Below are 61,130 nucleotides of genomic sequence, written 5' to 3' on the forward strand. Positions count from 1 at the left end.
TCTCTCCATACCCCTTGATCCCTTTAGCTGTAAGGGCCACATCTAACTCCCTTTTGAATATATCTAACAAACTGGTCTCAACTACTTTCTGTGGTAGAGAATTCCACAGGTTCACCACTCTCTGGGTGAAGAAGTTTCTCCTCATCTCGGTCCTAAATGACTTACCCCTTATCCTTAGACTGTGACCCCTGGTTCTGGACTTCCCCAACATTGGGAACATTCTTCCTGCATCTAACCTGTCCAGTCCCGTCAGAATTTTATATGTTTCTATGAGATCCACTCTCATTCTTCTAAATTCCAGTGAGTATAAGCTTAGCTGATCCAGTCTTTCTTCATATGTCAGTCCTGCCATCCCGGGAATCAGTCTGGTGAACCTTCATTGCATTCCCTCAACAGCAAGAATGTTCTTCCTCAGATTATTAGAACAAAACTGAACACAATATTCCAGGTGAGGTCTCACCAAGGCCCTGTACAACTTTAGCAACACCTCTCTGCTCCTATACTCTAATCCCCTCGCTATGAAGGCCAACATGCCATTTGCTTTCTTTACTGCCTGCTGTACCTGCATGCCAACCTTCAATGACTGATGAACCATGACACCCAGGTCTCGTTGCACCTCCCCTTTTCCTAATCTGTCACCATTCAGATAATATTCTGCCTTCCTGTTTTTGCCACCAAAGTGGATAACCTCACATTTATCCACATTATACTGCATCTGCCATGCATTTGCCCACTCACCTAACCTGTCCAAGTCATCCTGCAGCCTCTTAGCATCCTCCTCACAGTTCGCATTGCCACCCAGCTTAGTGTTATCTGCAAACTTGGAGATATTACCTTAATTCCTTTGTTGAAATCATTAATGTATATTGTAAATAGCTGGGGTCCCAGCACTGAACCTTGCGGCACTCCACTAGTCACTGCCTGCCATTCTGAAAAGGACCCGTTTATTCCCACTCTTTGTTTCCTGTCTGCCAACCAGTTCTCTATCCACGTCAGTACATTACCCCCAATACCATGTGCCTTAATTTTGCACAGGTAATCTCTTGTGTGGGACCTTATCAAAAGCCTTTTGAAAATCCTAATACACCACATCCACAGGTTCTCCCTTATTCTTATTAGTCGGGAAATTGTGTTGGGGAAATTGATGGGATTGAAGGCCGATAAATCCCCGGGGTCTGATGGTCTGCATCCCAGAGTACTTAAGGAGGTGGCCTTGGAAATAGCGGATGCATTGACAGTCATTTTCCAACATTCCATTGACTCTGGATCAGTTCCTATGGAGTGGAGGGTAGCCAACGTAACCCCACTTATTAAAAAAGGATGGAGAGAGAAAACAGGTAATTATAGACCGGTCAGCCTGACATCGGTAGTGGGTAAAATGATGGAATCAATTATTAAGGATGTCATAGCAGCGCATTTGGAAAGAGGTGACATGATAGGTCCAAGTCAGCGTGGATTTGTGAAAGGGATATCATGCTTGACAAATCTTCTGGAATTTTTTGAGGATGTTTCCAGTAGAGTGGACAAGGGAGAACCAGTTGATGTGGTATATTTGGACTTTCAGAAGGCTTTCGACACGGTCCCACACAAGAGATTAATGTGCAAAGTTAAAGCACATTGGATTGGGGGCAGTGTGCTGATGTGGATTGAGAACTGGTTGTCAGACAGGAAGCAAAGAGTAGGAGTAAACGGGTACTTTTCAGAATGGCAGGCAGTGACTAGTGGGGTACCGCAGGGTTCTGTGCTGGGGCCCCAGCTGTTTACATTGTACATTAATGATTTAGACGAGGGGATTAAATGTAGTATCTCCAAATTTGCGGATGACACTAAGTTGGGTGGCAGTGTGAGCTGCGAGGAGGATGCTATGAGGCTGCAGAGTGACTTGGATAGGTTAGGTGAGTGGGCAAATGCATGGCAGATGCAGTATAATGTGGATAAATGTGAGGTTATCCACTTTGGTGGTAAAAACAGAGAGACAGACTATTATCTGAATGGTGACAGATTAGGAAAAGGGGAGGTGCAACGAGACCTGGGTGTCATGGTACATCAGTCATTGAAGGTTGGCATGCAGATACAGCAGGCGGTTAAGAAAGCAGATGGCATGTTGGCCTTCATAGCGAGGGGATTTGAGTACAGGGGCAGGGAGGTGTTGCTACAGTTGTACAGGGCCTTGGTGAGGCCACACCTGGAGTATTGTGTACAGTTTTGGTTTCCTAACTTGAGGAAGGACATTCTTGCTATTGAGGGAGTGCAGCGAAGGTTCGCCAGACTGATTCCCGGGATGGTGGGACTGACCTATCAAGAAAGACTGGATCAACTGGGCTTGTATTCACTGGAGTTCAGAAGAATGAGAGGGGATCTCATAGAAACGTTTAAAATTCTGATGGGTTTAGACAGGTTAGATGCAGGAAGAATGTTCCCAATGTTGGGGAAGTCTAGAACCAGGGGTCACAGTCTAAGGATAAGGGGTAAGCCATTTAGGACCGAGATGCGGAGGAACTTCTTCACCCAGAGAGTGGTGAACCTGTGGAATTCTCTACCACAGAAAGTAGTTGAGGCCAATTCACTAAATATATTCAAAAAAGAGTTAGATGTAGTCCTTACTACTCGGGGGATCAAGGGGTATGGTGAGAAAGCAGGAATGGGATACTGAAGTTGCATGTTCAGCCATGATCTTATTGAATGGTGGTGCAGGCTAGAAGGGCCGAATGGCCGACTCCTGCACCTATTTTCTATGTTTCTATATTTCTATGTTTCTATGTGTCCACTCTACTAGTTACATCCTCAAAAAACTCTAGAGCTTTGTTCAGCATGATTTCCCTTTCATAAATCCATGCTGACTTGGACCGATCCTGTCACTGCTTTCCAAATGCGCTGCTATTACATCTTTAATAATTGATTCCAGCATTTTCCCCAACACCAATATCAGGCTAACCGGTCTATAATTCCCTGTTTCCTCTCTCCTTTTTTAAAAAGTGGTGTTACATTAGCTACCCTCGAATCCATAGGAACTGATCCAGAGTCCATGGAATGTTGGAAAATGATCACCAATGCATCTACTATTTCTAGGGCCACTTCCTGAAGTACTCTGATATGCAGACTATCAGGCCCTGGGGATTTATCGGACTTCAGTCCCTTTAATTTCCCTAACACCATTTCCTGACTGATAATGATATGTCCTTACTACACAGTATAAATGCACACGAGGCCCATACTTGAGAGGTGGTCAGTCTGTGACCTGTCCTTTATTACCGAGTCCTCAAGTGATGAAGGTGGGTGGAGCTTCCCCTTTTATACCTGAAGGTCCAGGTTAGGAGTGTCTCCCACCTAGTGGTCAATGTTCTCACGGTGCACAACTTAGGTCAGTTTATACATGGGTTACAATGCTGGTTGAATACATGACATCACCTCCCCCCCCAAAGTCTTATTGGGATCACAGGTTGAGTCTCTCTGGTGGTTTACGCTCCCTTGTAGAGCGCCTGAGTTGGGGCTCCGGTTGTTGGGCGCTGGCCTGAGTGTCTGCTGTTTGCGGTGCCTCAGGCCTGTCCGGACTGCTCACAGTGACTGGGCTCTCCTCCCTTTGGTTCCGGTGTTCGGTCACCTGTGGTGGAGTGAACTCTATCTCGTGTTCTTCCTCTGCTTCTTCTATGGGGTTGCTGAACCTCCTTTTTGTTTGATCCACATGTTTGCGGCAGATTTGTCCATTGGTAAGTTTAACTACCAGAATCCTATTTCCCTCTTTGGCAACCACAGTGCCTGCGAGCCATTTGGGCCCTGCAGCGTAATTAAAGACAAAAACAGGGTCATTGACATCAATACATCGTGCCCTCGCATTCCTGTCATGGTAGTCATATTGTGACTGGCGCCTGCTCTCAACAATTTCTTTCATGGTGGGGTGTATAAGGGATAACCTGGTTTTGAGCGTCCTTTTCATTAGCAGCTCTGCGGGTGGAACCCCTTTGAGCGAGTGTGGTCGGGATCCATAGGCCAACAGGAGGCGTGATAAGCGACTTTGTAGGGTACCCCCTTGGATTCTGAGCATCCCCTGTTTGATTATCTGCACTGCTCGTTCTGCCTGGCCGTTTGAGGCCGGCTTGAACAGTGCCGTTCTAACATGGTTAATTCCATTGCCTGCCATGAAGTCCTGGAATTCAGTGCTTGTGAAGCACGGGCCATTGTCGCTGACCAAGATATCCGGTAGACCGTGGGCGGCGAACATTGCCCGTAGACTTTCTACCGTGGCAGAGGATGTGCTTGAATTTAAAATGTCACACTCAATCCATTTAGAGTAGGCGTCTACTACAACCAGAAACATTTTTCCCATGAAAGGACCTGCGTAGTCCACATGGATGCGTGACCAAGGCTTGGCGGGCCAGGACCAAGGGCTAAGGGGGGCTTCCCTGGGTGCATTGCCCAGCTGGGCACACGTGTTGCACCTGCGAACACAAAGTTCCAGGTCTGCATCTATCCCTGGCCATCAAACGTGTGACCTGGCAATTGCCTTCATCATGACAATGCCCGGGTGCCCATTGTGAAGATCTCTGATGAACACCTCTCTGCCCATCTGGGGCATGACTACGCGGTTTCCCCACAGTAGGCAATCGGCCTGAATCGAGAGTTCATCCTTGCGCCTGTGAAATGGTTTAAATTTCTCAGGGCATGCCCTGTACGTGGCTGCCCAGTCCCCATTCAGGACACATTTCTTGACTAGAGACAATAGCGGGTCTCTATTTGTCCAGACTTTAATCTGACGGGCTGTCACAGGTGAGCCTTCGCTTCCGAAAGCTTCAACAGCCATGACCATCTCAGCACCATGCTCGGTTACCCCCTCGGTGGTGGCTAGTGGGAGCCTGCTGAGTGCATCGGCGCAGTTTTCAGTGCCCGGTCTGTGCCGAATTGTGTAGTCATAGGCGGCTAACGTGAGTGCCCACCTCTGTATGCGGGCCGATGCGTTCGCATTTATGGCCTTGTTGTCGGCCAAAAGGGACGTTAGGGGTTTGTGATCTGTCTCCAGCTCAAATTTCCTGCCAAACAGGTACTGGTGCATATTTTTTACTGCACATACACATGCGAGCGCCTCCTTTTCTACCATCCTGTAGCCTCTTTCTGCCTGGGACAGACTTCTGGAGGCATAAGCTACTGGCTGTAACTGACCCTTGACATTGACATGCTGCAACACACACCCGACACCATAGGACGACGCATCGCACGTTAACACAAGTTTCTTACATGGGTCATATAGCGTTAACAGATTGTTGGAACATAACAAATTGCGTGCTCTATTAAAAGCCCTTTCCTGGCTGTCCCCCCAGACCCATTCGCGACCTTTGCGTAGGAGCATGTGTAACGGCTCTAGCAGCGTGCTCAATTTGGGAAGAAAGTTACCAAAATAGTTCAGGAGCCCCAGGAATGAACGCAGTTCCATCGTGTTACGGGGTCTGGGTGTTCTCTGGATCGCTTCTGTCTTGGACGCAGTAGGTCTGATCCCATCGGCTGCTACCCTCATCCCCAGGAATTCTACCTCTGGAGCTAGGAAGACGCACTTCGCCTTTTTCAGTCGCAGCCCTACCCGGTCCAGTCTGCGTAGCACCTCCTCCAGGTTGTGGAGGTGTTTTTCAGTATCGTAACCTGTGATGAGGATGTCGTCCTGAAAAACCACCGTCCCTGGAATCGACTTGAGGAGGCTTTCCATATTTCATTGGAAGATCGCGGCGGCCGAGCGAATCCCGAACGGACATCTGTTGTACTCAAACAACCCCTTGTGTGTCGTGATGGTGGTCAGCTTCTTCGACTCACTCGCCAGCTCCTGGGTCATGTAAGCTGAGGTCAGGTCCAATTTTGAAAAAAGTTTGCCACCGGATAGCGTCGCAAAGAGGTCCTCCGCTCTCGGTAGCGGGTACTGGTCTTGGAGTGACACCCGATTGATGGTGGCCTTGTAATCACCACATATCCTGACCGACCCATCCGCCTTGAGCACCGGCACAATCGGGCTCGCCCAGTCACTGAATTCGACTGGCGAGATGATGCCTTCCCTCAGCAGGCGGTCCAATTCACCTTCTATCTTTTCCCGCATCACGTATGGCACCGCTCTGGCCTTGTGGTGTACTGGCCTGGTGTCCGGGTTTATGTGAATCACTACCTTGGCCCCCATGAAAGTGCCAATGCCGGGTTGAAATAATGAGTCAAATTTGTCCAGGACCGGTGAGCATGATACTCGCTCCACAGAGGAAATTGCATTGACATCGCCCCATTTCCAGTTCATGACAGCAAGCCAACTCCTCCCCAGTAGTGTGGGACCATCCCCCGGGACAATCCAGAGTGGCAACCTGTTCTCCGAATCTTTGTGGGTCACGACTACCGTGGCGCTGCCTAGCACCGGAATGATCTCCTTTGTAAGGGGTGGTTTTCAGAGGGTCAGCTTTCCCTTCTGACCTTATATGAGTGGTTCCGAATCGCTCCCACACCCTTGGTTCTAGACACTGGAATTATGAAGGGACTGTGACAGACTTGGACAGACAATCGGTTTCAAGGTCGGAAGCAGGTATGGCTTTATTGTGTTTAAAAAGAAGTAAAAGGCACACCTTTAATAACACACACAGACCAATACATACTGAGGGGTACAACACATTGAATAAAATGTCAAATTACAGCCTGTGGGGAAAAGAATACAGCTTAAACTCTAAATGGGGTAAAGAGGAGAATGCAGATACATTTACACAAGTTATCCCAGCCTCCCCCCTCCCAATTCCCCTAACTAACTAAGTTATAGCTCTGTGGGGTTCAGGGGCCATGCTCACCAATCCCTTTAGACAGTTGCCGGTGAATCGTGGTTTCGGGGTTCGCTGCACTTGGCCTTCTCGGCGAGCCGTACCCCGGACGGAGGAGAGGACTTCGGACTGCGTAGTCTTCGGTTGGTGTGCGTCCGTTGATGCGCTAAGTTGTGTTTTGGATGTTTGGGGTAAGTACCCACTTTCTTTGGTCAGGAATAGTTTAGTTAGTCCCTTTTGGTAATTTCTCACCCGTTGGTCGTTCAGATGTAGATTGTAGAGTGGTTGTCAATTTGGTTCCTGACAACCTTCCATTTCGTGCGCCTCGTGCTCAGTCAGTTCTTGATCAGTTCTGGTCGTTTTCTTCACTATTCCATTTCTTCACTGTAGAGGAAGCAGGCTGCTTGTGTCTGTGTCTGTGTTCCCGTCTGTGTCTGTGTTCGAGTCTGTGTCTGTGTTCCAGTCTGTGTCCTTGTTCGAGTCTGTGCCTGTGTTCCAGTCTGTGTCCTTGTTCGAGTCTGTGTCTGTGTTCCAGTCTGTGTCTGTGTTCCAGTCTGTGTCTGTGTTCCAGTCTGTGTCCTTGTTCGAGTCTGTGTCTGTGTTCCAGTCTGTGTCCTTGTTCGAGTCTGTGCGAGTTCCAGTCTGTGTCTGTGTTCCAGTCTGTGTCATTGTTCCAGTCTGTGTCCTTGTTCCAGTCTGTGCCTGTGTTCCAGTCTGTGTCCTTGTTCGAGTCTGTGCGAGTTCCAGTCTGTGTCTGTGTTCCAGTCTGTGTCCTTGTTCGAGTCTGTGTGAGTTCCAGTCTGTGTCTGTGTTCCAGTCTGTGTCTGTGTTCCAGTCTGTGTCCTTGTTCCAGTCTGTGCCTGTGTTCCAGTCTGTGCGAGTTCCAGTCTGTGTCTGTGTTCCAGTCTGTGTCTGTGTTCCAGTCTGTGTGAGCTCCAGTCTGTGCGTGTTCCAGTCTGTGTTCAGTAGTTTTTCCTTGTAAAACTGGGGGATAGAAATAGCCCCAGAAAAAGGCTCCGTTATCTCCCATCAAATCTCTTGGGCTCTGTTTAAACTGTCTGTCCATTGATTTTCAAATGTCTCCTTTGTCAGCAGTAACTCGATTAGGGTGTGAGAATGTGCTATCACTGGGTTTGCATTGTTTTAGAATTGTCCAGTTTTTCTGACCATGATTTCCATTGTGCTTGATTGGGTAATTCGATTATCTCTTAGAGGGTGAATAGTTCCCCCAGACAGTCTGGGATCCTTAATACACGAAGTTGCTTCATAGAGGTTGGCCCCAACCCCTGTATTTGGTAACTCTTTTTCGCAGCCAAAATGTTGTAGAATCTTAAAATTGATAAGCTCCTTCCCCTAGATGTTTAGGGGATCTCAGGCTTCTGTAATTTAGCTCCATTTTGAATTCCCTTTCCTATGAGTCCAAACACTGGGGGGGGTTCTCCATGAATGCATCCCCTTTTATCCCCCGCAGGTTTTGTCTGCCCCTTTAAACTCATTTTAAAAGCCCAGAAAGGGATTCTTCTCCTCTGTAGGGGAAAGGTACCTGGAATCTTTGCGAGATATTGGTAAATTCTACATTCCCCGCTGTGATACCATATCACTTATGGTATCATTCTTCGAGGTGAGCAAAGTTCCTGACTCCCAGGATATAACCTTCCCCATAAATTAATTAAACTAATACCCAAAATATGCATTACACTTATGCACCATCACCAGAGATGCACACTTTTCCCTTTACAGGTACAAACTTTTTACATTTATACCCTCCCAGCTTGGAGGGGGTTCAATCACTACAATTGCATTTCAGCACAGTTACATTTCATTTCAGTTACATTATATTCACCAGCATATAGGCAACGTATAACCACATTATAGAAGGAAGAAAAAACCTAGATTACTGCAACATTCTAAACTAAACCTTAAAATGTAAAATGATGCAGTCAGCTGCCTTAAACTAAAACTAGAGCTATGTACAACCGCCACCCGTCTCCGGGTGGCCTGGTTAGTCCCTGTCAGGCCCATGCCTGGTGCGGCCTGATAGCCGCCTGGATGCTAGGGTTTCCCTGCAGCCGGTGAGCTGGAGACCCTTGTCTCTGAGACAGCTCATGGCTACTGCTCCTGTGAGACCCTCACCGCTGGAGGCGGCTGGCTGGTGGTCCCTACTCTGAGCGGCCTCTGTACTTCTGACCTTCGGCCTTTCCTGTCGGGCTGCCCTTCTCCTAGGGTAGAATCGCTGACGTTCAGATGCCGGTGACCACGGTATCTTTGGCCGTGGTTTACGGAGGGTCCTTCTCAGGGCTTAGGTTACTGGGGGTGCGTCCGAATCCCAAACGATGGGTGAGATAGCCCCTCCAGTACTGCAATTCACCGCCCCTATATGCACGGTTTCTGAGCCTGCCACATTCCCTGTGGGCCCTCCACCGTCGGGGGCGGCCCACGGAGGGTCCCTGTCCTGAGGACGGTTCACCCCTCCCGGCTGCCCTCTGTGCTTGGCTGACCCTGGGTTGTACAGCTTGCACTGGTTGATGTGGAACCACTTAGTACGGCGGGGCAGCCTTATGGCAGAGACCATCGGGCTAGCCTTGTCCACAATGCTATATGGCCCCATATATAATGCTTCAAAAACCCCGACCCGAGCATAGTTCCTCACCATGACCTGGTCCCCTATCTCCCATTCGTGGAGTTTGCTGGGTTCTAGCAGCAATCGGTTCCCCTGATGCTGTCTGCCCATGTTACTAGCAGCCTGCCAGTGAATCTGTTTGAGGTGTTCAAACAGGTTCCTGACAAACCGGTCCCGGTTCACCTCTCTGAGCTGACCTTCTGTGAGCACCGGGGCTAGGACATGGGTGGGGATCCGCATGATCCGGCCAGTCATGAGCTCGTATGGGGAATACCCGGTGCTCTTTGACTGGCTGGCTCGGATCCCTATTAGGACCAACGGTAAGACCTCCACCCACTTTTGGGGTGAGTCTCCCGTTTCCTTCCGCAGCCTTTCTTTAATGGTGCGGTTTAAACGCTCCACAATACCCGATGACTGGGGATTGTGGGCAACGTGTCATTTCCCCTCAATGCCGAGCACCTTAAGGGTTGCCTGCATTACCTGCCCGGTGAAATGGCTCCCCTGGTCCGACTCCACATACTGTGGGAGTCCCCACCGGGAGAACACTTCCCTAACTAGAACCTTAGCTGTCCCTAGTGCGGTGGCTGTTCGGCAGGGGAAGGCTTCAACCCATTTTGAGAACACGGCCACCAGGTCTAGGCAGTATTTGTAGCCTCCCTGGGCGGTGGGTAGGGGCCCGATGTAGTCAATTTGGATTGACTGCCATGGTCCCTCTACCCTCCTGACGTGTCCTAGGGACACCTTCCTTTTCTGGGGGTCAGGGTTGTTCGCAGCACACACCAGGCAGTTCGCACAGAACTCGCGGACATCCTCCCTGATCCCGGCCACCATCCTGCCTGTTCCACCCGTTGCCTGGTGGTCTCAGGCCCGGGGTGTCCCGCTCCTGGACCCTCATGGGCCAGTTTTAGGAATTCCCTCTGGTGCTGCTGCACACAACCCATTGTCCCTCTTTAAACAGCATGCCTTCCTTAACGGTAATGGCTGCTGTGCCGTACGGACCTTCTACTCTCTCTCCTCTAGCTAGTGCGTTCAGGACAGCTTTCAGGACTGGGTCCTGTGCCTGAACTGTATTTAAGTCTGGGGCCAAGGCTATCCCTGTACTCTCTGCTGCCTTGTTCTTATTCTTGACCGCTGCTATGTGGCCGGTGTCATAGGGGTCCCAGAACTTTCCCGTGCGGGCACCTTCTTTGGCCAGTTTGTCAGCCTGTTGGTTTCCCTCTGCACGGGGTTCGGTTTTTGAATGGGCCTTCACCTTATGTATGTAGACCTTTCCTTCTTCCCCCACCGCTGTCATGATTTTATCCAGCAGGGGCTTGATTGCCAGGGGTGTCCCGTCAGCGGACGTGTATCCGCGACGGGACCAGATAGCCAGGTACTCCGTACACGAATTGCAGGTGAACATACTGTCCGAACAAATCGTGTACGGGGTAGGGAATTCCTCGGGGTGGGTCACCACGTACATTACGGCGGACAGTTCAGCGTGCTGGGCGCTCATGGTGCTGCGGAGCTTGATTGCCAGGGCAATACCTGCCCTTGGGTCATAGACTCCGCACCCAGTGAGTCGCTCAGCAGCAGATACCGTGCTGGACCTGTCCACGTAGATGTCCCGGCCTGTAGGGTGTAACCCCGCCCGAAGGCCAATGTTCACCTCCCATACCCCTTCTATGGAGCACCTGTGGGCTTTCCCTGGGTAGATTAGGTTGGCTGCGAGCCTTGGCTCGCGGGGCCCTTCTACTCTGAGGTCCATCTGGGAGAGGAGCAGGGTCCAGCGAGCAATGCGGGCACTGCTCACCGTCCCGTCCTTAATCCTCCCATCTAGGAGCATCTGACTAGGTGTGTGGTGGGTTAGGAGTGTTAGAGGAGACCCTCCCATGAAGATCAAGGATCTTTTCACTGCCCAATGTGTGGCTAGGAGATGTCTCTCACAGTTGGAGTACCCCTTCTCCACATCTGTGAGGATCCTGGAGGAGTAAACCACTGGCCTCAGCTGGCCGTGCCGCTCTTGAAGCAGCACTGAGCTCAAACTGTCCCCACTGGCTGCCACCTCCAAGAAAAACTCCTTTCCTACATCTATCGCTCCCAAGGCTGGTGCGGTCTGCAAGTCCTTCTTGAGCTGATTAAATGCTGCCTCGCAACCCTCCTCCCAGTCCCACTCTACCCCCTTGTGTAGGAGCCTGAGCAGAGGGGCTGCGGTGGCTGCATAATCCTCAATGAAGTCTCTGCAGTACCCAGTGAGTCCGAGAAAGGACCTTACCCCTGTCACTGTGTTGGGGGCTGGTAACTCCTGTACTGCCTCCCTTCTAGCCTTGTCTATGGCCCTTTCCCCAGCGCGCACAGTCAGCCCCAGGAATTTGACTTCCTTCTGGCCGATCTGTGCCTTCTTGGGGTTTACTTTAAACCCTTCTTCTTTTAGCAGCTCCAACAGCTCAGCCAGCAGTGGGCCATGTTCCTCCCCCTGATCGGTGAACAGGAGCAGGTCATCCACATACTGCACCAACTGCTGGGGTCTGCTAAAGCCCTTTAAACAGTTCGCCATACATTGGTGAAAAATGCTGGCACATAGAAACATAGAAACATAGAAAATAGGTGCAGGAGTCGGCCATTCGGCCCTTCTAGCCTGCACCGCCATTCAATGAGTTCATGGCTGAACATGCAACTTCAGTACCCCATTCCTGCTTTCTCACCATACCCCTTCATCCCCCTAGTAGTAAGGACTACATCTAACTCCTTTTTGAATATATTTAGTGAATTGGCCTCAACAACTTTCTGTGGTAGAGAATTCCACAGGTTCACCACTCTCTGGGTGAAGAAGTTTCTCCTCATCTCGGTCCTAAATGGCTTACCCCTTATCCTTAGACTGTGACCCCTGATTCTGGACTTCCCCAACATTGGGAACATTCTTCCTGCATCTAATCTCTCTAAACCCGTCAGAATTTTAAACGTTTCTATGAGGTCCCCTCTCATTCTTCTGAACTCCAGTGAATACAAGCCCAGTTGATCCAGTCTTTCTTGATAGGTCAGTCCCGCCATCCCGGGAATCAGTCTGGTGAACCTTCGCTGCACTCCCTCAATAGCAAGAATGTCCTTCCTCGCGTTAGGAGACCAAAACTGTACACAGTACTCCACGTGTGGCCTCACCAAGGCCCTGTACAACTGTAGCAACACCTCCCTGCCCCTGTACTCAAATCCCCTCGCTATGAAGGCCAACATGCCATTTGCTTTCTTAACCGCTTGCTGTACCTGCATGCCAACCTTCAATGACTGATGTACCATGACACCCAGGTCTCGTTGCACCTCCCCTTTTCCTAATCTGTCACCATTCAGATAATAATCTGACTTCTGTTTTTACCACCAAAGTGGATAACCTCACATTTATCCACATTATACTTCATCTGCCATGCATTTGCCCACTCACCTAACCTATCCAAGTCACTCTGCAGCCTCATAGCATCCTCCTCGCAGCTCACACTGCCACCCAACTTAGTGTCATCCGCAAATTTGGAGATACTACATTTAATCCCCTCGTCTAAATCATTAATGTACAATGTAAACAGCTGGGGCCCCAGCACAGACCCTTGCGGTACCCCACTAGTCACTGCCTGCCATTCTGAAAAGTCCCCATTTACTCCTACTCTTTGCTTCCTGTCTGACAACCAGTTCTCAATCCATGTCAGCACACTAGCCCCAATCCTATGTGCTTTAACTTTGCACATTAATCTCTTGTGTGGGACCTTGTCGAAAGCCTTCTGAAAGTCCAAATATACCACATCAACTGGTTCTCCCTTGTCCACTCTACTGGAAACATCCTCAAAAAATTCCAGAAGATTTGTCAAGCATGATTTCCCTTTCATAAATCCATGCTGACTTGGACCTATCATGTCACCTCTTTCCAAATGTGCTGCTATGACATCCTTAATAATTGATTCCATCATCTTACCTGATACGTCCTTACTACACAGTATAAATGCACACGAGGCCCATGCTTAAGAGAAGGTCAGTCTGTGACCTGTCCTTTATTACCGAGACCTCAAGTGATGAAGGTGGGTGGAGCTTCCCCTTTTATACCTGAAGGTCCAGGTTAGGAGTGTCTCCCACCTAGTGGTCAGTGTTCTCACGGTGTACAACTTAGGTCAGATTATACATGGGTTACAATGCTGGTTGAATACATGACATCACCTCCCCCCCACAAAGTCTTATTGGGATCACAGGTTGAGTCTCTCTGGTGGTTTACGCTCCCTTGTAGAGCGCCTGAGTTGGGGCTCCGGTTGTTGGGCGCTGGCCTGAGTGTCTGCTGTTTGCGGTGCCTCAGGCCTGTCCGGACTGCCCACAGTGACTGGGCTCTCCTCCCTTTGGTTCCTGTGTTCGGTCACCTGTGGTGGAGTGAACTCTATCTCGTGTTCTTCCTCTGCTTCTTCTATGGGGTTGCTGAACCTCCTTTTTGTTTGATCCACATGTTTGTGGCAGATTTGTCCATTGGTCAGTTTAACTACCAGAATCCTATTTCCCTCTTTGGCAACCACAGTGCCTGCGAGCCATTTGGGCCCTGCAGCGTAGTTGAGGACAAAAACAGGATCATTTACATCAATACATCACGCCCTCGCATTCCTGTCATGGTAGTGATATTGTGACTGGCGGCTGCTCTCGACAATTTCTTTCATGGTGGGGTGTATAAGGGATAATCGGGTTTTGAGCGTCCTTTTCATTAGTAGCTCTGCAGGTGGAACCCCTGTGAGCGAATGTGGTCGGGATCTATAGGCCAACAGGAGGCGTGATAAGCGGGTTTGTAGGGAACCCCCTTGGATTCTGAGCATCCCCTGTTTGATTATCTGCACTGCTCGTTCTGCCTGGCCGTTTGAGGCCGGCTTGAACGGTGCCGTTCTAACATGGTTAATTCCATTGCCTGCCATGAAGTCCTGGAATTCAGTGCTTGTGAAGCACGGGCCATTGTCGCTGACCAAGATGTCCAGTAGACCGTGGGCGGCGAACATTGCCCATAGACTTTCTACCGTGGCAGAGGATGTGCTTGAATTTAAAATGTCACACTCGATCCATTTGGAGTAGGCGTCTACTACAACCAAAAACATTTTCCCCATGAAAGGACCTGCGTAGTCCACATGGATGCGTGACCAAGGCTTGGCGGGCCATGGCCAGGGGCTAAGGGGGGCTTCCCTGGGCTCATGGCCCAGCTGGGCACACGTGTTGCACCTGCGAACACAAAGATCTGCGTCTATCCCTGGCCACCAAACGTGTGACCTGGCAATTGCCTTCATCGTGACAATGCCCGGGTGCCCATTGTGGAGTTCTCTGATGAACACCTCTCTGCCCATCTGGGGCATGACTACTCAGTTTCCTCATAGTAGGCAATCGGCCTGAATCGAGAGTTCATCCTTGCGCCTGTGAAATGGTTTAAATTTCTCAGGGCATGCCCTGTACGTGGCTGCCCAGTCCCCATTCAGGACACATTTCTTGACTAGAGACAATAGCGTGTCTCTATTTATCCAGACTTTAATCTGACGGGCTGTCACGGGTGAGCCTTCGTTTCCGAAAGCTTCAACAGCCATGACCATCTCAGCACCATGCTCGGTAGCCCCCTCAGTGGTGGCTAGTGGGAGCCTGCTGAGTGCATCGGCGCAGTTTTCAGTGCCCGGTCTGTGCCGAATTGTGTAGTCATAGGCGGCTAACGTGAGTGCCCACCTCTGTATGTGGGCCGATGCGTTTGCATTTATGGCCTTGTTGTCGGCCAAAAGGGACGTTAGGGGTTTGTGATCTGTCTCCAGCTCAAATTTCCTGCCAAACAGGTACTGGTGTATTTTCTTTACCGCATATACACATGCGAGCGCCTCCTTTTCTACCATCCCGTAGCCCCTTTCTGTCTGGGACAGACTCCTGGAGGCATAAGCTACCGGCTGTAACTGACCCTTGACATTGACATGCTGCAACACACACCCAACACCATAGGACGACGCATCGCACGTTAACACAAGTTTCTTACATGGGTCATATAGCGTTAACAGATTGTTGGAACATAACAAATTGCGTGCTCTATTAAAAGCCCTTTCCTGGCTGTCCCCCCAGACCCATTCGCGACCTTTGCGTAGGAGCACGTGTAGCGGCTCTAGCAGCGTGCTCAATTTGGGAAGAAAGTTACCAAAATAGTTCAGGAGCCCCAGGAACGAACGCAGCTCCGTCGTGTTACGGGGTCTGGGTGCTCTCTGGATCGCTTCCGTCTTGGACGCAGTAGGGCTGATCCCGTCTGCTGCTACCCTCATCCCCAGGAATTCTACCTCTGGAGCTAGGAAGACGCACTTCGCCTTTTTCAGTCGCAGCCCTACCCGGTCCAGTCTGCGTAGCACCTCCTCCAGGTTGTGGAGATGTTCTTCAGTATCGCGACCCGTAATGAGGATGTCGTCCTGAAAAACCACCGTCCCTGGAATCGACTTGAGGAGGCTTTCCATATTTCGTTGGAAGATCGCGGCGGCCGAACGAATCCCGAACGGACATCTGTTGTACTCAAACAACCCCTTGTGTGTCGTGATGGTGGTCAGCTTCTTCGACTCACTCGCCAGCTCCTGGATCATGTAAGCTGAGGTCAGGTCCAATTTTGAAAAAGGTTTGCCACCGGATAGCGTCGCAAAGAGGTCCTCGGCTCTCGGTAGTGGGTACTGGTCTTGGAGTGACACCCGATTGATGGTGGCCTTGTAATCACCACATATCCTGACCGACCCATCCGCCTTGAGCACCGGCACAATCGGGCTCGCCCAGTCACTGAATTCGACTGGCGAGATGATGCCTTCCCTCAACAGGCGGTCCAATTCGCCTTCTATCTTTTCCCGCATCACGTACGGCACCGCTCTGGCCTTGTGGTGTACTGGACTGGCGTCCGGGTTTATGTGAATCACTACCTTGGCCCCCATGAAAGTGCCGATGCCGGGTTGAAATAATGAGTCAAATTTGTCCAGGATGTGTGAGCATGATACTCGCTCCACAGAGGAAATTGCTTTGACATCGCCCCATTTCCAGTTCATGACAGCAAGCCAACTCCTCCCCAGTAGTGCGGGACCGTCCCCCAGGACAATCCAGAGTGGCAACCTGTTCTCAGAATCTTTGTGGGTCACGACTACCGTGGCGCTGCCTAGCACCGGAATGATCTGCTTTGTGTAAGTCCATAGCTGTGCGTCAATCGGTGATAATTTTGGCCTCCTGGCCTTGGACGCCCACAACTTTTCGAACTGTTTGATACCCACCAGGAACTGGCTGGCCCCCGTGTCCAACTCCATTGATACTGGGATGCCATTGAGGAGCACTCTCATCATTATCGGTGGCGTCCTGGTGTATGAACTGTATACGTGCTCCACATGAACTTGCTGAACTTCAGCTTCCAGCGATTTCCCCCAGTGTCCATTTCTGCAAGTTCTGCAGGTATTTTGCTCATCTCTGCAAACTCCAGCTGAGTGTATGCCTCCACGCCTCCAGCATGAGTTGCGGTTTGAAACAAAAGGTCCCTTGCCAGTCGATCGTCCCTGACTGCCCCTGTTATTGTCCTTGAGTGCACCATTAACAGGTGTTGATGGCCCCATTACTGGCCGCATTGTCCCTTGCAATGGCGTGAATCACTGTTCAGCTTGCCATTGTCTCTGTCGAACTCCCCCTCTGGGTTCGACTACATGTTGGGGCATGCCTGACTGCCCTTGTCTGCCTGGAGAACTGTGTGCTGCTTTAACAATGTTGAATCTCTCTCCAAACCATTCCTTAACACAATACCTCTTGTCTGTTCTGCTAGTGGCCATGCTCGCGTGGTTTAAATCCCAGTTTCTTGTCGCCATTGATACGTCCTTACTATACAGTGTAAATGCACACGAGGCCCATGCTTGAGAGAAGGTCAGTCTGTGACCTGTCCTTTATTCCATGGCACTCAAGTGATGAAGGTGGGTGGAGCTTCCCCTTTTATACCTGAAGGTGCAGGTTAGGAGTGTCTCCCACCTAGTGGTCAGTGTTCTCACGGTGCACAACTTAGGTCAGTTTATACATGGGTTACAATGTTGGTTGAATACATGACATTACCCACGACCGATGTCAGGCTGACCGGTCTATAATTCCCTGTTTTCTCTCTCCCTCCTTTTTTAAAAAGTGGGGTTACATTGGCTACCCTCCACTCGATAGGAACTGATCCAGAGTCAATGGAATGTTGGAAAATGACTGTCAATGCATCCGCTATTTCCAAGGCCACCTCCTTAAGTACTCTGGGATGCAGTCCATCAAGCCCTGGGGATTTATCGGCCTTTAATCCCATTAATTTCCCCAACACAATTTCCCAACTAATAAGGATTTCCCTCAGTTCCTCCTCCTTACTAGACCCTCTGACCCCTCTTATATCCGGAAGGTTGTTAATGTCCTCCTTAGTGAATACCGAACCAAAGTACTTGTTCAATTGGTCTGCCATTTCTTTGTTCCCCGTTATGACTTCCCCTGATTCTGACTGCAGGGGACCTACGTTTGTCTTTACTAACCTTTTTCTCTTCACATATCTATAGAAACTTTTGCAATCCGTCTTAATGTTACCTGCAAGTTCCTTCTCGTACTCCATTTTCCCTGCCCTAATCAAACCCTTTGTCCTCCTCTGCTGAGTTCTAAATTTCTCCCAGTCTCCGGGTTCGCTGCTATTTCTGGCCAATTTGTATGCCACTTCCTTGGCTTTAATACTATCCCTGATTTCCCTTGATAGCCACGATTGAGCCACCTTCCCTTTTTTATTTTTACGCCTGACAGGGATGTACAATTGTTGCAGTTCATCCATGCGGTCTCTAAATGTCTGCCATTGCCCATCCACAGTCAACCCCTTAAGTATCATTCGACAATCTATCCTAGCCAATTCACGCCCCATTCCTTCAAAGTTACCCTTCTTTAAGTTCTGGACCATGGTCTCTGAATTAACTGTTTTATTCTCCATCCTAATGCAGAATTCCACCATATTATGGTCACTCTTCCCCAAGAGGCCTCGCACAACGGTATTGCTAATTAATCCTCTCTCATTACACAACACTCGGTCTAAGATGGCCTCCCCTCTAGTTGGTTCCTCGACATATTGGTCTAGAAAACCATCCCTTATGCACTCCAGGAAATCCTCCTCCACCGTATTGCTTCCAGTTTGGTTAGCCCAATCTATGTGCATATTAAAGTCACCCATTATAACTGCTGCATCTTTATTGCATGCACCCCTAATTTCCTGTTTGATGCCCTCCCCAACATTACTACTACTGCTTGGAGGTCTGTACACAACTCCCACTAATGTTTTTTTCCCTTTGGTGTTCTGCAGTTCTACCCATATAGATTCCACATCATCCAAGCTAATGTCCTTCCTAACTATTGCATTAATCTCTTCTTTAACCAGCAATGCTACCCCACCTCCTTTTCCTTTTATTCTATCCTTCCTGAATGTTGAATACCCCTGGATGTTGAGTTCCCAGCCCTGATCATCCTGGAGCCACGTCTCCGTAATCCCAATCACATCATATTTGTTAACATCTATTTGCACAGTTAATTCATCCACCTTATTGCGGATACTCCTTGCATTAAGACACAAAGCCTTCAGGCTTGCTTTTTTAATACCCTTTGTCCTTTTAGAATTTTGCTGTACAGTGGCCCTTTTTGTTTTTTGTCTTGGGTTTCTCTGCCCTCCACTTTTCCTCATCTCCTTTCTGTCTTTTGCTTTTGTCTCCTTTTTGTTTCCCTCTGTCTCCCTGCATTGGTTTCCATCCCCCTGCCATATTAGTTTAAATCCTCCCCAACAGCACTAGCAAACACTCCCCCGAGGACATTGGTTCCGGTCCTGCCCAGGTGCAGACCATCCGGTTTGTACCGGTCCCACCTCCCCCAGAACCGGTCCCAATGCCCCAGGAATTTGAATCCCTCCCTGCTGCACCACTGCTCAAGCCACGTATTCATCTGCACTATCCTGCGATTCCTACTCTGACTATCACGTGGCACTGGTAGCAATCCCGAGATTACTACTTTTGAGGTCCTACTTTTTAATTTAGCTCCTAGCTCCTTAAATTTGTTTCGTAGGACCTCATCCCTTTTTTTTACCTATGTCGTTAGAATGTCCTGCACCCGCTCCGAAACATCCTTGACCCTTGCACCAGGGAGGCAACATACCATCCTGGAGTCTCGGTTGCGGCCGCAGAAACGCCTATCTATTCCCCTCACAATTGAATCCCCTATCACTATCGCTCTCCCACTCTTTTTCCTGCCCTCCTGTGCAGCAGAGCCAGCCACGGTGCCATGAACTTGGCTGCTGCTGCCCTCCCCTGATGAGTCATCCCCCTCAACAGTACTCAAGGCGGTGTATCTGTTTTGCAGGGGGATGACCGCAGGGGACCCCTGCACTACCTTCCTTGCACTACTCTTCCTGCTGGTCTTCCATTCCCTCGCTGGCTGTGGACCCTTTCCCTGCGGTAAGACCAACTCGCTACACGTGCTACTCACGTCATTCTCAGCATCGTGGATGCTCCAGAGTGAATCCACCCTCAGCTCCAATTCCGCAACGCGGTCCGTCAGGAGCTGGAGGCGGATACACTTCCCACACACGTAGTCGTCAGGGACACCGGAAGTGTCCCTGAGTTCCCACATGGTACAGGAGGAGCATAACACCCGACCGAGCTCTCCTGCCATGACTGAACCCTTAGATAAGCAACAACAATGCTAAAGTTTACTCACTGTTATAGAAGAGAAAAAAGAAAAACTACTCACCAATCACCAGCCAATCACTTACCCCCTTGGCTGTGACGTCACCTTTCTGTTTCTTTCTACTTCTTTTTTGCCTTCTCCCTGTAGCTGCACAAGCTCCGCCTTTATCGGCCTCTCGCTGCCACTGGGCCTTTTATAGGCCTCCGACCCTGGAACTCGCGCCTCACCAACTGCCGCCGCCCGTCCCTGCCGTGGGACTATTGTGGAAGCCTTGGGGAAGACAGTTCCACGTGTATTGTTGGCCCTTAAAGGTAAAGGCGAACTTGTGCTGGTCCTCCCGTTTTAAAGCAATGGACCAGAACCCATTTGAAATATCCAGCACCGTGAAAGTGGTCGCGGATTCTGGAATACTCCCGATGAGATCCGCTACGGCTGCTACAATGGGTGCACAGGCAGGGATATTCTTATTTAGTACTCGATAGTCCACGGTGGCCCTCCATGAGTTGTCCGGTTTCTTAACCGGCCACAATGGAGAGTTCACATGGGTTGCTATCGGTCTTAACACCCCTTGCTCTACCAGTGATCCCAGCGCCGTTGTCAGGTCTGCCTCTGCCTCCCTGGGGAAGTTATATTGCTTTTGTGGTCGGGTCATGGGGTCCCCTACTATACTAACTTCCACCCCCGTTACCCGACCCCAGTCATGTTTGTGGGTGGCGAATGCTGCAAGCTGTGCCCGTACATATGCCTGGTACTCCACTGGGGTGTTACTGACCAGTAATTCCAAGTCGTAACCCTCCTTTGGCTTCACGGTACACAATGTTCCCTTGGCCCCTTTTTCTGGGATCACCGCCACCTCACCTTCCCTGTCAGTCACTATGGCTCCCCATAGACAGTGGTTCCTGAGATCCACTAGGATCTGGTGGCCAATGATAAAATCAACCCCCAGGATCCCTTTTCCCTTCTGCTCCCATTTCATCAGGACACACTTCCATTTGGTTTTGAGTGTCCCTAACTGAATGGTGAGCGGGATGGAAAATGAACCAGTTTGCTCATTGCCTGTGAACCCCACTAGACTGTACGGGACCCCGTTCGATAGAGGTGAGGTAGCTGGGTTATCTGCATATACAAGGGTGCTGGAAGCACCAGTATCTAGCAGGTAGGTCCCTTTCACTTTCTCCACCTGCATCATAATGCACGGTCTCTTCCAGGCATCGTACTCTAGGGAACACAGGTACACAGGCTGCACTGGCTCTAGTCATGCATCTGGGTGGGTTGGAGCAGAGGGTTTTACCGTACCGGCTACTGGACCGGTTGCGATAGCTACTGCTCCCTGTCCGTTTATGAGTGTCTGTAGGGCGGCTACGAGTGTCTCATATGAGTCGGGTGTTCCTGCCCCGGCCTTACGGGCTGGGGCTGGAGTGGCCTTTCCCTTACTCTCTTTCCACGGGTTCCTACAATCCTTCCTCCAGTGCCCACTTTTCCCACACCCAAAACACTCGCCCCCTTTGTGGGGAGGGTTCCCACCTTCCTGATGCCACTCTCTCTTGCCTTGGCTGGGTTTAATCTCATGGACCCTCCCTTTAGAGGAGGGCTCCTCTGTCCCTCTACCGTTCCGGTAAGCCAGGGTCAACTGCCTGACCACTGTCTCCCCGGTGGTTCTGGGATCTCTTGGATCGAATCAGACCTGGGCTTTTGCCTTGACTCCAGGTAGGCTGTTTGCCACCAGGCTGCGGAGCCAGTGAGCCAGCTTGTTAGGGTTCAGGTGGGCCTGGTCAAGAACCCCACTACAGGCCCTTTCGTAGACCGGCCACAACCTGTCGGCGAAAGCCTGTGGAGTCTCCCCATCGAGCTGCACTGTCTTCTCCACTCGGGAGAAAGGACTCCCGTCGTTCATACCCATGGCCTCTAGAACCTCCTCCTTAACCGTAGCGTACGTGTTCGCCCCTTTCTGCTGTCTGCAGAGAGGGAATGGCACAGCTTGGTGTCTAGTGAGAGGAGCAACAGCTTAGCCTGCTCTGAATCATCGCACCCGTTAATATCCCCTGTGTGTTCCACTTCCAGGAAGTGTACCAAGGGATCCCCCTGTTGGGTGAGCTTACTTACGTGGCCTATCATAGCCCTCAGTGTTTGGGTATCGTGGGGGACTACGAAGTTGCTTTCTAGGGGTCCTGCTGCCCCATTGGCATCAGGTGGGCCAAACTTCTGCTGCCGGACCGGGTGCATTGGCCCTGGTTCCGGCCCTCCTTGTATTGGCTCGCCCTCCTCCCCCTGCTGCCAAGCCGAGTTAAAACTCGGGGCTGTCGGTGTTGGTAGTTTGCAATCCTTGCCTGTCCCGCACTCTGGCTGACACCCCTGCTGTCCCGGGCCGTTCCTGGGAGCTGCAGGCAGTGACTGAGGGGTTTCTCCTTGCCCAACCAGGTGTTCCTGGGCTAAACCCGGGTTTATCAGGCACACCATGCCTTTAGCCCGGGATAGAGCAAGGTTCAAGCTTTGGATTTGCTGCTGGCAGGGGCCGTGGTCTCCTGCCTCAAATTCCCTGGCACTGGCTACCTTATAGGCTACCTGAATGTCTCTCACCCTCTCCCCGTACTCTTTAACTTGCTTGGCGAGGCAGGAATTCTCTTCCCGCAATGCCCGTTCGCTATTCTTGGCTTCAATAATCTGACACTGTAAAAGGTCCAGTTGGGTTTTGTACCTTTCTTTAGTGAGCTCTCTACATTCCTTTAACTGTCCCACCTCTGTCCACAGCCTTTCCCCGACTGTGGCCCTTGCACTGGACCTCTCTTCTGCCTGTCTCAATACTCCCTTTAATTTCTCATTCTCCTCATCTAGAAGCCGGATCTGTTGCTCAAGGCAAATTAGCCAAATGGCCTTCTCTATCGACCTTTTATGGTCCTTGCTCTCGGTCCATTGAGCTGCAGCATCTTCTGGACGCTCAGCATACAATAGATCGAGTGCCCACTCCTTAGCCACGTTTACCCTCGTAACACATACCAGGAAATCCTCTCTTCCATTTTGCTTTGTTTCCTGAAACCAGTCTCTCTCTTATCACGTCCCTTGTACCAGTGTCCCATCTGGGTCGCCATGTGTAAGGGGTGGTTTGCAGGGGGTCAGCTTTCCCTTCTGACCTTATATGAGTGGTTCCGAATCGCTCCCACACCCATGGTTCTAGACACTGGAATTATGAAGGGACTGTGACAGACTTGGACAGACAATCGGTTTCAAGGTAGGAAGCAGGTATGGCTTTATTGTGTTTAAAAAGAAGTAAAAGGCACACCTTTAATAACACATACAGACCAATACACACTGAGGGGTACAACACATTGAATAAATTGTCCAATTACAGCCTGTGGGGAAAAGAATACAGCTTAAACTCTAAATGGGGTAAAGAGGAGAATGCAGATACATTTACACAAGTTATCCCAGCCTCCCACCTCCCAATTCCCCTAACTAACTAAGTTATAGCTCTGTGGGTTCAGGGGCTATGCTCACCAATCCCTTTAGACAGTTGCCGGTGAATCACGGTTTCGGGGTTCGCTGCACTTGGCCTTCTAGGTGAGCCGTACCCCGGTCGGAGGAGAGGACTTCGGACTGCGTAGTCTTCGGTTGGGGTGAGTCCGTTGATGCGGTAAGTTGCGTTTTGGATGTATGGGGTAAGTACCCACTTTCTTTGGTCAGGAACAGTTTTAGTTAGTCCCTTTTGGTAATTTCTCACCCGTTGGTCGTTCAGATGTAGATTGTAGAGTGGTTGTCAATTTGGTTCCTGACAACCTTCCATTTCGTGCGCCTCGTGCTCGGTCAGTTCTTGACGATATCTTGTAGTTTCCTTCACTACTCCATTTCTTCACTGTAGAGGAAGCAGGCTGCTTGTGTCTGTGTCTGTGTTCCAGTCTGTGTCTGTGTTTCAGTCTGTGCCTGTGTTCCAGTCTGTGTCTGTGTTCCAGTCTGTGTCCTTGTTCCAGTCTGTGTCTGTGTTCCAGTCTGTGTCTGTGTTCCAGTCTGTGTCTGTGTTCCAGTCTGTGTCCTTGTTCGAGTCTGTGTCTGTGTTCCAGTCTGTGTCTGTGTTCCAGTCTGTGCCTGTGTTCCAGTCTTTGTCCTTGTTCGAGTCTGTGTCTGTGTTCCAGTCTGTGTCTGTGATCCAGTCTGTGTCCTTGTTCCAGTCTGTGTCTGTGTTCCAGTCTGTGACTGTGTTCCAGTCTGTGTCTGTGTTCCAGTCTGTGTCCTTGTTCGAGTCTGTGCCCTGTGTTCCAGTCTGTGCCTGTGTTCCAGTCTGTGTTATGTTCCAGTCTGTGTCTGTGTTCCAGTCTGTGCCTGTGTTCCAGTCTGTGTTATGTTCCAGTCTGTGTCTGTGTTCCAGTCTGTGTCTGTGTTCCAGTCTGTGTCCTTGTTCCAGTCTGTGTCTGTGTTCCAGTCTGTGTCCTTGTTCCAGTCTGTGCGAGTTCCAGTCTGTGTTCTGTAGTTTTTCCTTGTAAAACTGAGGGATAGATATATCCCCAAAAAAAGGCTCCGTTATCTCCCATCAAATCTCTTGGGCTCTGTTTAAACTGTTCTGGCCATTGATTTTCAAATGTTTCCTTTGTCAGCAGTAACTCGATTAGGATGTGAGAATGTGCTATCACTGGGTTTGCATTGTTTTAGAATTGTCTGGTTTCCTGACCATGATTTCCATTGTACTTGATTGGGTAATTCGATTATCTCTTAGGGGGTGAATAGTTCCCCCAGACAGTCTGGGATCCTTAATACACGAATTTGCTTCACAGAGGTTAGCCCCACGTCCTTTATTTGGTAACTCTTTTTCGCAGCCAAAATGTTGTAGAACCTTAAAATTGATAAGCTCCTTCCCCAAGATGTTTAGGGGATCTCAGGCTTCTGTAATTTAGCTCCATTTTGAATTCCCTTTCCTATGAGTCCAAACACTGGGGGGGGGGGGTCTCCATGAATGCATCCCCTTTTATCCCCCGCAGGCTTTATCTGCCCCTTTAAACTCATTTTAAAAGCCCAGAAAGGGATTCTTCTCCTCTGCAGGGGAAAGGTACCTGGAATCTTTGCGAGTTATTGGTAAATTCTACACCTTTGTATATGTCCGTAGATGTGCGTCAATCGGCAATAATTTTAGCCTCCTGGCCTTAGACACCCACAACCTTTCGAACTGTTTGATACTCATCAGGGACTGGCTGGCCCCCGTGTCCAGCTCCATTGATATTGGGATGCCATTGAGGAGCACTTTCATCATTATCGGTGGCGTCCTGGTATATGAACTGTATATGTGCTCCACATGAACTCGCTGAACTTCAGCTTCCAGCGATTTCCCCCAGTATTCATTTGGTCCCGTAGGGCTTACATCGGGCCCATCCTCCTCGTACATCAACCTGGCTGCAGGCTTCCTGCACATACGTGCCAAGTGACCATTGACGTTGCAGTTTCTGCAGGTATATTGCTGATACCTGCAAGCTCTGGCTGGGTGTTTGCCTCCACACCTCCAGCATGAGCTAGAGGCCCCGTTGTTGGAAACAAAACATCCATTACCAGTCGATCGTCTCTGTCTGTCTCTGTAACTGTCCTTAAGCGCACCATTAATAGGTGTTGATGGCCCCATTACTGGCCGCATTGTCCATTGCGATGGCATGAATCTCTGTTCAGCTAGCCATTGTCTCTGTTGAATTACTCCCTTTGGGTTTGACTACATGCTGGGACATGTCCGATTGCCCTTGTCTGCCTAGAGAGCGCGTTAACAATGTTGACTCCCTGGTCGTTTGCCGCATTTGAGCCAAGATTTTTGTCATACATCATTCTGGTCTCTTCCTCCCCTGAGATAAATGTCTGGGCTATCAGAGCCGCCACTTCCAAGGTCAAGTCTTTGGTCTCAATCAGTTTCCTGAAAACCCCAGTGTGCCCGATGCCCTCAATAAAAAAGTCTCACAGCATCTCCGCTCTGCATGTATCTGGGAACTTACATAGGCTTGCCAGTCGCCGGAGGTCTGCCACGAAGTCAGGAACGCTTTGCCCTTCTCGCCGCCGGTGTGTGTAAAACCGGTGTCTCGCCATGTGCATGCTGCTCGCCGGTTTAAGGTGTTCCCCGATCAACTTACTGAGCTCTTCGAACGTCTTGTCCGCCGGCTTCTCTGGCGCTAGAAGGTCCTTCATCAGGGAGTACGTTCTGGATCCACAAACCGTCAGGAGATGAGCCCTGCGTTTGTCGGCCGAATCCTGTCCCAGCCATTCCTTAGTGACAAAACTTTGCTGTAGTCTCTCAATAAAGTCGTCCCAATCATCACCAACACAGTACCTCTCTTCTGTGCTGCTAGTGGCCATGCTCGCGTGGTTTAAATCCCAGTTTCTCGTCGCCAATGATATGTCCTTATTATACAGTATAAATGCACACGAGGCCCATACTTGAGAGAAGGTCACTCTGTGACCAGTTACCTTTATTACCAAGACCTCAAGTGATGAAGGTGGGTGGAGCTTCCCCTTTTATACCTGAAAGTCCAGGTTAGGAGTGTCTCCCACAAGTTCACCACCTAGTGGTCAATGTTCTCAAGGTGTACAACTTAGGGCAGATTATACATGGATTACAATGACAGTTGAATACATGACAGATAAGGATTCCCTCAGATCCTCCTTCTCACTAGACCCGTGGTCCCCTAGTATTTTCGGGAGATTATTCGTGTCTTCCTTCGTGAAGACAGAACCAAAGTATTTGTTCAATTGGTGTGCATTTCTTTGTTTCCCATTATAAATTCACCTGATTCTGACTGCAATCTTTTTTTCTTCACATATCTATAGAAGCTTTTGCAGTCAGTTTTTATGTTCCCAGCAAGCTTCCTCTCATACTCTATTTCCCCCTTCTAATTAAACCCTTGGTCCTCCTCTGCTGAATTCTAAATTTCTCCCAGTCCTCAGGTTTGCTGCTTTTTCTGGCCAATTTATATGCCTCTTCCTTGGATTTAACACTATCCCTAATTTCCCTTGTTAGCCACGGTTGAGCCACCTTCTTTTATTATTCTTACGCCACACAGAGATGTACAATTGTTGTAGTTCATCCATGTGATCTTTAAATGTCTGCCATTGCCTATCCACCGTCAACCTTTTAAGTATCATTCTCCAGTCTATCCTAGCCAATTCACGTCTCATACCATTGAAGTTTCCTTTCTTTAAGTTCAGGACCCTAGTCTCTGAATTAATTGTGTCATTCTCCATCTTAATGAAGAATTCTACCATATTATGGTCACTCTTCCCCAAGGGGCCTCGCACGACCAGATTGCTAATTAATCCTCTCTCATTACACAAGACCCAGTCTAGGATGCCCTGCTCTCTAGTTGGTTCCTCGACATATTGGTCGTGAAAACCATCCCTTATACACCCCAGGAAATACTCCTCTACAGTATTGCTTCCAGTTTAGTTAGCCCAATCAATATGTAGATTAAAGTCACCCATGATAACGGCTGTACCTTTATTGCATGCGACCCTAATTTCATGTTTGATGCCATGGGATCAGGGAGGTGTTGCTGCAGTTGTACAGGGCCTTGGTGAGGCCTCACCTGGAATATTGTGTACAGTTTTGGTCTCCTAATCTGAGGAAGGACATTCTTGCTATTGAGAGAGTGCAGCGAAGGTTCACCAGACTGATTCCCGGGATGACAGGACTGACATATGAAGAAAAACTGGATCGACTAGGCTTATATTCACTGGAATTTAGAAGAATGAGAGTGGATCTCATAGAAACATATAAAATTCTGATGGGACTGGACAGGTTAGATGCAGGAAGAATGTTCCCGATGTTGGGGAAGTCCAGAACCAGGGGTCACAGTCTAAGGATAAGGGATAAGCCATTCAGGACCGAGATGAGGAGAAACGTCTTCCCTCAGAGAGTTGTTAACCTGTGGAATTCTCTACCACAGAAAGTTGTTGAGGCCAGTTCGTTAGATATATTCAAAAGAGAGTTAGATGTGGCCCTTACAGCTAAAGGGATCAAGGGGTATGGAGAAAAAGCAGGAATGAGGTACTGAAGTTGCATGATCAGCCATGATCATATTGAATGGCGGTGCAGGCTCGAAGGGCCGAATGGCCTACTCCTGCACCTATTTTCTATGTTTCTATGCTTCTACTCAAATCCCCTCGCTATGAAGGCCAACATACCATTTGCCTCCTTCACCACCTGCTGTACCTGCATGCCAAACTTCAATGACTGATATACCATGACACCCAGGTCTCGTTGCACCTTCCCTTTTCCTAATCTGTCACCATTCAGATAATATTCTGCCTTCCTGTTTTTGCCACCAAAGTGGATAACCTCACATTTATCCACATTATACCGCATCTGCCATGCATTTGCCCACTCACCTAACCTGTCCAAGTCACCCTGCAGCCTCTTAGCATCCTCCTCACAGCTCACACTGCCACCCAGCTTAATGCCATCTGCAAACTTGGAGATATTACATTCAATTCTTTCGTCTCATAGGCGGTCCCTCGTATCGAGGATGATTTGCTTTCACGCCAAAAAGGAATGAGTTCACAGGTGTTTCAATGAAGTACGTAATATTCCAGATCCTGAACTACATGTTGAAGGGTGGAAGATGCCTGTGTGTGGATTTTTTTAACGTGTGGTGACCATTGCACACCAGTCACCACACGGGATTCCTTCATCTAAATCATTGATGTATATTGTAAATAGCTGGGGTCCCAGCACTGAGCCCTGCGGCACTCCACTAGTCACTGCCTCCCATTCTGAAATGGACCCGTTTATCCCGACTCTCTGCTTCCTGTCTGCCAACCAGTTCTCTATCCACGTCAGTACATTACCCCCAATACCATGTGCTTTAATTTTGCACACCAATCTCTTGTGTGGGACCTTGTCAAAAGCCTTTTGAAAGTCCAAATACACCATATCCACTGGTTCTCCCTTGTCCACTCTGCTAGTTACATCCTCAAAAAATTCCAGATTTGTCAAGAATGATTTCCCTTTCATAAATCCATGCTGACTTGGACCGATCCTGTCACTGCTTTCCAAGCCATCTTGTGCAGTGTGCGTGTTAGTGATGTGCTGATAGTCTATCACAGTGTGTCGGCGGGGAGGGGGGGATTGCCGGATTATTTGGTGGGACCCACACAATGCCGCTCGCGGCCGCGTTGCCCTTTTAAATGCTTGGCCCTGCAGGGCTGGTTGTGCGCCTGCGCACTGTGTGCAGAGTTTGCCCGGCGATGGCTCCCTTCAGAAAACGGAGCAAAAGTTACCCGTTCCTGAGCCAGGAGTTCGTGATCCAGAACCACGCCGACATCGTGTCGTGCCTGGTGGTCCTGGTGCTGATCGGGCTCATGTTCGAGGTCAGACCCCGGCTTCCCGCAACTTTCACAAAGTTTGGGGCCAGTTTCAGAAAGTTTGGAGACTTTGAGAAAGTTTGGAGAAGTTACAGCAACTTTTGAAAGTTTGATCAAGTTTGCGCCAGTTTGTGGGGCCGGCCGGGGGCTGGGGCTGGGGGCTGGGGCTGGGCTCGGGGCCGGGGCCGGGGCCGGGGCCGGGTCTCCCTGTCTGGGTCCCTCAGACCCTCCTCCCCCCTCCCCCCGCCCCGGCCCGCGATGGGGCGCCAGAGAGCCGGCGGCTGCAGCCAAACCGTGAACTGTCAGAACAGGAGCAGGAACCAGAGCGGGTCCGTCACCCAGATCCTGCCACGTCTCCGAGAGAGGGAGAGTGTGGGGGAGAGAGGGAGAGTGGGGGGTGTGAGGGAGAGTGTGGGGGAGAGAGGGAGAGGGAGAGTGTGGGGGAGAGAGGGAGAGTGTGGGGGAGAGAGGGAGAGTGGGGGGTGTGAGGGAGAGTGTGGGGGAGAGAGGGAGAGGGAGAGGGAGAGTGTGGGGGAGAGAGGGAGAGTGTGGGGGAGAGAGGGAGAGTGGGGGGTGTGAGGGAGAGTGTGGGGGAGAGAGGGAGAGGGAGAGGGAGAGTGTGGGGGAGAGAGGGAGAGTGTGGGGGAGAGAGGGAGAGTGGGGGGTGTGAGGGAGAGTGTGGGGGAGAGAGGGAGAGGGAGAGTGTGGGGGAGAGAGGGAGAGTGTGGGGGAGAGAGGGAGAGTGTGGGGGAGAGAGGGAGAGTGTGGGGGAGAGAGGGAGAGTGTGGGGGGTGTGAGGGAGAGTGGGGGGTGTGAGGGAGAGTGGGGGGTGTGAGGGAGAGTGTGGGGGAGAGAGGGAGAGTGGGGGAGAGAGGGAGAGTGGGGGGTGTGAGGGAGAGAGAGGGAGAGGGAGAGTGGTGGGGAGAGAGGGAGAGTGGTGGGGAGAGAGGGAGAGTGGGGGGTGTGAGGGAGAAGGGGTGTGGGGGAGAGAGGGAGAGTGTGGGGGAGAGAGGGAGAGGGAGAGTGTGGGGGAGAGAGGGAGAGGGAGAGTGTGGGGGAGAGAGGGAGAGTGTGGGGGAGAGAGGGAGAGTGTGGGGGAGAGAGGGAGAGTGTGGGGGAGAGAGGGAGAGTGTGGGGGAGAGAGGGAGAGTGTGGGGGAGAGAGGGAGAGTGTGGGGGGGAGAGAGGGAGAGTGTGGGGGAGAGAGGGAGAGTGTGGGGGAGAGAGGGAGAGTGTGGGGGAGAGAGGGAGAGTGTGGGGGAGAGAGAGGGAGAGTGTGGGGGAGAGAGAGGGAGAGTGTGGGGGAGAGAGAGGGAGAGTGTGGGGGAGAGAGAGGGAGAGTGTGGGGGAGAGAGAGGGAGAGTGTGGGGGAGAGAGAGGGAGAGTGTGGGGGAGAGAGAGGGAGAGTGTGGGGGAGAGAGAGGGAGAGTGTGGGGGAGAGAGAGGGAGAGTGTGGGGGAGAGAGAGGGAGAGTGTGGGGGGGAGAGAGAGGGAGAGTGGGGGGGAGAGAGAGGGAGAGTGGGGGGTGTGAGGGAGAGTGTGGGGGAGAGAGGGAGAGGGAGAGTGTGGGGGAGAGAGGGAGAGGGAGAGTGTGGGGGAGAGAGGGAGAGTGTGGGGGAGAGAGGGAGAGTGTGGGGGAGAGAGGGAGAGTGTGGGGGAGAGAGGGAGAGTGTGGGGGAGAGAGGGAGAGTGTGGGGAGAGAGGGAGAGTGAGAGAGAGAGAGTGTGTGTGAGGGAGAGTGGGGGGTGTGAGGGAGAGTGTGGGGGAGAGAGGGGAGAGTGTGGGGGAGAGAGGGGAGAGTGGGGGGAGTGTGGGGGGGAGAGAGGGGAGAGTGTGGGGGAGAGAGGGAGAGTGGGGGGGTGAAGAGAGAGAGAGAGAGAGAGAGAGTGTGTGTGAGGGAGAGTGGGGGGTTGTGAGGGAGAGAGAGAGAGAATTGGGGGGAGAAAGAGAGGGGACGGGGAGAGTGTGGGAGAGGGTTGGGGCTGGGAGTGGGTGGAGAGGACGAGGTGGTGGGGAGGGGGAGGAGGGGGGGTGAGCGGGGTACCATGGGGGGTGGGAGGGAGAGGGGGAGAGGGGGGGAGCGTGGGGTTGGGAGAGAGGATGGGGAGCGTGGGGGGGGAGAGGAGGGGGAGCATGGTGTTGGGAGAGAGGATGGGGAGCGTGGGGGGGGAGGATGGGGAGCGTGGGGGGGGAGGATGGGGAGCGTGGGGGGGGAAGAGGGGGAGCGTGGGGGGGGAGAGGAGGGGGAGCGTGGGGGGGGGCGGAGAGGAGGGGGAGCGTTGGGGGGGGAGAGGAGGGGAGCGTGGGGGGGGAAGAGAGGAGGGGGAGCGTTGGGGGGGGGGGGAGGGAGAGAAGGGGGGAGAGAGGAGGGGGAGCGTGGGGGGGGAGAGAGAGGAGGGGGAGCGTGGGAGGGGGAGAGATGAGGGGGAGAGAGAGTGTGTGCGGGGTGAGTGAATAAGAACATAAGAAATAGGATCAGGAGTTGGCCATACGGCCCCTTGAGCCTGCACCGCCATTTAATACGATCATGGCTGATCCGATCATGGACTCGGCTCCACTTCCCTGCCCGCTCCCCGCTCCCCGCTCCCCATAACCCTTTACTCCCTTATCTGTCTATCTTCGCCTTAAATATATTCAATGACCCAGCCTCCACAGCTCTCTGGGGCAGAGAATTCCACAGATTTACAACCTTCCGAGAGAAGAAATTTCTCCTCATCTCTGTTTTAAATGGGCGGCCCCTTATTCTAAGACCATGCCCCCTAGTTCTCGTCTCCCCCATCAGTGGAAACATCCTCTCTGCATCCACCTTGTCGAGCCCCCTCATAATCTCATACATTTCGATAAGATCACCTCTCATTCTTCTGAATTCCAATGAGTAGAGGCCCAACCTCCTCAACCTTTCCTCATAAGTCAACCCCCTCATCTCAGGAATCAACCGAGTGAACCTTCTCTGAACAGCCTCCAATGCAAGTATATCCTTTCGTAAATACAGAGACCAAAACTGTACGCAGTACTCCAGGTGTGGCCTCACCAATACCCTGTACAATTGCAGCAGGACTTCTCTGCTTTTATACTCTATCCCCCTTGTAATAAAGGCCAACATTCCATTTACCTTCCTGATCACTTGCTGTACCTGAATACTAACTGTTTGTGTTCCTCTGTACTGCAGCACTTTGTAATGTTTCTCCATTTAAATTATAATTTGCTTTTCTATTATTTCTGCCAAAGTGGATAACCTCACATTTTTCCACATTATACTCCATCTGCCAAATGTTTGCCCACTCACTTAGCCTGTCTATGTACCTTTGCAGATTTTTTGTGTCCTCCTCACAATTTACTTTCCCAACCATCTTTGTATCATCAGCAAACTTGGCTACATTACACTCGGTCCCTTCATCCAAGTCATTAATATAGATTGTAAATAGTTGAGGACCCAGCACTGATCCCTGCGGCACCCCACTAGTCACTGTTTGCTAACCGGAAATTGACCCATTTATCCCGACTCTCTGTTTTCTGTTCGTTAGCCAATCCTCTATCCATGCTAATATATTACCCCCAATCCCGTGAACTTTTATCTTGTGCAGTAACTTCTTATGTGGCACCTTGTCAAATGATTTCTGGAGGAGAGTCTGGGCGGGAGTGTGAGAGCGGGAAGAGAGAGAGGCTGAGGGAGGGAGGGAGAGTGTGAGAGCGGGGGGAGAGAGAGAGTGTGAGAGCGGGGAGAGAGAGAGGCTGAGGGAGGGAGGGAAGAGAGAGTGTGTGGGGGGAAGAGAGTGCGAGAGCGGGGAGAGAGAGAGGCTGAGGGAGGGAGGGAGAGTGTGAGAGCAGGGAGAGTGTGAGAGCGGGGGGAGAGAGAGAGTGTGAGAGCGGGGAGAGAGAGAGGCTGAGGGAGGGAGGGAAGAGAGAGTGTGTGGGGGGAAGAGAGTGCGAGAGCGGGGAGAGAGAGAGGCTGAGGGAGGGAGGGAGAGTGTGAGAGCGGGGAGAGAGAGAGGCTGAGGGAGGGAGGGAGAGCGTGGAGAGAGAGGCTGAGGGGGGGAGAGAGAGAGGCTGAGGGAGGGAGGGAGAGCGGGGAGAGAGAGAGGCTGAGGGAGGGAGAGTGTGAGAGCGGGGAGAGAGTGAGGCTGAGGGAGGGAGGGAGAGCGGGGAGAGAGAGAGGCTGAGGGAGGGAGGGAGAGTGTGAGCGGGGAGAGAGAGAGGCTGAGGGAGGGAGAGTGTGGGGGGGGAAGAGAGTGCAAGAGCGGGGAGAGAGAGGCTGAGGGAGGGAGAGTGTGAGAGCGGGGAGAGAGTGAGGCTGAGGGAGGGAGGGAAGAGAGAGTGTGTGGGGGGAAGAGAGTGCGAGAGCGGGGAGAGAGAGAGGCTGAGGGAGGGAGGGAGAGCGTGGAGAGAGAGAGGCTGAGGGAGGGAGGGAGAGCGTGGAGAGAGAGAGGCTGAGGGAGGGAGAGTGTGAGAGCGGGGAGAGAGTGAGGCTGAGGGAGGGAGGGAGGGAGAGCGGGGAGAGAGAGAGGCTGAGGGGGGGAGAGAGAGAGGCTGAGGGAGGGAGGGAGAGCGGGGAGAGAGAGAGGCTGAGGGAGGGAGAGTGTGAGAGCGGGGAGAGAGTGAGGCTGAGGGAGGGAGGGAGGGAGAGCGGGGAGAGAGAGAGGCTGAGGGAGGGAGGGAGAGTGTGAGAGCGGGGAGAGAGAGAGGCTGAGGGAGGGAGGGAGAGCGTGGAGAGAGAGGCTGAGGGGGGGAGAGAGAGAGGCTGAGGGAGGGAGGGAGAGCGGGGAGAGAGAGAGGCTGAGGGAGGGAGAGTGTGAGAGCGGGGAGAGAGTGAGGCTGAGGGAGGGAGGGAGAGCGTGGAGAGAGAGGCTGAGGGGGGGAGAGAGAGAGGCTGAGGGAGGGAGGGAGAGCGGGGAGAGAGAGAGGCTGAGGGAGGGAGAGTGTGAGAGCGGGGAGAGAGTGAGGCTGAGGGAGGGAGGGAGGGAGAGCGGGGAGAGAGAGAGGCTGAGGGAGGGAGGGAGAGTGTGAGCGGGGAGAGAGAGAGGCTGAGGGAGGGAGAGTGTGGGGGGGGGGGAAAGAGAGTGCAAGAGCGGGGAGAGAGAGGCTGAGGGAGGGGAGGGAGAGTGTGGGGGGGAAGAGAGTGCGAGAGCGGGGAGAGAGGCTGAGGGAGGGAGGAAGGGAAGAGAGAGTGTGGGGGGGAAGAGAGTGCGAGGGAGGGAGGGAGAGTGTGTGGGGGGAAGAGAGTGTGAGGGAGGGAGGGAAGAGAGTGTGAGGGAGGGAGGGAAGAGAGTGCGAGGGAGGGAGGGAGAGTGTGTGGGGGGAAGAGAGTGCGAGAGCGGGGAGAGAGGCTGAGGGAGGGGGGGAAGAGTGCGAGGGAGGGAGGGAGAGTGGGGGGGGAAGAGAGTGCGAGAGCGGGGAGAGAGAGGCTGAGGGAGGGAGGGAAGAGAGTGCGAGGGAGGGAGGGAGAGTGTGCGAGGGAGGGAGGGAGAGTGGGGGGGGAAGAGAGTGCGAGAGTGGGGAGAGAGAGAGGCTGAGGGAGGGAGGGAGAGTGTGGAGAGAGAGGCTGAGGGGGGGAGAGAGAGAGGCTGAGGGAGGGAGGGAGAGAGGCTGAGGGAGGGAGGGAGAGCGGGGAGAGAGAGAGGCTGAGGGAGGGAGGGAAGAGAGTGCGAGGGAGGGAGGGAGAGTGTGGGGGGAAGAGAGTGCGAGAGCGGGGAGAGAGGCTGAGGGAGGGGGGGGAAGAGAGTGCGAGGGAGGGAGGGAGAGTGTGCGAGGGAGGGAGGGAGAGTGGGGGGGGAAGAGAGTGCGAGAGTGGGGAGAGAGGCTGAGGGAGGGAGGGAGAGTGCGAGAGCGGGGAGAGAGGCTGAGGGAGGGGGGGGAAGAGAGTGCGAGGGAGGGAGGGAGGGAGAGTGGGGGGGGAAGAGAGTGCGAGAGCGGGGAGAGAGGCTGAGGGAGGGAGGGAGGGAGCAGGAGAGGCAGCGGATTGGAGACTCGGGCAGGAGTTGAGATGAGTTGAGCTGAGCGACTCCCCTGTCTCTGGGCCCAGTGTCTATCACTGCTCCTCCCATCGCTTGGTTCCTGCTGGTTTGATGCTGCTGGCTTTCTGTGCTACTTCACAGAATGATGGAACAGGAGGAGGCCATCGTGCCTGTGCCCGCTTGTTGATAGATTAATCCTACTCCCGGCTCTCTCTCCTCTTTTCAAATATTTATCCAATTCCCTTTGAATCTTATTTTTGAACCTGCTTCACCACCATTTCTGCAATGCTCTCCTGATCACAGCAACTCGCTGTGTTAGTAAAGATTCTCGTCAATTACCTTAAATCTGTGTCCTCTGGTAACCGACCCGTAGGCCACTGGAAACCATTTCTCTGTATGGAAAGCAGAAAATTAGAAAGTGAATTGGGAAGGCAGAGCAAACAAAGGCTAGAAAATAAACCACAAGGGAATTTGTCAGTGCTAAATGGTATATTGTTCAATGCGAGGAGTCCAGGGAATGAGGCCGATGAGCTGAGACACAGACAGACACTCGGGAGGATGATATTATAGCTATTACTGAGACACGGCTGAAAGAGGGGCAGGTATGGCAGCTCAACATTCCTGGTTACAGGATTTTTCAGATGGGATAGAGAGGGGGTAAACAGCAGAGGGGTGGAAGTATTGATTTAAAGAAACTATTACAGCGGTGAGGAGGGATGATATGTTAGAGGGGTCATCAAACGAGGCCATATGGGTTGAATTGAAGAACAAAAAAGGGGCGATCACATTGCTGGGAGTGTACTATAGACCTCCAAACAGTCAGCGGGAGATAGAAGAGCAAATATGTAGGCAGATTGATGCGAAGTGCAGGAGCTATAGGGAGTAATAGTGGGGGATTTCAACTACCCGAATATTAACTGGGATAGAATTTAATGAAAGGTATAAAGGGTGCAGAATTCCTAAAATACATTCAGGAACTTTTTTAGCCAGTACGTAGCAAGCCCAACATGGGAGGGGGCGGTTCTGGACTTAGTTTTAGGGAATGAAGCTGGGCAGGTGGAAGGGGTATCAGTGGGAGAGCATTTAGGTACTAGTGATCATAATTCAGTTAGATTTCGGGTAGGTATGGAAAAGGACAAAGATAGACCTGGGAAAGGCCAATTTTACTCAGCTGAGAGGTGATTTAGCTAAAGTGGACTGGAAACGGCTACTTGAAGGTAAATCGGTATCGGAGCAGTGGGAGGTATTCAAGGGGGAGGTCCTGAGGGTTCAGAGCAAGTGTGTTCCCTAAAGAAAAAGGGTGGGACTAACAAATCTAGGGCCCCCTGGATGTCGGGGGACATACAGGGTAGGATAAAGATAAAAAGGGAGGTTTATGACAGATACCGAGGGCCCAATACTGCAGAAACTCTCGGAGTATAGAGAGCCCAGGGGTGCAATTTAAAAAGGAAATTAGGAAAGTAAAGAGAGAGCATGAAAAATTCTTGGCAAGTAAAATCAAGGAAAACCCAAAGATGGTTTATAAATATGTTAAGAGCAAGAGGATAACTAGAGAAAGAGTGGGGCCTATTAAAGACAATGAGGGTAATCTGTGTACAGAGGCGGAAGACGTGGGTATGATTCTTAATGAATACTTTGCGTCTGTTTTCACAAAAGAGAGGGGCGATGCAGACACTGCTATCGGGGAGGAGGAGTGTGAAATATTAGATGAAATAAACATAGTGAGAGAGGAAGTATTAAGGGGTTTAGCAACTTTCAAAGTGGATAAGTCCCCAGGCCCGGATGAAATGTATCCCAGGCTGTTAAGAGAAGCAAAACAGGAAATAGCAGAGGCTCTGACCAGCATTTTCCAATCCTCTCTGGCTACAGGTGTGGTGCCAGAGGACTGGAGGACAGCTAATGTTGTACCTTTGTTTAAAAAGGGAGAAAGGGATAGACCAAGTAATTACAGGCCAGTCAGCCTAACCTCAGTGGTGGGAAAATTATTGGAAAAATTCTGAGGGACAGGATAAATCTTAATTTAGAAAGACATGGATTAATCAAGGACAGTCAGCACGGATTTGTTAAGGGAAGGTCGTGTCTGACGAACCTGATTGAATTTTTCGAGGAGGTAACCAGGAGGGTCGATGAGGGCAGTGTGTATGATGTAGTGTATATGGATTTTAGCAAAGCTTTTGATAAGGTCCCACATGGCAGACTGGTCATGAAAGTAAAAGTCCATGGGATCCAGGGCAAAGTGACAAGTTGGATCCAAAATTGTCTCAGAGGCAGGAAGCAAAGGGTAATGGGTGATGCGTGTTTTTGTGACTGGAAGGATGTTTCTAGTGGGGTTCCACAGGGCTCAGTACTGGGTCCCTTGCTTTTTGTGGTATATATCAATGATCTAGACTTGAATGTTGGGGTATGATTAAGAAGTTTGCAGATGATGCTAAAATTAGCTGTGTGGTTGATAAGGAAGAAGAAAGCTGTAGACTGCAGGAAGATGTCAGTCTACTGGTCATTTAATCCAGAGAAGTGTGAGGTAATGCATTTGGGGAGGGCTTAACAAGGTGAGGGAATACACATTAAATGGTAGGACACTGAGAAGTGTAGAGGAACAGAGGGACCTGGGAGTGCAGGTCCACAGATCCCTGAAGGTAGCAGGCCAGGTGGATAAGGTGGTTAAGAAGGAATGCGGAATACTTACCTTTATTAGCCGAGGCATAGAATACAAGAGCAGGGAGGTGATGCTTGAACTGTATAAAACATTGGTTAGGCCACAGCTAGAGTACTGCGTGCAGTTCTGATCACCACATTACAGGATGGATGTGATTGCACTGGAGAGGGTACAGAGGAGGTTTTCAAGACTTGCCTAGACTGGAGAATTTTAGCGATGAGGCAAGATTTGATAGGCTTGGATGTACACTTGAAGTGCCGTAACCTACAGGGCTACGGACCGAGAGCTGGAAAGTGGGATTGGGCTGGGTAGCTCTTGGTCGGTCGGCACGGACTCGATGGGCCGAATGGCCTCCTTCCGTGCTGTAAATTTCTATAATTCTCTGATTTACTCAATCAAAACCCCTTCATGATTTTGACTACCTCTATCAAATCTCCTCTTGACCTTCTCTGCTCTAAGAACAACCCCAGCTTATTCAATCTTTCCAACAACTGAAGTCCCTCATCCCTGGAACCATTCTCGTAAATCTCCTCTGCACCTTCTTGAAGGCCTTGAGATCCTTTCTAAAATGTGGTGAAAGAATTAGACACAATACTCTAGCTCATGTGTAACCAGTGTTTTAGACAGGTTTAGTATAAATTCTTTCGTACTCCATGTCTCTCTTAATAAAACATTCCCTGTCCCTCTGTTCCTGCACCCCCCTTTAACATTGTACCCTTTAGGTTATATAGCGCCTCATTCATCCCACCTAAATGTATCTCTTTGCACATCCCTATCAGCCTAACGTCAGTGTGGAGAACCCGTTAGAGACAATTATCTGCGACAAAAGTAATGGGCACTTGGAAAATTATCAATGATTTGTTAATGGCAAATAGTGTTTGATTAAATTGATCAAGTTCTTTGCTGAAGTAAAAGAGAGAGTTGAAGAGTGCCATGCGGTAGATGTGTATATGGTGTGTGGTTCCTGCGAGGGGTCAGTGGGGTCTGCGAGGGGTCAGTGGGGTCTGCGAGGGGTCGGTCTGCGTGGTGTCAGTGGGGTCTGCGAGGGGTCAGTGGGGTCTGCGAGGGGTCAGTGGGGTCTGCGAGGGGTCGGTTTGCGAGGTGTCAGTGGGGTCTGCGAGGGGTCAGTGGGGTCTGCGAGGGGTCAGTGGGGTCTGCGAGGGGTCAGTGGGGTCTGCGAGGGGTCGGTCTACGAGGTGTCAGTGGGGTCTGCGAGGGGTCAGTGGGGTCTGTGAGGGGTCAGTGGGGTCTGCGAGGGGTCAGTGGGGTCTGCGAGGGGTCAGTGGGGTCTGCGAGGGGTCACTGGGGTCTGTGAGGGGTCGGTCTGCGAGGGGTCAGTGGGGTCTGTGAGGGGTCAGTAGGGTCTGCGAGGGGTCAGTGGGGTCTGCGAGGGGTCAGTGGGGTCTGCGAGAGGTCAGTGGGGTCTGCGAGGGGTCGGTCTGTGAGGGGTCTGAGTGGGGTCTGCGAGGGGTCAGTGGGGTCTGCAAGGGGTCGGTCTGCAAGGGGTCAGTGGGGTCTGTGAGGGGTCAGTGGGGTCTGTGAGGGGTCAGTAGGGTCTGTGAGGGGTCAGTGGGGACTGCGAGGGGTCAGTGGGGTCTGCGAGGGGTCAGTGGGGTCTGCGAGGGGTCAGTGGGGTCTGCGAGGGGTCAGTGGGGTCTGCGAGGGGTCAGTGGGGTCTGCGAGGGGTCAGTGGGGTCTGCGAGGGGTCGGTCTGCGAGGGGTCAGTGGGGTCTGCGAGGGGTCAGTGGGGTCTGCGAGGGGTCAGTGGGGTCTGTGAGGGGTCGGTCTGCGAGGGGTCAGTGGGGTCTGCGAGGGGTCAGTGGGGTCTGCGAGGGGTCAGTGGGGTCTGCGAGGTGTCAGTGGGGTCTGCGAGGGGTCAGTGGGGTCTGCGAGGGGTCAGTGGGGTCTGCGAGGGGTCGGTCTGCGAGGGGTCAGTGCGGTCTGCGAGGGGTCAGTGGGGTCTGCGAGGGGTCAGTGGGGTCTGCGAGGGGTCAGTGGGGTCTGCGAGGGGTCAGTGGGGTCTGTGAGGGGTCAGTGGGGTCTGTGAGGGGTCAGTGGGGTCTGTGAGGGGTCAGTCCGGTCTGCGAGGGGTCAGTGGGGTCTGCAAGGGGTCGGTCTGCGAGGGGTCAGTGCGGTCTGCGAGGGGTCAGTGGGGTCTGCGAGGGGTCAGTGGGGTCTGCGAGGGGTCGGTGCGGTCTGCGAGGGGTCAGTGAGGTCTGTGAGGGGTCAGTGGGGTCTGTGAGGGGTCAGTGCGGTCTGCGAGGGGTCGGAGCAGTCTGCGAGGGGTCAGTGCGGTTCCCGCGGGATCTGCGAGGGGTCGGGTCGGTCTGCGAGGGGTCAGTGCGGTCTGCGAGGGGTCAGTGGGGTCTGCGAGGGGTCGGTCTGCGAGGGGTCAGTGTGGTTTGCGAGGGGTCGGAGCGGTCTGCGAGGGGTCAGTGGGGTGTGCGAGGGGTCAGTGGGTTCTGCGAGGGGTCGGTCTGCAAGGGGTCAGTGGGGTCTGCGAGGGGTCAGTGGGGTCTGCGAGGGGTCAGTGGGGTCTGCGAGGGGTCAGTGTGGTCTGCGAGGAGTCGGTCTGCGAGGGGTCAGTGCGGTCTGTGAGGGGTCAGTGGGGTCTGCGAGGGGTCAGTGGGGTCTGCGAGGGGTCGGTCTGCGAGGGGTCAGTGGGGTCTGCGAGGGGTCAGTGCGGTCTGCGAGGAGTCGGTCTGCGAGGGGTCAGTGGGGTCTGCGAGGCGTCAGTGCGGTCTGGGAGGGGTCAGTGGGGTTTGCGAGGGGTCAGTGGGATTTGCGAGGGGTCAGTGAGGTCTGCGAGGGGTCAGTCTGCGAGGGGTTCAGTGCGGTCTGCGAGGGGTCAGTGGGGTCTGCGAGGGGTGGGAGCGGTCTGCGAGGGGTCAGTGCAGTCTGCGAGGGGTCAGTTGGGTCTGCGAGGGGTCAGTGCGGTCTGCGAGGGGTCGGAGCGGTCTGCGAGGGGTCAGTGGGGTCTGCGAGGGGTCGGAGCGGTCTGCGAGGGGTCGGAGCGGTCTGCGAGGGGTCAGTGGGGTCTGCGAGGGGTCAGTGGGGTCTGCGAGGGGTCAGTGCGGTCTGCGAGGGGTCAGTGGGGTCTGCGAGGGGTCAGTGCGCTCTGCGAGGGGTCAGTGAAGTCTGCGAGGGGTCGGACTGCGAGGGGTCGGAGCGGTCTGCGAGGGGTCAGTGCGGTCTGCAAGGGGTCAGTGAGGTCTGCGAGGGGTCAGTGGGGTCTGCAAGGGGTCGGTCTGCGAGGGGTCAGTGGGGTCTGCAAGGGGTCAGTGAGGTCTGCGAGGGGTCAGTGCGGTCTGCGAGGGGTCAGTTGGGTCTGCGAGGGGTCAGTGGGGTCTGCGAGGGGTCAGTGCGGTCTGCGAGGGGTCGGTCTGCGAGGGGTCAGTGGGGTCTGCGAGGGGTCAGTGCGGTCTGCGAGGGGTCGGTCTGCGAGGGGTCAGTGCGGTCTGCGAGGGGTCAGTGGGGTCTGCGAGGGGTCAGTGCGGTCTGCGAGGGGTCAGTTGGGTCTGCGAGGGGTCAGTGCGGTCTGCGAGGGGTCAGTGCGGTCTGCGAGGGGTCAGTGGGGTCTGCGAGTGGTCAGTGGGGTCTGCGAGGGGTCAGTCCGTTCTGCGAGGGGTCGGTCTGCGAGGGGTCAGTGGGGTCTGGGATGGGTCAGTGGGGTCTGCGAGGGGTCAGTGGGGTCTGCGAGGGGTCAGTGGGGTCTGCGAGGGGTCAGTGCGGTCTGCGAGGGGTCAGTGCGGTCTGCGAGGGGTCTGCGAGGGGTCAGTGCGGTCTGCGAGGGGTCTGCGAGGGGTCAGTGGGGTCTGCGAGGGGTCAGTGCGGTACCCGTGGGGTCTGCGAGGGGTCAGTCCGGTCTGCGAGGGGTCGGTCTGTGAGGGGTCAGTGGGGTCTGGGATGGGTCAGTGGGGTCTGGGATGGGTCAGTGGGGTCTGCGAGGGGTCAGTGCGGTCTGCGAGGGGTCAGTGCGGTTCCCGTGGGGTCGGTGTGATCCCCGTGTGGTCAGTGCCGGTTCCCACCGGTCAGTGATTTTGTTGCCACTAATTCTGGACTTATTTCCAATTGATGTTCTGTCTCCTAGGTTACTGCGAAGACTGCGTTCATGTTTATATCGCCACAGTACAACATCAGCACAACCACTGCAGGTAACCAATCAGAGACTGGCTTCAGAACTCAGCAGTGAGATGGACACCTGGGGGAAGCACACATGGCGATGGTTGAGTGTTCCTCAGTTACATCGATTCCCTGTGGGATCCAGGAATGTTTAAACACAACCTTCCCTCGGGAGATTAAATGGGAGGGTAGAGTCCATGATAGGTTAACATAGCAACAGGAGGAGGCCATTCAGCCCCTCGAGCCTGTTCCGCCATTCACCTGAGACCAGGGCTGATCTGTATCGTGACTCCACGCACCCAACTTGGCTCCATATTCCTTAATACCCTTGGCTAGCAAAAATATCGATCTTAGACTTAACATTTTCAATTGAGCCCCAGTACCTGCTGCTTTCTGTGGGCGAGATTTCACTCCCACCATCCTTTGTGTGAAGACCTGTTGCCGAACTTCTCTCCTGAACGGCCTGGCTCGGATTTGAAGGTTCTGTCCCCTTGTCCCAGACACCCCACCAGCAGAGAACGTCTCTCTCCATCCACCCGATTCATTCTTTTCAATGTTCTCGAAACCGCAATCAAATCGCCCATTAACCTGTGATATTCCAGGAAAAACAAGCCTACTTTATGTAATCTCCTCATCCACCCTTGGAGCACTGGTAACGTTCTGGTGACTCTCTGCTGCACTCCTTCGAAGGACACTGAGCAGTGTAGAGGAACAGAGGGACCTGGGAGTGCAGGCCCACAGATCCCTGAAGGTAGCAGGCCAGGTGGAGAAGGTGATTAAGAAGGCATACGGGATACTTGTAAAAGACTGGTTAGGCCACAGCTGGAGTACTGCGTGCAGTTCTGGTCACCACATTACAGGAAGGATGTGATTGCATTGGAGAGGGTACAGAGGAGGTTTACCAGGATGTTGCCGAGACTGGAGAATCTAAGCTATGAGGAAAGATTGGAGAGGCTGGGGTTGTTTTTCTTGGAACAGAGGAGGCTGAGGGGAGACCTGATTGAGGTGTATAAAATGATGAGGGGCCTGGATAGAGTGGATGGGAAGGACCTGTTTCCCTTGGCAGAGGGATCAACAACCAGGGGACATAAATTTAAAGTAATTGGGGGGAGGTTTAGAGGGGATTTGAGGGGAAATGTTTTCACCCAGAGGGTGGTGGGGGTCTGGAATTCTCTGCCTGAAAGGGTGGTAAACAGTACCTGGATGTACACCTGAAGTGCTGTAACCCGCAGGGCTACGGACCCAGAGCTGGAAAGTGGGATTAGGCTGGGTAGCTCTTGGTCGGCCGGCGCGGACATGATGGGCCGAATGGCCTCCCTCCGTTCTGTAAATGTCTGATTCTATGATAATGGGCAGGTACTACAGTTGTCAGGATGTGTCTAGTGCTGTCCCGCAGGGATCTGTGCTGGGGCCCCAACTATTGACAGTATTTATTAATGACTTGGATGATGGTGTAGGACGTCATGGATCCAAATTTTGTGATGACACAAAGCTTTGCGGCATTACAGGCATCAAATTACACCGAGATATCGACCGATTCAGGGCCTGGGCCAAACTGTGGCAAATGGATCTCAATGTAGGAACACGTGAGGTCATCCACTTTGGACCTAAAAAGGATCGAACAGGTAGTTTCTAACAAGCTAAAACCTGGAGGTCCAGAGAGACTTGGGGGATCGGGCACAGATCATTAAAATGTCATAAACAGGTACAGAAAATACTCACAAAGGCTAATGGGATGCTGGCCTTTATATCTCTAGGACTAGAATACAGGGGGTAGAGGTTATACTGCAGCTGTACAAAGCCCTGGTTAGACCACACCTGGAGCACTGTGAGCAGTTCTAGGCCCACACCTGGAGCACTGTGAGCCGTTCTAGGCCCACACCTGGAGCACTGTGAGCAGTTCTAGGCCCCACACCTGGAGCACTGTGAGCAGTTCTAGGCCCCACACCTGGAACACTGTGAGCAGTTCTGGGCCCCACACCTGGAGCACTGTGAGTAGTTCTAGGCCCCACACCTGGAGCACTGTGAGCAGTTCTGGGCCCACACCTGGAGCACTGTGAGTAGTTCTAGGCCCCACACCTGGAGCACTGTGAGCAGTTCTAGGCACCACACCTGGAGCACTGTGAGCAGTTCTGGGCCCACACCTGGAGCACTGTGAGCAGTTCTGGGCCCCACACCTGGAGCACTGTGAGCAGTTCTGGGCCCACACCTGGAGCAGTGTGAGCCGTTCTAGGCCCCACACCTGGAACACTGTGTAGTTCTGGGCCCCACACCTGGAGCACTGTGAGCCCCACACCTGGAGCACTGTGAGCCCACACCTGGAGCACTGTGAGCAGTTCTGGGCCCACACCTGGAGCACTGTGAGCAGTTCTGGGCCCACACCTGGAGCACTGTGAGCAGTTCTGGGCCCACATCTGGAGCACTGTGAGCAGTTCTAGGCCCCACACCGGGAACACTGTGAGCAGTTCTGGGCCCCACACCTGGAGCACTGTGAGCAGTTCTGGGCCCACATCTGGAGCACTGTGAGCAGTTCTAGGCCCCACACCTGGAACACTGTGAGCAGTTCTGGGCCCCACACCTGGAGCACTGTGAGCAGTTATGGGCCCACACCTGGAGCACTGTGAGCAGTTCTGGGCCCACACCTGGAACACTGTGAGCAGTTGTGAGCCCCACACCTGGAGCACTGTGAGCAGTTCTAGGCCCAACACCTGGAGCACTGTGAGCAGTTCTGGGCCCGCACCTGGAGCACTGTGAGCAGTTCTAGGCCCCACACCTGGAGCACTGGGAGCAGTTGTAGGCCCCAACCTGGAGCACTGGGAGCAGTTCTAGGCCCCACACCTGGAGCACTGTGAGCAGTTCTGGGCCCACACCTGGAGCACTGTGAGCAGTTCTAGGCCCCACACCTGGAACACTGTGTAGTTCTGGGCCCCACACCTGGAGCACTGTGAGCCCCACACCTGGAGCACTGTGAGCCCACACCTGGAGCACTGTGAGCAGTTCTGGGCCCACACCTGGAGCACTGTGAGCAGTTCTGGGCCCACACCTGGAGCACTGTGAGCAGTTCTGGGCCCACATCTGGAGCACTGTGAGCAGTTCTAGGCCCCACACCTGGAACACTGTGAGCAGTTCTGGGCCCCACACCTGGAGCACTGTGAGCAGTTCTGGGCCCACATCTGGAGCACTGTGAGCTGTTCTAGGCCCCACACCTGGAACACTGTGAGCAGTTCTGGGCCCCACACCTGGAGCACTGTGAGCAGTTCTGGGCCCACACCTGGAGCACTGTGAGCAGTTCTGGGCCCACACCTGGAACACTGTGAGCAGTTGTGAGCCCCACACCTGGAGCACTGTGAGCAGTTCTAGGCCCAACACCTGGAGCACTGTGAGCAGTTCTGGGCCCGCACCTGGAGCACTGTGAGCAGTTCTAGGCCCCACACCTGGAGCACTGTGAGCAGTTCTGGGCCCCACGCCTGGAGCACTGTGAGCTGTTCTCGGCCCCACACCTGGAGCACTGTGAGCCGTTCTAGGCCCCACACCTGGAACACTGTGAGCAGTTCTGGGTCCGCACCTGGAGCACTGTGAGCAGTTCTAGGCCCCACACCTGGAACACTGAGCAGTTCTGGGCCCACACCTGGAGCACTGTGAGCAGTTCTAGGCCCCACACCTGGAACACTGTGAGCAGTTCTGGGCCCCACACCTGGAGCACTGTGAGCAGTTCTAGGTCCCACACCTGGAGCACTGTGAGCAGTTCTAGGCCCCACACCTGGAGCACAGTGAGCAGTTCTGGGCCCCACACCTGGAGCACTGTGAGCAGTTCTGGGCCCCACACCTGGAGCACTGTGAGTAGTTCTAGGCCCCACACCTGGAGCACTGTGAGCAGTTCTAGGCCCCACACCTGGAGCACTGGGAGCAGTTATAGGCCCCACACCTGGAGCACTGTGAGCAGTTCTAGGCCCCACACCTGGAGCACTGGGAGCAGTTGTAGGCCCCACACCTGGAGCACTGGGAGCAGTTCTAGGCCCCACACCTGGAGCACTGTGAGCAGTTCTGGGCCCACACCTGGAGCACTGGGAGCAGTTCTAGGCCCCACACCTGGAGCACTGTGAGCAGTTCTGGGCCCCACACCTGGAGCACTGTGAGCAGTTCTGGGCCCCACACCTGGAGCACTGTGAGCCGTTCTAGGCCCCACACCTGGAGCACTGGGAGCAGTTCTGGGCCCCACACCTGGAGCACTGGGAGCAGTTCTAGGCCCCACACCTGGAGCACTGTGAGCAGTTCTGGGCCCACACCTGGAGCACTGTGAGCAGTTCTAGGCCCACACCTGGAGCACTGTGAGCAGTTCTGGGCCCCACACCTGGAGCACTGTGAGAGGTTCTAGGCCCCACACCTGGAGCACTGTGAGCAGTTCTGGGCCTACACCTGGAGCACTGTGAGCAGTTCTGGGCCCACACCTGGAGCACTGTGAGCAGTTGTAGGCCCCACACCTGGAGCACTGTGAGCAGTTGTAGGCCCCACACCTGGAGCACTGTGAGCAGTTCTAGGCCCCACACCTGGAGCACTGGGAGCAGTTATAGGCCCCACACCTGGAGCACTGTGAGCAGTTCTAGGCCCCACACCTGGAGCACTGTGAGCAGTTCTGGGCCCCACACCTGGAGCACTGTGAGCCGTTCTAGGCCCCACACCTGGAGCACTGTGAGCAGTTCTGGGCCCACACCTGTAGCACTGTGAGCAGTTCTGGGCCCACACCTGGAACACTGTGTAGTTCTGGGCCCCACACCTGGAGCACTGTGAGCCCCACACCTGGAGCACTGTGAGCCCACACCTGGAGCACTGTGAGCAGTTCTGGGCCCACATCTGGAGCACTGTGAGCAGTTCTAGGCCCCACACCTGGAACACTGTGAGCAGTTCTGGGCCCCACACCTGGAGCACTGTGAGCAGTTCTGGGCCCACACCTGGAGCACTGTGAGCAGTTGTGAGCCCCACACCTGGAGCACTGTGAGCAGTTCTAGGCCCAACACCTGGAGCACTGTGAGCAGTTCTGGGCCCGCACCTGGAGCACTGTGAGCAGTTCTAGGCCCCACACCTGGAGCACTGTGAGCAGTTCTGGGCCCCACGCCTGGAGCACTGTGAGCTGTTCTCGGCCCGCACCTGGAGCACTGTGAGCAGTTCTGGGCCCCACACCTGGAACACTGAGCAGTTCTGGGCCCACACCTGGAGCACTGTGAGCAGTTCTAGGCCCCACACCTGGAACACTGTGAGCAGTTCTGGGCCCCACACCTGGAGCACTGTGAGCAGTTCTAGGCCCCACACCTGGAACACTGTGAGCAGTTCTGGGCCCCACACCTGGAGCACTGTGAGCAGTTCTGGGCCCCACACCTGGAGCACTGTGAGCAGTTCTGGGCCCCACACCTGGAGCACTGTGAGCAGTTCTAGGCCCCACACCTGGAGCACTGTGAGCAGTTCTAGGCACCACACCTGGAGCACTGTGAGCAGTTCTGGGCCCGCACCTGGAGCATTGTGAGCAGTTCTGGGCCCACACCTGGAGCACTGTGAGCAGTTCTGGGCCCACACCTGGAGCACTGTGAGCAGTTCTAGGCCCCGCACCTGGAGCACTGTGAGCAGTTCTAGGCCCCACACCTGGAGCACTGTGAGCAGTTCTGGGCCCGCACCTGGAGCATTGTGAGCAGTTCTGGGCCCACACCTGGAGCACTGTGAGCAGTTCTAGGCCCCACACCTGGAGCACTGTGAGCAGTTCTAGGCCCCACACCTGGAGCACTGTGAGCAGTTATAGGCCCCACACCTGGAGCACTGGGAGCAGTTATAGGCCCCACACCTGGAGCACTGTGAGCAGTTCTAGGCCCCACACCTGGAGCACTGGGAGCAGTTGTAGGCTCCACACCTGGAGCACTGGGAGCAGTTCTAGGCCCCACACCTGGAGCACTGTGAGCAGTTCTGGGCCCACACCTGGAGCACTGTGAGCAGTTCTAGGCCCCACACCTGGAGCACTGTGAGCAGTTCTGGGCCCCACACCTGGAGCACTGTGAGCAGTTCTGGGCCCCACACCTGGAGCACTGTGAGCCGTTCTAGGCCCCACACCTGGAGCACTGGGAGCAGTTCTGGGCCCCACACCTGGAGCACTGGGAGCAGTTCTAGGCCCCACACCTGGAGCACTGTGAGCAGTTCTGGGCCCACACCTGGAGCACTGTGAGCAGTTCTAGGCCCACACCTGGAGCACTGTGAGCAGTTCTGGGCCCCACACCTGGAGCACTGTGAGAGGTTCTAGGCCCCACACCTGGAGCACTGTGAGCAGTTCTGGGCCTACACCTGGAGCACTGTGAGCAGTTCTGGGCCCACACCTGGAGCACTGTGAGCAGTTCTGGGCCCACACCTGGAGCACTGTGAGCAGTTCTGGGCCTACACCTGGAGCACTGTGAGCAGTTCTGGGCCCACACCTGGAGCACTGGGAGCAGTTCTAGGCCCCACACCTGGAGCACTGTGAGCAGTTCTAGGCCCCACACCTGGAGCACTGGGAGCAGTTGTAGGCCCCACACCTGGAGCACTGGGAGCAGTTCTAGGCCCCACACCTGGAGCACTGTGAGCAGTTCTGGGCCCACACCTGGAGCACTGTGAGCAGTTCTGGGCCCCACACCTGGAGCACTGTGAGCAGTTCTGGGCCCCACACCTGGAGCACTGTGAGCCGTTCTAGGCCCCACACCTGGAGCACTGTGAGCAGTTCTGGGCCCACACCTGGAGCACTGTGAGCAGTTCTAGGCCCCACACCTGGAGCACTGTGAGCCGTTCTGGGCCCACACCTGGAGCACTGTGAGCAGTTCTAGGCCCCACACCTGGAGCACTGTGAGCCGTTCTGGGCCCACACCTGGAGCACTGTGAGCAGTTCTGGGCCCACACCTGGAGCACTGTGAGCAGTTGTAGGCCCCACACCTGGAGCACTGTGAGCAGTTCTGGGCCCACACCTGGAGCACTGTGAGCAGTTCCGGGCCCATCACCTGGAGCACTGTGAGCAGTTCTAGGCCCCACACCTGGAGCACTGTGAGCAGTTCTGGGAAACACACCTGGAGCACTGTGAGCAGTTCTAGGCCCCACACCTGGAGCACTGTGAGCAGTTCTGGGCCCCACACCTGGAGCACTGTGAGCAGTTCTGGGAAACACACGGAGCACTGTGAGCAGTTCTGGGCCCCACACCTGGAGCACTGGGAGCAGTTGTAGGCCCCACACCTGGAGCACTGTGAGCAGTTCTAGGCCCCACACCTGGAGCACTGTGAGCAGTTCTGGGCCCAGCTCTGGAGCACTGTGAGCCGTTCTAGGCCCCACACCTGGAGCACTGTGAGCAGTTCTAGGCCCCACACCTGGAACACTGTGAGCAGTTATGGGCCCGCACCTGGAGCACTGTGAGCAGTTCTGGGCCCCACACCTGGAGCACTGTGAGCAGTTCTGGGCCCGCACCTGGAGCACTGTGAGCAGTTCTAGGCCCCACACCTGGAACACTGTGAGCAGTTCTGGGCCCCACACCTGGAACACTGTGAGCAGTTCTAGGCCCCACACCTGGAGCACTGTGAGCAGTTCTGGGCCCCACACCTGGAACACTGTGAGCAGTTCTAGGCCCCACACCTGGAACACTGTGAGCAGTTCTAGGCCCCACACCTGGAGCACTGTGAGCAGTTCTAGGCCCCACACCTGGAGCACTGTGAGCAGTTCTGGGCCCCACACCTGGAACACTGTGAGCAGTTCTGGGCCCCACACCTGGAACACTGTGAGCAGTTCTAGGCCCCACACCTGGAGCACTGTGAGCAGTTCTAGGCCCCACACCTGGAGCACTGGTGAGTCCCACACCTGGAGCACTGTGAGCAGTTCTGGGCCAACACCTGGAGCACTGTGAGCAGTTCTAGGCCCCACACCTGGAGCACTGTGAGCAGTTCTAGGCCCCACACCTGGAGCACTGTGAGCCGTTCTGGGCCCCACACCTGGAGCACTGTGAGCAGTTGTGGGCCCCACACCTGGAGCACTGTGAGCAGTTCTGGGCCCACACCTGGAGCACTGTGAGCAGTTCTGGGCCCACACCTGGAGCACTGTGAGCAGTTCTGGGCCCCACACCTGGAGCACTGTGAGCCGTTCTGGGCCCACACCTGGAGCACTGTGAGCAGTTCTGGGCCCACACCTGGAGCACTGTGAGCAGTTCTGGGCCCACACCTGGAGCACTGTGAGCAGTTCTGGGCCCACACCTGGAGCACTGTGAGCAGTTCTGGGCCCCACACCTGGAGTACTGTGAGCAGTTCTGGGCCCATCACCTGGAGCACTGTGAGCAGTTCTGGGCCCCACACCTGGAGCACTGTGAGCAGTTCTGGGCCCACACCTGGAGTACTGTGAGCAGTTCTGGGCCCACACTTTAGGGAGGATATATTGGTTTTGGAGGGAGTGCAGTGTGGGTTTACCAGAATGGTACCCGGACTGCAAGGGTTAAACTACAAGGGAAGACTACACACACTCGGGATGTAGTCCCTGGAATTTAGGAGTGATTTGACTGAGGTTTTCAAGATAATGAATAGGCTAGGTCGAAAGAAACTATTTTTATTTGATCACGGGATGTGGGTGTCGCTGGCAAGGCTGGCACTGATTGACCATCCCTAATTGCCCGTGAGGAGGAGGTGGCGAGCCTTGAACCACTGCACTGGCAGATTGGCACAACGGAGTGTCTCGCCAGAGCGTTTCACAGGGCAGTGAAGAGTCCACCACTGTGGCTCTGGATTCACGTATCAGCCAGACCGGGTAAGGATGGCAGATTTCCTTCCCTGAAGGACGTTGGTGAACCAGATGAGTTTTTACGATGATCCGATAGTTTCCAGGTCACCGTTACTGACTCGAGCTGTTTATTCCAGGTTTATTTAATTCACTGAATTTAAATTCCCTGCCTGCCGTGGTGGGATTTGAACTCATGTCTCGGGATCATCAGTCCCGGCCTCGGGATTACTGGCCCAGTAACATAACCACTGAGCTAACCTTTGTCGCGAAGTCTAGGACTGGGGGCAGAACCTAAACATTAGAGCCAGACACTTCAGGCGTGAAATTAGGAAACATTTCTACACACAAAGGCTGGTAGAAATTTGGAACTCTCTTCCGCAAATGGCCCTTCATGTCAGATCAGTTGTTAATTTCTGCCAATCAAAGGTATTAAAGGGCAAAGGCAGGTATGTGGAGTTAGGTCGCAGATTAGCTATGACCTCACTGAACAGGCTCGAGGGGCTGAATGGTCTCCTGTTCCTGTGTAACAGACTCGAGGGACTGAATGGGCCTCCTGTTCCTGTGTAACAGACTCGAGGGACTGAATGGCCTCCTCCTGTTCCTGTGTAACAGACTCGAGGGGCTGAATGGGCCTCCTCCTGTTCCTGTGTAACAGACTCGAGGGGCTGAATGGGGCTCCTCCTGTTCCTGTGTAACAGGCTCGAGGGGCTGAATGGGGCTCCTCCTGTTCCTATGTAACATGCTCGAGGGGCTGAATGGCCTCCTCCTGTTCCTGTGTAACAGACTCGAGGGGCTGAATGGCCTCCTCCTGTTCCTGTGTAACAGACTCGAGGGACTGAATGGGGCTTCTCCTGTTCCTGTGTAACAGACTCGAGGGGCTGAATGGGCCTCCTCCTGTTCCTGTGTAACAGGCTCCAGGGGCTGAATGGGGCTCCTCCTGTTCCTGTGTAACAGGCTCGAGGGGCTGAATGGGCCTCCTCCTGTTCCTGTGTAACAGGCTCGAGGGGCTGAATGGGCCTCCTCCTGTTCCTGTGTAACAGGCTCGAGGGGCTGAATGGGCCTCCTCCTGTTCCTGAGTAACAGGCTCCAGGGGCTGAATGGGGCTCCTCCTGTTCCTGTGTAACAGACTCGAGGGGCTGAATGGCCTCCTCCTGTTCCTGTGTAACAGACTCGAGGGGCTGAATGGGCCTCCTCCTGTTCCTGTGTAACAGGCTCGAGGGGCTGAATGGGCCTCCTCCTGTTCCTGTGTAACAGGCTCCAGGGGCTGAATGGGGCTCCTCCTGTTCCTGTGTAACAGGCTCGAGGGGCTGAATGGTCTCCTCCTGTTCCTGTGTAACAGGCTCGAGGGGCTGAATGGGCCTCCTCCTGTTCCTGTGTAACAGACTCGAGGGGCTGAATGGGCCTCCTCCTGTTCCTGTGTAACAGGCTCCAGGGGCTGAATGGGCCTCCTCCTGTTCCTGTGTAACAGGCTCCAGGGGCTGAATGGGCCTCCTCCTGTTCCTGTGTAACAGGCTCGAGGGGCTGAATGGGGCTCCTCCTGTTCCTGTGTAAAAGGCTCGAGGGGCTGAATGGGCCTCCTCCTGTTCCTGTGTAACAGGCTCCAGGGGCTGAATGGGGCTCCTCCTGTTCCTGTGTAACAGACTCGAGGGGCTGAATGGGGCTCCTCCTGTTCCTGTGTTCATTGTTGTTTGAGTGCTGACCCACTGTTGGTTTTTAATGTTGAGCTGGCTATGTGGGAGGAGCCGTACAGTTTAAAGGGAACATTACTGACCACTACATTTTCGCGATCCGTGTACCTGGAACCTAAATCATTTTGGGCCTTCATTGTTGGTAGGTTTTCACCATTTTAATAATACTCGGATCTGTCTTATGTTGGTCCAAAATAGACAACCTCACACTTAGCCACACGGGGCTGGACAGGTTAGATGCGGGAAGAATGTTCCCGATGTTGGGGAAGTCCAGAACCAGAGGCCATAGTTAACCTGTGGAATTCCCTGCCGCAGAGAGTTTTGAGCCAGTTCATTGGATATATTCAAGAGGGAGTTAGATATGGCCCTTACGGCTAAAGGGATCAAGGGGTATGGAGAGAAAGCAGGAAAGGGGTACTGAGGGAATGATCAGCCATGATCTTATTGAATGGCTCAAAGGGCCGAATGGCCTACTCCTGCACCTATTTTCTATGTTTCTAGGAGTCGGCCATTCAGCCCCTCGAGCCTGTTACACAGGAACAGGAGGAGGCCATTGAGCCCCTCGAGTCTGTTACACAGGAACAGGAGGAGGCCATTGAGCCCCTCGAGTCTGTTACACAGGAACAGGAGGAGGCCCATTCAGCCCCTCGAGCCTGTTACACAGGAACAGGAGGAGGCCATTGAGCCCCTCGAGCCTGTTACACAGGAACAGGAGGAGGCCATTCAGCCCCTCGAGTCTGTTACACAGGAACAGGAGGAGGCCATTCAGCCCCTCGAGTCTGTTACACAGGAACAGGAGGAGCCCATTGAGCCCCTCGAGTCTGTTACACAGGAACAGGAGGAGGTCCATTCAGCCCCTCGAGTCTGTTACACAGGAACAGGAGGAGCCCATTGAGCCCCTCGAGCCTGTTACACAGGAACAGGAGGAGCCCATTGAGCCCCTCGAGCCTGTTACACAGGAACAGGAGGAGGCCATTCAGCCCCTCGAGTCTGTTACACAGGAACAGGAGGAGCCCATTGAGCCCCTCGAGTCTGTTACACAGGAACAGGAGGAGGCCATTCAGCCTCTCGAGCCTGTTACACAGGAACAGGAGATGGCCATTCAGCCACTCGAGCCTGTTACACAGGAACAGGAGGAGGCCCATTCAGCCCCTCGAGCCTGTTACACAGGAACAGGAGGAGGCCATTGAGCCCCTCGAGTCTGTTACACAGGAACAGGAGGAGGCCCATTCAGCCCCTCGAGTCTGTTACACAGGAACAGGAGGAGGCCATTGAGCCCCTCGAGTCTGTTACACAGGAACAGGAGGAGGCCCATTCAGCCCCTCGAGCCTGTTACACAGGAACAGGAGGAGGCCCATTCAGCCCCTCGAGTCTGTTACACAGGAACAGGAGGAGGCCATTGAGCCCCTCGAGTCTGTTACACAGGAACAGGAGGAGGCCCATTCAGCCCCTCGAGCCTGTTACACAGGAACAGGAGGAGGCCATTGAGCCCCTCGAGCCTGTTACACAAGAACAGGAGGAGGCCATTCAGCCCCTCGAGTCTGTTACACAGGAACAGGAGGAGGCCATTCAGCCCCTCGAGCCTGTTACACAGGAACAGGAGGAGCCCCATTCAGCCCCTCGAGCCTGTTACACGGGAACAGGAGGAGGCCCATTCAGCCTCTCGAGTCTGTTACACAGGAACAGGAGGAGACCATTCAGCCTCTCAAGTCTGTTACACAGGAACAGGAGGAGGCCATTGAGCCCCTCGAGCCTGTTACACAGGAACAGGAGGAGCCCCATTCAGCCCCTCGAGCCTGTTACACGGGAACAGGAGGAGGCCCATTCAGCCCCTCGAGCCTGTTACACAGGAACAGGAGGAGGCCCATTCAGCCCCTCGAGCCTGTTACACAGGAACAGGAGGAGGCCCATTCAGCCTCTCGAGCCTGTTACACAGGAACAGGAGGAGGCCATTCAGCCCCTCGAGCCTGTTACACAGGAACAGGAGGAGACCATTCAGCCCCTCGAGCCTGTTACACAGGAACAGGAGGAGGCCCATTCAGCCCCTCGAGTCTGTTACACAGGAACAGGAGGAGGCCCATTCAGCCTCTCGAGCCTGTTACACAGGAACAGGAGGAGGCCCATTCAGCCCCTCGAGCCTGTTACACAGGAACAGGAGGAGGCCCATTCAGCCTCTCGAGCCTGTTACACAGGAACAGGAGGAGCCCCATTCAGCCCCTCGAGTCTGTTACACAGGAACAGGAGGAGGCCCATTCAGCCTCTCGAGCCTGTTACACAGGAACAGGAGGAGCCCATTCAGCCTCTCGAGCCTGTTACACAGGAACAGGAGGAGGCCCATTCAGCCTCTCGAGCCTGCTCCGCCATTCAATGAGATCATGGCTGATCTTCGACCTCAACTCCTCCTTCCTGCACTGTCGCCATATCCCTCGATTCTCTTAATATCCAAAAATCTATCGATCTCTGTCTTGAATATACTCAAAGACTGAGCCTCCACAGCCCTCTGAGTGAAGAAATTACTCCTCATCTCAGTCCTAAATGGCCGACCCCTTATTGAATACTGAGGGGGCTCGACAAGGTGGATGCAGAGAGGATGTTTCCGCTCAGGAATCTAGAACTAGGGGGCATAGTTTAAGAATAAGGGGTCGGCAATTTAGAACTGAGATGAGGAATTTTTTACATAAATCTGTGGAATTCTCAGCCCCAGAGAGCTAGGTCATTGAATATAATTAAGGCGAAGATAGACAGATAAGGGAGTGAAGGGTTATGGGGAGCGGGCAGGGAAGTGGAGCTGATCTTATTGAATGACGGAGCAGGCTCGAGGGGTCAAATGGCTGACTCCTGCTCCTATTTCTTATGTTCTTATGTTCTTATCCTGAGACTGTGACCCCTGGTTCTAGACTCCCCAGCCCAGGGAAACATCCTCCCTGCAACTACTCTGTCACTTTCTGTAAGAATTTTGTATATTTCAATGAGATCACCTCATTCTTTGAAGCTCTAGAGAATATCGGCCCAGTCTACTCAATCTCTCCTCATAGGACAATCCCCCCATCCCAGGAATCAGTCTGGTGAACCTTCGTTGCACTCTCTCTATGGCCAGTATATCCTTTCTTGGGTAAGGAGACCGACACTGTACACAATACTCCAGGTGTGATCTCACCAGGGCCCGATATAATTACAATAAGAACTCTTTACTCTTATACTCAAATCCTCCTGTAATAAAGGCCAACATCCCATTTGCTTTAATCACTTGCTGTACCTGCCTGTTAACTTTCAGTGATTGGTGTACAAGGAACCCAGGTCCCTCTGAACACCAACATTTAAAAAATACTCTGCTTTTATATTTTTCCTACCAAAGTGGATAACTTCACATTTCTCCACATTATATTCCATTTGCCATGTTCTTGCCCACTCACTCAGCCTGTCTCTATCCCTTTGAATCCTCTTTGCATCCTCCTCACAACTCACATTCTCATCTAGCTTTGTATCATCAGCAAACCTGAATAAAATACACTTGGTCCCTGTTATGTATGGAGAAAGAGTCAGACTGAACACTGAGCTCAAAGTAAAGTGTGACCTTAGTCTTTTATTGCAGAGCCCCTCTCCAACCTGTGAGGCCTCCTTAAATACCTGTCTCCCAAGGGATTATGGGATCCCTTGGGACTCCAGGGGATGAGCCCTCTGGTGGCTGTATAGACAAGTCCACATATATAACAACACTCCCCTCGCCCCCCCCTGCCCCCCGCCACACAAAGTCAATAGTGTAACTATTTACAATGTGAGACGATCTGGGGCCCTTGCCCTGGTTGATCGTCTCAGTGTTGTTGAATCATTTGTTGGGCCCTGCTGGGCTGCTGTGCAGCTGGCCTTGCTGGGCTGCCTGGTGTGTTGGGCCCTGCTGGGCTGCTGTGGATGATGGGTTCTGCTTCGTGGTCAACCGTGGTGTCGGTTGCCACTGGTGTGTATGTTGGGGGATCAAAAAAGGTCGGGTCCAAGGTGGGTTGCTCAGGGTAGTCCGTGAATCTGAGTTTGATTTGGTCCAAGTGTTTCCGGTGAATGAGTCCATTTGAAAGTTTGACCCAAAACACCCTGCTCCCCTCTTTGGCCACGACAGTGCCGGGAAGTTACTTGGGACCTTGTCCATAATTTAATACAAATACAGGATCATTGATTTCAATCTCGCGTGACACATTTGCGCTATCATGGTATGCACTTTGTTGAAGCCGCCTGCTCTCTACCTGTTCATGTAGATCAGGGTGAACTAACGAGAGTCTTGTCTTAAGTGCTCTTTTCATGAGCAGTTCAGCAGGTGGGATCCCAGTGAGTGAGTGGGGTCTCGTGTATAGACATTTCATCTTTGCGCCGCTGGAACGGCTTTATCTCTTCCTGCATTTCCACTGGGACACTGGACCAGCTCCCGTGAAGCACACAGCTTTTGACTAGAGATAATAAGGGGTCCTGGCTTGTCCAGGTTTTGATCTGCCGGGCAGTGACGGGTGATTGCTCACTCTCGAATGCTTCCATAACCATGGCTAGATCTGCGGGCTGCGCCTGTGGCGGATGGCGTAGTTGTATGCGGACACTGTGAGCGCCCATCTCTGGATGCGGGCCGATGCGTTGGTATTTATCCCTTTACTCTCAGAAAACAGGGATATAAGTGGCTTATGGTCAGTTTCCAATTCGAATTTTAGCCCAAACAGGTATTGATGCATTTTCTTTACCCCACATACACACGCTAACGTTTCTTTCTCAATCATGCTGTCGGCTCTCTCAGCCTTAGACAGACTCCTGGATGCATAAGCAACCGGTTGCAGTTTCCCAAAATCATTAGCTTGTTGCAATACACACCCGACGCCATATAGAAACATAGAAAATAGGTGCAGGAGTAGGCCATTCAGCCCTTCGAGCCTGCACCACCATTCAATGAGTTCATGGCTGATCATTCCCTCAGTACCCCTTTCCTGCTTTCTCTCCATACCCCTTGATCCCCTTAGCCGAAAGGCCCATATCTAACTCATTCTTGAATATATCCAATGAGCTAGCATCAACAACTCTCTGCGGCAGGGAATTCCACAGGTTAACAACAGGTTAATATGACGACGCATCACATGCTGGTACCAAATGCTTACATGGATCATACAACACAAGCAATTTGTTTGAGCATAACAATTTTCTCGCTTTTACAAAGGCATTTTCTTGGCTTTTGCCCCAAACCCACTTGTCCCCTTTTCATAGTAAGACATGGAGTGGTTCTAGCAGCGTGCTTAGACCCGGTAAGAAGTTAGCAAAGTAATTCAGGAGTCCCAGAAACAACCACAGCTCCGTCACGTTCTGTGGCCTCAATTGCCTCCGTCTTCGCGTTGGTGGGCCTGATGCCGTCCGCTGCAATCCTCCTTCCCAGGAACTCCACTTCAGGCACCAGGAAAATGCACTTTGAGCATTTTAACCTGAGCCCCACACGGTTGAGTCGATTAAGAACCTCCTCCAGGTTCTGCAGGTGCTCGACTGTGTTCCGACCTGTAACCAAGATGTCGTTCTGGAAGACCACGGTGTACAGGACCGACTTCAGTAAACTTTCCATGTTTCTCTGGAATATCGCCGCCGCTGATCGGATTCCAAACCGGCATCTGTTGTAAACAAAAAGACCTTTGTGCGTGTTGATGCAGGTGAGGGCCTTCGATGATTCCTCCAGTTCCTGCGTTATGTAGGCTGAAGTCAGATCCAGCTTCGTGAACGTCTTCTCTCCCATCAGCGTTGCAAAGAGGTCGTCAGCCTTTAGTAGTAGGTATTGGTCCTGCAGGGAGAAATGATTAATAGTTACTTTGTAATCGCCACAGATTGTGACGGTGCCGTCTCCCTTGAGGTCTGGGACAATAGGACTGGCTCACTTGTTGAACTCAGTCGGTGAGATGATGCCCTCTCTTTGTAGCCGGTCTAGCTCGATCTCTACCCTTTCTCTCATCATGTACGGTACTGCTCTCGCCTTGTGATGGGTCGCGCCCCCGGAATTAGGTGGATCTACACTTTTTCTCCTTGGAATTTCCCGATGCCTGGTTCGAACAGCGAAGGAAATTTGTTTAAGACCCGGGCACACAAAGTGTCGTCAGTGGGCGATAGCGCTCGGACGTTGTCCCAGTTCCAGCGTATCTTTCCCAGCCAGCTCCTGCCGAGCAGCGTGGGACCATCGCCCGGTACCACCCAGAGTGGTAGCTAGTGCACCGCTCCATCGTTGGAGAGCTTTACGGTAGCACTGCCGATTACAGGAATCAGTTCTTTTGTGTAAGTTCTTAGTTTTGTGTGAACTGGAGTTAAGACTGGCCTTGAGGCCTTGTTGCACCACAACCTTTCGAAAGTCCTTTTGCCCATGATGGACTGGCTCGTGCCCGTGTCCAGCTCCATTGACACCGGGGGTCCATTTATTTCAACATTCAGCATTATCGGGGGACAATTCGTGGTGAATGTGTGCACCCCATGTACCTCTGCCTCCTCGATCTGAGGCTCTGGTTCATCGTGATCCTCCGTGGATCTGTCCTCCTCTGCAACATGGTGGTTTGCAGGTTTAGCAGGATTTGCAGCTCGCCTGCACACTCGTTGGAGGTGTCCCATTGTTCCACAGCCCTTGCAAACGTACCCTTTGAAGCGGCATGAATGGAAACAATGATCACCCCGCAGCATCAACAAGGTGTTAATGGCCTTGCATTCATCACCCTTGATGGTGGACTCTGAGACATCTGCAGACTTGCAGCTGCAGGTATGTGTGACTTGCCCTGTACGTTACATTTCGAAAACAACATCACTTTGTTCACATTACTTGTAGCAGCACTTGTGTGCTGAGAGATTTGCTTCGTATTGTCACTGGTGGCAATGAACGCCTGGGCTATCGCTATGGCCTTACTCAAGGTTGGGGTCTCTGCAGTCAAAAGTTTGCGAAGTATGGTTTCGTGGCCAATGCCAAGTATGAAAAAGTCTCTGAGCATGTGCTCCAAATGTCCTTCAAATTCACAATGTCCTGCAAGGCATCTTAGCTCGGCGACATAACTCACCACTTCCTGGCCTTCAGACCTTTTGTAGGTGCAGAACCGGTACCTCGCCATCAGAACGCTTTCCTTCAGGTTCAAATGCTCTCGGACCAGTGTGCACAAATCATCGTACGATTTCTCCGTGGGTTTCGCTGGAGTGAGCAGATTCTTCATGAGGCCATACGTTGGTGCCCCACAGACGGTGAGGAGGATCACCCTTCGTTTGGCAGCGCTCCCTTCCCCATCTAGCTTGTTGGCCACGAAGTATTGGTCAAGTCGCCCCACAAAAATTTCCCAATCGTCTCCCTCCGAGAATTTCTCCAGGATGCCCACTGTTCTCTGCATCTTTGGGTTCGCTATCTGTATCTCGTCGCCAGTTGTTGTATATGGAGAAAGAGTCAGACTGAACACTGTGAGCTCAAAGTAAAGTGTGACCTTAGTCTTTTATTGCAGGTCTCCAGAGTGCCTCTCCAACCTGTGAAGCCTCCTTAAATACTTGTGCTCCCAAGAGATTATGGGATCCCTTGGACTCCAGGGAATGAGCCCTCTGGTGGCTGTACAGAGTAAATACAAGTTCACATATATAACAGTCCCCTCATCCAAATCATGGATATATATTTTTATTTATTTGTTAGTAATGTAATTCTAGATAGAATAGAATTACTTATGATCTAGGTTATATTTAGTAGATGGATTGAACTTGATTTCAGCTAAATTTGTAACTAATTATTTGTGTGTTTTGTTTATTAACTTCTTTATTTTAGTTTCCCCTTATTCCAATTTATTATTTATGTACACCAGATTTTTATTTAATGCAATTCGATAATTTTGATATCCTCTATTTAATTCATTTTAATTTTATCCCCCGAGATCTAATTAATGACAGGTTATTTAAATTACTGAGCACCTCCTTCCACCTCTGTACCCAATTCCCACTCTCTCCAAACTCCCCACGCCACTCTGTTTTACAGCTTCCCCCAGCTCTGTGTCAGCAGGTCTCGCTGTCATCTATAGGTGAGTGCACAGGGGCAGGAGTTACAGCAGGTGGGGGGGGTCGGGGCAGGACAGGGGGTGGGGGGTTGGAGGGGGAGAGTACGAGGGGGGGGTCGGAGCGGCAGGGTCAGAACGAGAATCGAGGGGGGGGTCTGGGTTCTGCGGGAGTGAGTGGGAGGGTCCCTGGTGACTGGAGGGAGACGACGCTTTTTGAGTTCTGAGTAATTTCTCACCGTTTTTTACACCTCTCTCTCTCCCTCTCCCCCTCTCTTCCCCTCTCTCTCTCTCCCCCCTCCCCCTCTCTCTCTCCCCTTCCCCCTCTCTCTCCCTCTCCCCCCTCTCTCTCCCCTCCCTCCCCCCCTCTCTCCCTCTCCCCCCCTCTCTCTCTCTCTCTCTCCCCCCTCTCTCTCTCCACCCCCTCTCTCTCTCTCTCTCCCCCCACTCTCTCTCTACCTCTCTCCCCCTCTCTCTCTCTCTCTCTCTCCCCCCTCTCTCTCCCCCCTCTCCCTCTCCCCCTCTCTCTCTCTCCCCCCACTCTCTCTCTCTTTCTCTCTCTCTCCCCCCTC

At 53.1% G+C, this 61,130-nt stretch overlaps 1 protein-coding gene across 1 annotated transcript; it reads left to right on the top strand.

Annotated features, from left to right (window-relative positions):
* Window positions 1-29,262: 29,262 nt before the first annotated feature.
* LOC139244111 (translocating chain-associated membrane protein 2-like) lies at window positions 29,263-60,589 on the top strand. Its single transcript, XM_070870983.1, has 4 exons — window positions 29,263-29,391; window positions 42,082-42,145; window positions 43,622-43,738; window positions 60,543-60,589. Exons 1-4 carry the CDS (start codon window positions 29,269-29,271, stop codon window positions 60,587-60,589), a joined length of 351 nt encoding a protein of 116 aa, XP_070727084.1. The 5' UTR covers window positions 29,263-29,268.
* Window positions 60,590-61,130: the final 541 nt, after the last annotated feature.

The sequence above is a fragment of the Pristiophorus japonicus genome, unplaced genomic scaffold, assembly GCF_044704955.1.
Source record: "Pristiophorus japonicus isolate sPriJap1 unplaced genomic scaffold, sPriJap1.hap1 HAP1_SCAFFOLD_204, whole genome shotgun sequence".
Taxonomy (NCBI): Eukaryota; Metazoa; Chordata; class Chondrichthyes; family Pristiophoridae; genus Pristiophorus; species Pristiophorus japonicus.

What these genes read in the sequence shown, in the direction of transcription:
- LOC139244111 (XM_070870983.1), top strand. Translation starts at nt 29,269, where the DNA reads ATGGCTCCCTTCAGAAAACGGAGCAAAAGTTACCCGTTCCTGAGCCAG. An exon ending in CATCAGCACAACCACTGCAG is followed by an intron (nt 42,146 to 43,621) that starts GTAACCAATCAG and finishes GCGGCATTACAG; the next exon opens with GCATCAAATTACACCGAGAT. An exon ending in ACCTAAAAAGGATCGAACAG is followed by an intron (nt 43,739 to 60,542) that starts GTAGTTTCTAAC and finishes TCTGTTTTACAG; the next exon opens with CTTCCCCCAGCTCTGTGTCA.